Source organism: Oncorhynchus tshawytscha, linkage group LG14 (genome assembly GCF_018296145.1).
Source record: "Oncorhynchus tshawytscha isolate Ot180627B linkage group LG14, Otsh_v2.0, whole genome shotgun sequence".
Lineage (NCBI taxonomy): Eukaryota > Metazoa > Chordata > Actinopteri > Salmoniformes > Salmonidae > Oncorhynchus > Oncorhynchus tshawytscha.
Genome location: NC_056442.1, coordinates 17,785,136 through 17,857,224, shown reverse-complemented (window position 1 = coordinate 17,857,224; position 72,089 = coordinate 17,785,136). Strand labels below are relative to the sequence as shown.

General features: G+C 42.5%; 1 protein-coding gene across 1 annotated transcript; it reads left to right on the top strand.

Annotated features, from left to right (window-relative positions):
- The first annotated feature begins 14,676 nt into the window (after positions 1–14,676).
- LOC112266713 (D(2)-like dopamine receptor) lies at positions 14,677–66,010 on the top strand. Its single transcript, XM_024444430.2, has 8 exons — positions 14,677–15,084; positions 34,133–34,443; positions 48,851–48,960; positions 51,771–51,907; positions 61,141–61,343; positions 63,863–63,949; positions 64,146–64,527; positions 64,944–66,010. Exons 2-8 carry the CDS (start codon positions 34,165–34,167, stop codon positions 65,138–65,140), a joined length of 1,395 nt encoding a protein of 464 aa, XP_024300198.1. The 5' UTR covers positions 14,677–15,084; positions 34,133–34,164; the 3' UTR covers positions 65,141–66,010.
- Positions 66,011–72,089: the final 6,079 nt, after the last annotated feature.

Below are 72,089 nucleotides of genomic sequence, written 5' to 3'. Positions count from 1 at the left end.
GGGAGGGACCTCTGGCTTTCTCAACTAATGGGTTTTCAGAAGGAGACAAAGAGAGAGGACACGAGGGGTATACAATTGAGATCTTCCCAGTGGCTGCGTTCCACTCTGCCGTTTTCACCAGTGTTTTTTTGTTCCCCTTGCACATTTAAATTTCTGATGGGATCCAGATCCCATTGCAAGGAATGGAGACAACAACAACAAACAATCTAATTTCTCAGAAAATACCTATCACAATAACCTGGTTATTTGCAGTCATGGAATATGGAGTGCAGTCTATTATCGGTGATATTTACGCCCTGTTAGACAGCATCCATTGCCCCTGAAAGGCACTTCTGAATTCTCAGAGCCTTATGGCCTACAGTAGTTCTGATTCATGCAATGATGAATGTGTCACAGGGTCCATTCTTCACATGAGCTTGGTTCCGTGGCTCGTTTAGGACATCAAATGTTGTCCGGCTACTCCTTCTGTGGAAAAGTCTGTTTTTGTCACAGTCCCAGAGTCCAGGACTTGCAGTAGTAAAGCATTATGCATCACCATCCTGAGAGAAACTATGACTTTCACATCCCAATTAAATATTTAGAGGTAGGCAGAGTTCATATGTAACTAGTTAGCGCAAAGCATGCATACTTATCCTGATATGGGGTGCAGGTCTGTCAGGGTCTGTGGCCCCGCTCATCTGTTATGATAGTCATGATAGCTTGCTCATTAAAGTAGCACTCCACTTTCTCCCGGAACCAAGAGATAGAAGTCAAATAAGAGCATTTTAAGGCTACAATTACAGTAAGTTATTTCTTGAATATGTCTTAAAGTGTTTCATGCAATGCCCTGTTTTCTAAGGAAAACCGAAGAGATATGATACAGAACAGATAAAAACACTGTCAGTAATAAAGCTACTAAAATGTAACCAGGAAAAGAATAGCACATGTTGGCAAGACAGTAGTAGCCAATCATCATCTCCACACCGTGCCAGATTATAAGCTTTTCAACCAATCCCTTCACCTGGCCATTACTAGATTCTCTGAATGCCACGCTTTGTCTGGATCTCAGGGAACCAATCCCTTGGGTACTAATATCCGTCGTTAAGCTTAACCCTCACAAACCTACAGAGAACGGATGCCCTCTGTACCCTCTTTGGATCTCTGACACCAATGAATTATTACAGGACTGTACCCCATCGCTCTCCGCTGACTGGAGTGTCAGCAGGAGTCGTGAATAAATCACACTTTTCCCTCTGTGAAGTAAATTCCAACTCCTAGCCAGCTTAATGAACACATCCTCCGCTCACTGTACTGGTCCTCACTAGCTCCCAATTAGGCCAAGAGTTGGCTTGTTGAGAATAAAGAATCCTGGCCCTGCTAATTCTCAGGGCACATTCCAACCTCATCCCCTTCATTAATTTAAAGGTGCTCAGTCAGGTCCTCTCCTTATTCCATGCATTCTCCGCACTCCAAGTGTGGACATCTTCCGGTGCTGACATGAGGCTAAACCTTTAGAAAACATGGTGCTACCTAAAACCTGAAAGGGCTATTCGGCTGTTCCCTTAGGAGAACCCTTTTTGATTCCAGGTAGAACCCTTTTGGGTTCCATGTAGAACCCTTTCCACAGAAGGTTCTACATGGAACTCAAAAGAGTTATCCAATGGGGATAACCGAAGAGAGTACAGCATGAACTTGAGTGAGAAAATCGCGATGAAAATGTTGTCGAAGAGATCGATTAAAATAGACTGAAATCTTTTCAAAGAGACCGATTCATGTTTTTGTGTCAGAACAGTGCCAGTTCATATCAGCAACTTGCATATGCACAAGCTGGCAAATCCCCACTGCTGTCTGAAACTATCCAAGTGCCAAGACTCAGGCAGACAGGGTTGTCACTATTTTCAATCTCAGCACCAGGTTTTTTCATCATAGAAAGAACAATCATCTCAAAAGTTACCTTAAGTTGTCACTGCTGTGACTGCTTTATTAGAGTTGTTTGTTTAATGGGGACCTCAACCCTGAAATATATGTTTTTTTGTGTTTGTCAGTGGGGGACCAACTATGTGTCCCAACTGGAACGCCAGGGGCCACAGTAGTTAGAATTCTGGCAGCAGAACTGTCACTAAAACTGTAAATATGGCTTTCTCCTAGAAATTCCATCTCTTACTGTGTACTGTACAGTGGAGTCTTTTGAGAAACAGTGGTGAGTTGATTACTGTAGCGTGGGCTTACAAAGTGGATTGAAACCATGAAATGGGAGCTTATGTGTTGGTTTGGGCTTTTTGGCCCACACATACAATGCTGTAACACAACTCAATAGGCATAAATGCCTCAAGTGTGGGAAGAGACTATAACCCATAAGAGTCTAAGCCCTGTCTAAACTGGGGGGGGGGGTCTGTCCTATATTGAGAGATATTCAGGATTATTCTTAATTTGTACTTTTTTTAACCCCTTATTGGCACCATATATACTTCCATTCATTTTTTCAACTGGCACTGGGGTACCTTCAGGCGAGTCTTGTGAGGCCTGTGGACATCCTATAGCAACAAAAAAAACTGACATGTACATCATCGTGAGAGTCTCACCTTTCCAGATGGGTCATTTTAGTATGTAGCTCAAACTGTTTGGACGCTACAGACAGAAGTTGGCAGATTGGCTGTACCGAATTCAGATGAGTCCCAAGACGCTCGTGGGGGTCTTAGAGCAAAACGGAGAACTCCACCGTGTTCGTGAGAGTCTCACCGATCCGTAGAGGGCTCATAATAGTTTGTAGGCCATTCAGATGCTACGGACGATTTTGTGGGAAGACCGATTTTTGGGATGTCCCATTGTCTAACAAACATCGCTCTAGCTCTGTCACATGTCACCACAGATGCAGAAGTGGGGCATACTGTATGCAGATGCAGTGGATTGAGATCTCGACCAAGATTATTTCTTTAATGAGTGGAACGCAAAGGATATAAACTTGCTCCCATACAAGGACCGAATCCCGTCATTCGCATGAAGGAAATAAGGAAATACAGGGGAGATCAGGGTACCTTGTGAGAATTCGTCGGCGATTGGGTAACCCGCCTATACCATCCGTTCTATTAGCCAACGTGCAATCACTGGAGAATAAAATGGATGAGCTCCATTCAAGACTATCCTACCAACGAGACATTAAAAACTATAATATCTTATATTTCACGAATCGCGGCTGAATGACGACACGGATAATATACAGTTGGCTGGGTTTTCTGTGCATTGGCAGGACAGAACAGCTATGTTCGGTAAGATGAGCTGTGGGGGTGTGTGTCTATTTGTCAATAACAGCTGGTGTGCGATCTAATATTAAGGTAGTCTCGCCTGAGGTAGAGTACCTCATGATAAGCTGTAGACCACACTATCTACCAAGAGAGTTTTCTATATATTTTATAGTTATATATCTTTCGTAGCTGTCTATTTAACACCACAAACCGACGCTGGCACTAAGACCGCAATCAATGAGCTGTATAAGGCCATAAGCAAACAAGAAAATGCTCATCCAGAAGCGGCGATCTAATGGCCAGGGACTTTAATGCCAGCAAACTTAAATCAGTTTTACCAGCTTGTCACATGTGCAAACAGAGGGGGAAAAAACTCTATACCACCTTTACTCCACACACAGAAATGTATACAGATCTGACCATAATTCTATCCTCCTGATTCCTACTTACATCCAAAATTAATACGGAAGTTGTCAGATGACATGGAAGCTACGCTACAGGACTGTTTTGATAGCACAGACTGGAATATCTTCTGGGATTAATCCAATGGCATTGAGGAGTATACCACCTCAGTCACCGGCTTCATCAATAAGTGCATCGACAACGTCATCCCCACGTTGACTGTACGTACATATCCCAACCAGAAGCCATAGATTACCGGCAACATCCGCACCGAGGCTAGAGCTACTGCTTTCAAGGAGAGGGACTCTAAATCCAGACGCTTATAAGAAATCCTGCTATGACCTCAGATAAACCATCAAACAGGCAAAGCATCAATACATGACAAAGATTGAATCCTCCGACACCGGCTCTGACGCTCATCAGATGTGGCAAGGCTTGCAAATTGAAAGGCTGGGCATGGCTCACATCATCACCATCATCCCGGATACCCTAGACCCACTCCAATTTGCATACCGCCCTAACATATCCACAGATGACCCGATCTCAATCACACTCCACACTGCCCTTTCCCACCTGGACAAAAGGAACACCTATGTGATAATGTTCATTGACTACAGCTCAGTGCTCAACACCATAGTGCCCACAAATCAAATCGTATTTGTAACATGCGCCGAATACAACCTTACAATGAAATGCTTACTTACAAGCTCTTAACCAGCAATCCAGTTTTAAGAAAATACCTAAAAAAAGTCAGAGAAATAATTACAGAGCAGCAGTAAGATAACAATAGCGAGGCTATATACAGGGGGTACCGGTACAGAGTCAATGTGCGGGGGCACCGGTTAGTCAAGGTAATATGTACATGTAGGTAGAGTTTTAAAGGGACAATGTATAGATAATAACAGAGAGAAGCAGCAGTGTAAAAGGTGGGGGTGGGCAATGCAAATAGTGTGGGTAGCCAATTGATTAGATGTTCAGAAGTATTACAGCTTTAGGGTAGAAGCTGTTAAAGTTTGGAGAATCTCTTTTAAAAGGGGTTAAAGTTATGGTTTTAAACTGTCAAGATGAGTTAAACAAGGTTGTCCACTATCGACATATCTATTTATTATTGCCATTGACATGTTAGCTGTTAAAATCAGATCCAACAATAATATTAAGAGATTAGAAATCCCAGGCTTAAAAACAAGGTGTCATTGTACGCTGATGATTCATGCTCTTTTAAATCCACAATCAGAATCCCTCCACAGCCTCATAGAGGATCTAGATACTTTTTCTAACCTCTCTGGGTTAAAACCAAATTATGATAAGTGTATATTATGTACTGGATCACAAAAAATACAACTTTTAAGTTACTGTGTAGTTCACCAATAAAATGGTCTGACGGGGATGTGGACATACTTGGTATACATATCCCGAAAGAAAGAAATGATCATGACACAAGGCGAGACCCAGATGCAGACAAAGGAGGCAGATGGTTGGAATTTAAGATGTTTAATAATCCAAAAAAGAGTAGGGAAGAGAATGGTCATGGACAGGCAAAAGGTCAAAACCAGTTCAGAGTCCAGGAGGTACAGAGTGGCAGACAGGCTCAAGGTCAAGGGAGGCAGAATGGTCAGGCAGGCATGTACATAGTCCAGAACAGGCAAGGATCAAAACCGGGAGGACTAGAAAAAGGAGTATAGCAAAGGCAGCAGTACGGGAAAAAACGCTGGTAGACTTGGAACATACAAGATGAACTGGCACAGAGAGACAGGAAACACAGGGATAAATACACTGGGGAAAGCAAGCGACACTTGGAGGGGGTGGAGACAATAACAAGGACAGGTGAAACAGATATGATCTCAATCCAATACATTTTAATAGAAAGTTAGAAAAAATAGATAAGATCTTGCTACCATGGAAAGGAAAATAGCTGATTAACTCTTTAGTCATATCACAGTTTACCTATTTGCTTATGGTTTTGCCTACACCTAGCGACCAGTTTTTGAAAATTATATGAGCAAAAAATATAATATTTTATTTGGAATGGCAAGCCAGACAAAAGTTAAAGGGCCTATTTATATAATGAATATGAATTTGCAGGGCAGAAATGATTAAATACTAAAGCATTAGACCTCTCACTAAAGGCATATCAGTCATACAAAAGTTACACTTAAATCTGAACTGGTTCTCCAGCAAATTAGTAAGAATGTCTCACCCCATGTTCAAGAATGGCCCTTTCCCCTTTATTCAGATTACAACCTCTCTCACTTTTGGTGATTAGAAAACAAAATAATCTCCAAAATATAATTATTTTTTAAACAAGCCCCAGAAAGTTGGTTGCGATTTCAGTTTAATACAGCAGAAAATACAGAACAAATAATACAACAAATATTGTGGTTAAACTCAAATATTCTCATTGAATAAATTAAATCAAATAAAATGTTTAAAAAAGGTATAATCTTTGTAAATGATAACATAAATAGGACTGATGGAGTTGTCACACATGCAGTTAATACAAATATATGGAAATGTCTGCTCTACCCAAAATTACAACAAAGTAATTGCAGCATTACCACAAAAATGGAAGAGGCATGTGGAAGGCGGGAAAAGTACGGAACTTGTCTGTCAGTCCAGCATGAAAGATCAAAATTGGTTAAATAAAATTGTGATTAAAAAAAATACATACCAGTTTCATTTAAGGGCCAAAAATAACCAGCTGTGCCATATTGTTTGCTAAATAGTTGGGAAGAGATTTTCGATGTACCGATTCCATGGCACATGAATTGACACGCAACACAATGCCAGATTCAAAACATAAAATGTTTCCATTCAAATTATATGCAACCAACAGAATGTTATATACAGTTGAAGTCTGAAGTTTACATACACCTTAGCCAAATACATTTAAACTCAGTTTTTCACAATTCCTGACATTTAATCCTAGTAAAATCCCTGTCTTAGGTCAGTTTGAATCACCACTTTATTTTAAGAATGTGAAATGTCAGAATAATTGTAGAGAATTATTTATTTCAGCTTTTATTTCTTTCATCACATTCCCAGTGGGTCAGAAGTTTACATAGACTCAATTAGTATCTGGTAGCATTGCCTTTAAATTGTTTAACTTGGGTCAAACGTTTTGGGTACCCTTCCACAAGCTTCCCACAATAAGTTGGGTGAATTTTGGCCCATTCCTCTTGACAGAGCTGGTGTAAGTGAATCAAGTTTGTAGGCCTCCTTGCTCGCACACGCATTTTCAGTTCTTCCCACAGATTTTCTACAGGTTTGAGGTCAGGGCTTTGTGAAGTTAGAGCCTGGTCGAAAATGGGTCTTCCAAATGGACAATGACCCCAAGCATACTTCCAAAGTTGGAAGTATGCTTGGGGAAGTATGCTTTGGAAGTATGCTTGGGGTCATTGTCCATTTGGAAGACCCATTTGCGCTCTAACTTCCTGATGTCTGATGTCTTGAGATGTTGCTTCAATATATCCACATAATTTTCCTGCCTCATGATGCCATCTATTTTGTAAAGTGCACCAGTCCCTCCTGCAGCAAAGCACCCCCACAACATGATGCTGCCACCCGTGCTTCACGATTGGGATGGTGTTCTTCGGCTTGCAATCCTCCCCCTTTTTCCTCCAAACATAACAATGGTCATTATGGCTAAACAGTTCTATTTTTGTTTCATCAGACCAGAGGACATTTCTCCAAAAAGTACGATCTTTGTCCCCGTGTGCAGTTGCAAACCGTAGTCTGACTTTTTAATGGCAGTTTTGAAGCAGTGGCTTCTTCCTTGCTGATCAGCCTTTCAGGTTATGTCAATATAGGACTCGTTTTAGTGTGGATATAGGTACTTTTGTACCTGTTTCCTCCAGCATCTTCACGAGGTCCTTTGCTGTTGCTCTGGGATTGTTTTGCACTTTTCGCATCAAAGTACGTTCAGCTCTAGGAGACAGAACGCCTCTCCTTCCTGAGCGGTATGACAGCTGCGTGGTCCCATAGTGTTTATACTTGTGTACTATTGTTCGTACAGATGAGTCTTAATTAAATTAATTAATTAAAGCTGATCTACCCAAATAATATTTTAACAAACAAAAAAAAATTTGTAAAGAACTCTGAAAAAAGCACTCGTCTATTTTGTTCAGAATAAATCGTAAAAAGGTGGTCCTATTTTACCAAAATGGCCTACATTGTGTGAGACATCATTTTTGAGGTAAAATGGTGAGACTATTCATAACCCAAGGAAATGTAAAACAATGATGAGCATAATGGTCTGAAAATGCTGAGCACACAAAGTTATATAGCCCAAGTCCATTCTGCCTTCTTTTACTCTTTCTGGGCATTATATAAGAAGATGCTGTAGACACATGGAATGTTTAATTTGCCAAAGAGAATATGAGAGGAAAAATTAGATCTGCCTGAGACTTTAAAAAATGACTCCAACTTTGACATCAGCATGGAAATGGAGTGTCACTGTGGTCGAGAGGGGCTGTTCAAATTGCTGTTTGGATTAAGAACTTATTTTATGAAGTTATTTCAGTGCAGTGTGACTCAGTTGGTAGAGCATAGTGTTTTCAACAACAGGGTTGAGGGTTCAATTCCCATGGGGGACCAGTACAAATATGTATGCAATCACTACTGTAAGTCACTCTGGATACGTGTGTCTGCTAAATGTAAATATTAAAGAGAAATAGATTTTAGATTAGCACAATTCATGCATTTGCAAAATGTTGAAACTTATTAAAACCGAAAAGTAGGTTAGTGATGATGTTACACAAGCCACAATTTACATAAACACTAACCTTCGACCTTTGTAGTCATGAGTAAGATGCCCTTGTGAGTTAGAGGCCTAGTCGGAGCAAGCACGTTAAAGCTTTAAAAAATGGTGTGTTGTAGCCTTTTGTATGTCTCTCTGGAATACTAAACTAGCCTTCACTTGACATTTTTAACTGAGTGCAGTTGCCATACTCTGGAACACAGTGCAATGGTCTTGAACAAAGAAAAGCTTGAATGTTGCCAGCTTACAGAGATTCTAGGTTAAAGAGCAATGCGTGTCTGCATGACACTCAGTACCTGGGGAAACTAGTGCTGGTAGATGTACACATGAAGAATAGCAAAGTTAACCCTAGACATTCCATCCTGTTGATGTGTTTCATGTGAATGTAGCAGTTAACCTCTCTAGGGGGGTTGGGACGCTACCGTCCCACCTGGCCAACATCCAGTGAAATTGCAGAGCTCCAAATTCAAAAACAGAAATACTCATTATAAAAATTCATGAAACATACAAGTGTTATACATCGGTTTAAATATTAACTTCTTGTTAATCCAACCACCGTGTCAGATTTCAAAAATACTTTACGGCGAAAGCAAACCATGCGATTATCTGAGAACAGAGCCCAGCAGACAAATCATTACAAACAGTAACCAGCCAAGTAGACGAGTAACAAAAATAGCGATAAAAGTAATCACTTACCTTTGATGATCTTCATATGATTACAGTCACAAAACTCCCAGTTACCCAATAAATGTTAGTTTTGTTCGATCAAGTCCCTCTTTATATCCAAAAACATCCATTTTCTTAGCGCATTTTGTTCAGTAAAACACTGTCTCAAACAGCATCCGGTGAAATTGCAGAGTGTGAAACTCAACAAAACAGAAATTCTCATAATAAACATACATAAAAGATACAAATGTTATACACCAGCTTAAAGACAAACTTCTTGTTAATCCAACCACTGTGTCAGACTTCAAAAAGCCTTTACGGCGAAAGCAAACCATGCGATTATCTGAGAACAGCGCCCAGCAGACAAATCATTACAAACAGTTAGCAGACAAGAAGAGGAGTTACAAAAGTCAGAAATAGCGTTGAAATGTATCACTTACCTTTGATGATCTTCAGAAAAGAAATGGAAAAACAGGCATTTCAAAATAAATGGATTTTCCTCAGGTTTTCGCCTGCCATTTAAGTTCTGTTATACTCACAGACATTATTTTAACAGGTTTGGAAACTTTGGAGTGTTTTCTATCCACAGCTACCAATTATATGCATATCCTAGCTTCTGGACCTGAGTAGCAGGCAGTTTACTTTGGGCACGCTTTTCATCCAAAATTCCAAATGCTGCCCCCTACCCTAGTGAGGTTAAAGGATTTTCAAAGATCTCTAAAGGCCTTGTGAGAAAAGGGTAAGACAACAGAAAACAGGAGAACTTTCACTATGATTGAATCAAAGCTGCGTGTAGCTCAACTCGGCTGTACCAAAGGAGGCATAACTAGACGTCTTCAAAGATAACATGGCCTGTGTCTCCCTAAATAGGTTTAAATTCAAATGAAGCTGTTACACTTGTGCACCTACAGTTGAATAAAAATGTCTCCATCAGTTTCAGGCTTCACCTCTATTACAGAACAATAATTTACAGAAGAGTATTATAACCTCCTTTCGATCACCCACACACAAACCGCTTAAATTATGCAATGACTTATAGGACCTTGAAGGGTTAACCTGCTGTTCACCATTAGCCAATTCAATAGCAAAGACTTTGAGCATTATGTTTAGTAACCATTACTTCCTCGATCTGTCCTGTATGTTGACATCAATATATCACAACTCCTTCCCTATTAATGGACTGTGTTTCTGCATTCCTTCACCACATATTGAGAGATACAGCTGAAAATATACGATTTTAAGATATGCTCTGTCAATAATTTAGTGTTTTTCCCCTCCTTCTACAGTTTGCAGCATTATATTTCATTTAGCCCTCCCCTTCAAAACCACCCATACTTCCGTATGACTTTTAACATAGAGAAATGGCGCAGACAATGGTGTCATAAACAAAATCTGCAGAGGTGACAGACGGACTAAATAGAACAACCATCGTTAAATGACGGCGCTTGGCATTTGCTTTCACCTGCTGCCTGTTTCTCTTTTGATATATGGCAGACAAATAAATTGTTTTGTCAGAGTGAGCAAGTACTTTGAAATTGCAAAGGGCTCAAGGGCTAACATGTTTGTAGTACGCCTCTTTCCTTTGCGTGGTTAATTTCCCCTCTAACTAATTGGAGTATTTTCTAATCTGAATTCCCTTAGCCAGCACCAGTTTTAAATGCCTTCCTCTGCCTTATTAAGAAAGTCCTTATCTCTGCCTCTTTATTAATGTGGACTAAACTTCTCTATATGAAGACAGATAGAGGCAGAGTATCAGCCTTCAACGACGCATCTAATGACTATGCAGAAGGGGACTTCATGTGGCTGTAAACCACAGTGGTTGGTTACCCCACACTTACAGTACATAGCAGCTCGTGTTATTATTGATCATGTTCTTGTCCCAAGAGGAAGCAGCCACTCAAACATTTCCCTTGTTGTCTTCGGGGCCCAGATCTCTCTCGCTCTTTCTCTTTCTCTCTCTCTCTCTTTCTCTTTCTCTGTAGTCTGTTTCTCTCCATCTCTCGCTCTCTCTCCCTCTCTTTCTCTCCGCTCTCTTTCTTTCTCTCTCTCTCTTTCTCTGTAGTCTGTTCCCTCCCTCTCTCTCTCTCTCACTGTATCTCTCTGTATTTTTCTATATCTCTCTCTGTCTCTCTTTTTCTCTACCTATGTGTAGCACAATACAAATGGCTGCTTGCAAACAACATATGCCAAACAATACATGAATACATGCCAAACAATATATGATTAAATATGGTGGTATCTACCAGTTGTGACACGTTTATTTAGCACTGATTAATCTATTATACTTGCTTTATGAGAGAGTTCAAGCAAAGTGTACATCCATGAAATATGGCCAGGCCAATAACATTTCCTGACAGTGTAGCTATTTGCAGCAGATAGATAGAGTACTGGACTAAAGATGTAGAGATGAGTCCTTTCATGGGACTGTATTTGTCACGACTTCTGCCGAAGTTGATGCCTCTCCTTGTTCGGGCAGTGCTCGGCGGTCGACGTCGACGGTCTTCTAGCCATCGCCGATCCATTTTTAATTTTCCATTTGTCTTGTCTTGTTTTTCCACACACCTGGTTCTCATTTCCCTCATTATGTGTTGTGTATTTAAACCTCTGTTTCCCCCATATCTTTGTGTGGTATTGCTTATTCTGTTTCATGTTATGCGCACGTTAATCTGTTGTGCTGGGTTATGTTAACCCAAATTGTTATTTAGTGTTTATTTTGACATTTGCTTCTGGTTCGCCTAAATAAAAGGCTCTGTTGGATACCCAATGTCTGCTCTCCTGCACCTGACTCCCTTACAGCCATTTACGCATACCTGGCAGCATTATTATTTTGTCACATCGTAGCACCTGCCTTCTGTACATAAGACACACTACAGTCCCTTACGGTCCCTTGTGACTAGACAGGCAGGCTTTGAGCCAAGAGATATAATGAGAATCAGTGCATTACAATTGCCTGGAGTTAGACTTTGTAGCTGTGTCCGTTATTAAATAAGGAGATGCATGTCAGTCGGACTGGCAGATTGAACTGTTCAATAGAAAAAGAATGATAAATAATGATGATCCCTACATTCTATATCAGGCAGGATTTTGCTGGTTCGTACTAAAGAATATACCCAAGTAGAGGCTTGGAGTGGTGTAGTGGTCTAAGCCTCTGCCTCTGGAGCACATGTACAAAGTACAGCTGCCAGCATGACCTAAAATCCAACCCACTACTCTCTCAGCACTGTTTCTCCTACCTTTCAGCTCTTGTATCGCTCTATCCAATAAGCATACAACATCCCTAAATATATATATAAACAAAAATTATATAAATAAATAAGGAGCTGATGCTTGAAATTAGAAGTTACCGTGATGTATTTTTTGCAATCTACAGTTGTCATCTCATCAGCCCAAGTTAATAGAGGTTGTTGGTGGCAGTGCCTAGCTTTAATGGTAGCCCCGTTGCACTATGGCGGGTGTGAGCTGTTAGTGCCCATGGCCAAGGATGTGACTGGAGAAGACAGGCGGATTGATAGGAACACTGTTCTTGTCATGACAAGGACATTCAAACCCATGAGGTGTTTCTGATCATGTGTGCATCCCAAATGGCACCCTATTCTCTATATAGTACACTACTTAAGTTCTGACCAGAGCCCTATGGGTCCTGGTCAAAAGTAGAACATTTACATAACGAACAGGGTGCAATTAGGGGCGCAGCCCACCTCTGTTCTCTCTGTCCTTTACACCCCATGGGAGATGGGTGGATGTCGTATAGAGGCAATGGTTTCTTCCTCTCTTTTCTACTTTATATTCTATTGGGTGATTGTGATTGATTTGACACAATCCGTTTGATCATGTGCTTGTTCTGTCATGAACATTTTAAGATGTCATTGTTCTATAGTGGGTTTGCAGTGCTGCATATATAATGGTCCCGAGAGCATTATGTCATCTACATTAAAAAAATGGCACAAATGATCTCAACTGCCTCCTTGGTAATATGTTTGCCAGTTCGATTTCAGTCCAGTGGCTGTAAGTATTTGGGCCTTTTGATTTACTGTCATCAGTATAGTATCTGATGTGATGTCTGCAAAGCACAGTTGTTGCAACTGTGGGGGAGCACATTTCTGCCACTGGGAGTAAAACATTGCAAATTTGTCAAACTTACTATACTGTTTAATGAAGTGAAGACTCACACCTCACACCTCACTCAAGTCACACCTCACGTGTTCTAATATTATATGCCAGTCATTGTATTTGTAAGCAAAGGCTACGCTGTATGTGTTAACTTCACATAAAATCCCAAGTTCAAGAAACATCGGGAAACTGCGGCACTCCAAAACGTTTCTTTAAAAAAATGGACAAAAAGACATCACTTCAATTCACCTTTCCATTTTTTGTCCGGGCAGGCTAACGCGTTTCGGCAGTTATGCCTTCATCAGAGATGTGCGGAAGCCATTGTTTTTTTATAAGCTGGTGAATAGGTGATAACTACAATTGCCCACACCTGTGGAAGGGCGGTACATAGTGGTAATAAAAACATTAGTGAACCAACAATTATTACAATATACATATAAATACATATACAAACACAGATCAGCAGGATAAACTTGATAAATACCATTTAGGTATCATGATGACGTATTGGAAATTTGAGACATTTTTGGTGGATTTAGTTACTTCCTACTGCACAGTAAAGGCTACAAAAAATAGATGCTTGGGGGTATCTGGATAGAGAGACTGTAGTTGAATGTATGTAGGAAAATATACATAGGTATTCAAAATACAGCACATCCATATCATCTACATGTTAGCATCTCTGTAATCCTATGGGTTGGTAAAACGTATTTTACTGTAAGAGTGGCATATTAGAAATCAATTGAAATCTTTAGGAAAAGTTTTGATCCTATTCTTTAGAGAATACTTCCAGTTGCCTTACTAGTGTGTGTGTGTGTGTGTGTGTGTGTGTGTGTGTGTGTGTGTGTGTGTGTGTGTGTGTGTGTGTGTGTGTGTGTGTGTGTGTGTGTGTGTGTGTGTGTGTGTGTGTGTGTGTGTGTGCGTGTGCATGCGTAAGTACAGTATGTGACTGGAGCATGGTTCTCTAAAGGGGTTTTAGGAATACACTGAACTTTTCAACTTTGTGGAAACACTCACCTGCTCCCTTTTAGGAATGGAAATGGCATAGTTTGGTAAACGAGCACTTTTATTTTCACATGAAATATGAATGTTGACCTTGTGATCCAAGACACCCACTACCTATAAATGTTTGTTATTGTCTCTCAATCCAGGTGTGAACAGATCATTGGTCATGTAAAACTTGATTCACACCTTTACATGAACATCTTCAATTGCTTAATTTATGAATAACGATGAACAACTTGCAGGCATCTCTATCATTGTCTAACATAATGCCTTTTGGGACTCCTTAACATATATTTAAAGAGGCATCTCCTTAAAATATTCTATATCGAATTTAGGCGGGCCAACAATTCCACTGTCATTCGTATTAAAATAATACAGATATGTCCGGCAGACTACATAAACTCAAGATAACTGTGTCTTTTAAAGAGAAAAATGCGCTTATGCTTTTCCCCCCAAAGGTTTAAGAACTAGCCCCGCCTTAATTGTACAGTCTGTTCTGCTCGTTATAGTTGGAGCGACTGTTCCACCGCCAGCGTTGAAGGTTACCTCGTGCATAGTGCGTAAACGGTGCAGGGGGGCGACGGATATTCCGCTGCTCTCACACACAATCAACCGCGCGGTAATGATGCTAGCCTGAATCTTACCTAAGGTTTTCAACAAACCAAAATAATATGAACTTGAGTAGGATAATGTAAAAAAAACAATGTTTTTGTGAAGAGCGTTCGTCAGACCATATGGCAGTGCCTTTGGTGGAGCAACTTATCATTTGCTTCTGAACAACCAGACTCGATGAACAATTTGAGAACTTTGAGCAAAATGTTCAAGCCAAACGGAGGACTTCAAACGCGGTGAATTTGGATATCGTTGGATTTAAAAGACGGATCCCTGTAAGAGCAGTGATTCAATCAAACTTATGGCGTGAAGGTAAGAGCATATCTTGCTCTGACATAATTAACACAGGTCTAACGCTCTAGAGGTTAAATTGTCCACATTTAAGATAGACTAACCGATATTTGCACTATAAAGGAAAGTGTAGACTAGATCCAGTTGCTTAAAGTGATATTTCAAGATCATAATAGTTTTTTTTTCATATAATTAATGCTTCTTCCTTTTTAAGTTTTCAATTGGTAACAATTTGCGCACGGCTGAATTCGAGAAATCGATGAGGTATTGAGAAATTTTATTGAATTGGAGCATATGCTGTAGGGCAGTGATAATTTCATGATCAACTAAACGATGTGCTCTAGGCTATGACATTTGCGTGCGTGAGTGCCTGCGTGCGTTATTATGTGTGTTTTTGCGTGGGTGTCTGTGTGCATGCATAAATATGTATTTATCTGCTTGCGTGTTTGTTTGCAAGCATGCTCTCGGCATCAAAGTGCATGTTTGTGGATTTAAGGATGATTTCTGTGTAATATGCCAGTGATGGAACATGAAAAGGTTGCATATTGGTTTTCTTCAAAGGCCTTGATGATGGAGCAAAGCAAACATGTGATTATGTACACACTCACCACTAGTAAGTAATTTAAAGACTTATTGAATGTGTATGGTCTGCTGTGCCCCAGTGACGGTGTGTTTTTGTGATCCTGTGAGGGAACTGCCTGTTTATCTCATGCAGCTTCTTGTTCCTATCAACAGCCTCCTGAGAGCAGCAACACCATCTTTAATATGTCTTAAATGTGTTGCCTTAGAATATAAACTACTGTTACATACAGTAGGCTACAACTAAATCAATGAGGGTTGTACATGTAAGGGGTTTTGTTTTGACTCTACTCCACTTTGTTGTATTTATTACTCTTTATGGGGTCCAGCAAAAATTAAGGCAATTATACAACAACATAGATTCCACAACAGATTTCACAACGCATTGAGTATATGCCCTCAGGCCACTACTCTACTACCACCACATATCTACAACACAAAATCCATCTGTATGTGTGTATTTTATCGTGTGTGTGCATGTCTGTGCCTGTGTGTGTGTGTGTGTGTGTGTGTGTCTCCTCACAATCTCTTTTTAATATATATCTAATTTAGCTAAAACAGTGTTTAATCCCTCAATTAAATTATTATATGAGCAATGATAAAAATAACAAGGTGGAATCCACAGCCGACAGTCGTACTCATGACAAAAGATGATGATAATTGCTATTTTCATCATTGCTCATATAATAATTTACTTGTGAGGGACCAAACACTCTTTTAGCATAAAATGCCAGCAGGCTTTTGGAACATATTTAAAACAATTACACAATTACTGAGAAATACCTAATTAGCCTGAATGGTGACAAATTAAAATGACTCAATACTCTCCAACTGCAGAGAAACATCTTTAAATGCAAACTGCGGAGAGACAGGAATAAATGGACACACTGTGTGCAATAATTATTTTAAGACACAGAGAATAGCAACTGTTATTACAACTGAATTGCAGTGATTTTAGGTCTGATCAAGCTATGTTATGCTACTTTTATGATTATTTCTGTTTGTGCTGTCCATTGTCTTGCTTACTGGCAGGTCGGAAGCCTATAGCTCCATACCATCTCAATTACGATCCTCTCAGCTCTCTGGTTACTCTGTACTGTATCTCACTCTTGTGCTGCTGATGGCAATCCAAGCTGCTGCAATTACCCTACAGATCAGGGTTTCCCAAACCCCCCCGGGTGCATATTTTGGTTTTTGCCCTAAACAGCTGATTCAAGTCATCAAAGCTTGACTATGAGTTGGTTATTTGAATCCACTGTGAAGTACTAGGGCAAAACCCAGGAGGGTGCACGTTGCCTACCCTATTTTCTAAACTAGAAGGATTCGAACAATCTAGCTTTGTTTACACGCTTGAGTCATGTTTGGTTTGTTTGGAGGTAGACTGTAGGCTTCAGCAGATTTCGCCCTTGCAGAAAGCTAGCTGTCTCCCATGATTTATGAAGACCTCCATTTGAATACTTGAGACACCACCACACTAGTACTGTAGTCTGCCAATACATCATGGCTCATGTTTCCATACCTTCAGTTTCAATAACCACAACCTTAAAATAATAACACATTAAGACATCATTTTCTGGTGTGGGTAGACGTTATGTGACATTGGGGTTTTTCACATGTCAATCATTTAATTGTATTGGTAAACAACTGAACTGATGTTCCCACTTCGAGTACCTTTTCCCGAGTGTGTCAACTGCCGGACATCTCTTGCAAGCAATGCTCACAGAAAGGACTGGAGATGGAGGAGGCAATTAAGTCCAAAAACCAATAAAATGTATGGTCTGCTTATGATGGTGCAGGTTACAGTCATACACTGACACAGTGCATCTGTCTGGTCATTAAGGGGCTGTAGGGGCCAACACGATGAAGGGGGTGTAACGTGTCTGACCAGGAATGAGAATGTTATGCATTTTAAATGGTGTTTATGGCATGTGTCATATGTTCAGACAAACTTGGGTTCAAATAGCATTTGTTTTCTTCCAAATTAAAATACGGAGTGTTTGATTGTCTGCCAGTTGGGTGGGTATTCACTTTTAAGACTTATTCCATTGGTTGCAATGTGCCATGCAAGCTCAATCAAGCACAGCTCAATTATTTTATAGAAAATTAATACTACTTGAACCCAGGTCTGATGTACAGTATCCCTAGTATTTGTTGCATCCAAAATACCATCTACTGTATACTGTCTGGATAACAGCTCTTCTTATTGAAACACAGAGGAGTACATTTTTACATAACATAGGGAACATTTCAATTGCATACTCCTCACGTCCTCTCTCATTTCTCCTCAAAACCCATTGGAGGAGAAGGTCAGAAGGGAGGGACCGTATAAACCTTTAGTTAGCCCTTAGTCCCTTTGAACTCTTATCCTAAGCTGATCAAAACGTCATACATCTGGCATCACACTTGATTTTAAATGTTTCCTGACAAACCTTATCTAAACAAATGGTCCACGGTGAAATCCTTGCCTTATCATAAGTAAGCAGTCTTGGTTATTTTGGGTTCTTAGAAGCAGAGATCCTTTCTCCCCCTCTATCTCTCTCTCATCCACTGCAGGATTATAAAGAGACAATGCTCCCCTGGGAGACGTTTAACTCCTTTTAGTCACAGTCAGGCTAAATTGTCAAAGCTCTCTCCACAGACATACGAACACGTGCACACAACAATACACACAGGCATACACACACACATTCATATGGGTGTCCTCTATGGTTACTTCTGCATGGCATGATAAAGTATCACAGGTACAGGAGCAGTGCGTGGGTAAAATCACCAGTGAAGCCAAGCCAGGAAAAAAATCTGTATTACAACTTATGTGTTGTGATAATTGCGTCGTTCGCCTGTTAGTTCATATGCCTTGGCACTGTTATATATCTATATCTAGGCCTAAGGCCGAGACAATAAGAAGACACAGTGGCAGAATAAATTCAAGTCCAGAAAATATATTGCATGCAACAAACAGTTACATTACCTACAGTATGGTCAAGCAAGTTCATGTTTCTGACATTTTTGGACTAATAAACAACTATTGATTTAAAACCACAGAGTTGACGCAAATCACAAAGAATACACTATTGCAGCATCATTTCAACTTAACCATTTCAACATCATCAATCAAATTTATTTAGAAAGCGCTTTTTAAATCAGCTGATGTTAACAAAGTGTGCAGGTTAGAAGCACGGTGGCTAGGAAAAACTAGGAAAGGCCGGAACCTAGGAAGAAACCTAGAGATGAACCAGGCTATGAGGGGTGGCCAGTCCTCTTCTGGCTGTGCCGGGTGGAGATTATAACTGAACATGGCCAAGATGTTCAAATGTTCATAGATGACTAGCAGGGTCAAATAATAAATCAAAGTGGTTGTAGAGGGTGCAACTGGTCAGCACCTCAGGAGTAAATGTCAGTTGGTTTTTCATAGCCAATCATTCAGAGTATCTCTACTGCTCCTGATGTCTCTAGAGAGTTGAGAACAGCGGGTCTTGGACAAGGTAGCACGTCCGGTGAACAGGTCAGGGTTCCATAGCCGCAGGCAGAACAGTTGAAAAAGGAGCAGCAACATGACCAGGTGGACTGGGGACAGCAAGGAGTCATCAGGCCAGGTAGTTCTGAGGCATGGTACTAGGGCTGCGCGAGAGAGAGAAAATATAAAACCAGACAGGAAGATAACGTCAGTGACTCAACCCACTCAAGTGGCGCACCCCTCCTAGGGATGGCATGGAAGAGCACCAGTACGCCAGTGACTCAACCCCTGTAATAGGGTTTGAGGCAGAGAATCCCAGTGGATTGAGGGGAACCGGCCAGGCAGACAGCAAGGGCGGTTCGTTGCTCCAGTGCCTTTCCGTTCACCTTCACACTCCTGGGCCAGACTACACTCAATAATAGGACCTACTGAAGACATGAGTCTTCAATAAAGGCTTAAAGGTCAAGCCCGAGTCTCTCCCCTATGGATAGGCAGACCATTCCATAAAAATTTAGCTCTAAAGGAGAAAGCCCTGCCTCCAGCTGTTTGCTTAGAAATTACTCGGGACAGTAAGGAGACCTGCGTCTTGTGACCGTAGCATACATGTACGGCAGGACCAAATCGGAAAGATAGGTAGGAGCAAGACCATGTAATGCTTTATAGATTAGCAGTACAACGTTGAAATCAGACCTAGCATTAACAAGAAGCCAGTGTAGAGAGGCTAGCACTGGAGTAATATGATCATATTTTTTGGTTATAGTCAAGATTCTAGCAGCCGTGTTTTTAGCGCTAACTGAAGTTTATTTAGTACTTTTTCCGGGTAGCCGGAAAGTAGAGCATTGCAGTAGTCTAACTTAGAAGTGACGAGCATGGATTCATTTTGCTGTATCACTTTTGGAGAAAGTATCTGATTTTTGCAATGTGCTTGATATGTTCGTCAAAAGAGAGATCAGGGTCCAGAGTAACGCCGAGGTCCTTCAGTTTTTTTGAAACGACAATAAAACCATCAAGATTAATTGGCAAATTCAACAGAAGATCTTTGTTTCTTGGGACCTAGAACTAGCATCTCTGTTTTGTCCGAGTTCATAAGTAGAACATTTACAGCCATCCACTTCCTTATGTCTGAAACACAGGCTTCCAGGGAAGGCAATTTTGGGGCTTCGCCGTGTCTCATTGAAATGTACAGCTGTGTGTCGTCCGAATAGCAGTGAAAGTTAACATATTTTCGAATAACATCACCAAGAGGTAAAATATATAGTGAAAACAATAGTGGCCCTAAAACGGAGCCTTGAAGAACACCGACATTTACAGTTGATTTGTAAGAGGAAAAACCCTCTTCAGAGACAAACTGATATCTAGCCGACAGATAAGATCAACACCAGGCCAGAACTTGTCTGTGAAGACCAATTTGTGTTTACAATCTCTCCAAAAGTATGTGGTGATCAATGGTATCAAAAGCAGCACAAAGGTCTAGGAGCACAGATGCAGAGCCTCGGTCTGACACCATTAAAAGGTAATTTACCACCTTCACAAGTGCAGTCTCAGTGCTATGATGGGGTCTAAAACATTGTTTGTCTTCAGGAAGGCAGTGAGTTGAAGCGCAACAGCTTTTTCCATTTTTCTTTTGAGGAATGGGAGATTCCCATTTTTTTTTTCTGGGTCAAAGTTTGGCTTTTTCAAGAGGTTTTATTACTGCCACTTTTAGTGAGTTTGGTACACATCCGGTGGATAGAGAGCCGTTTATTATGTTCAACATAGGAGGGCCAAGCACAGGAAGCAGCTCTTTCAGTAGTTTAGTTGGAATAGGGTCCCGTATGCAGCCACCAGAGGACTACGACACAACCTGATGCAAGTGTTTTCTGTCAATAACATTTAGCTTCTGGTGTGACGTGATTGGTATGAAGCCAAATCCAAACTGGCTTCCATTGACACTTTTTTTGGTGACAGATGGTTGGTGACATTGAAAGACCCCGAGGTGTGTAGGGAACAACATTTACCCAGGTTTGAAGTGCAGTACCTCTCTTTTGTGATGTTAGTCTGGAAATGTTTCAATAAGATCTAAATGTTAGACTACACAGTGTGGGTTAGAGTGTGTATAGTTTAAATAGCTTTTTAACTGCAGTTTAGAAATGTTTCCCCAACTGGTACAAAACCTTACTGTGTGACCGTTACTCTGGGCTTTGATACATACAAGTAATGGTCCAATCAAATATGTTCTTATTGAAGATGAAAGATTTACATCTGGAAATAGCACGTGTCCATTTAGACCTTGGCCCATAACCTCAACATCACATGCATTCATTAAAGGGTCCAGTGTTGTTATGGCTTAGGATCTGCCATGATGGGCGGGCTGTCAGTCATTCTGGGATGTTAGCTAGTAGCTACACCATGGGAGCTCTGTTCATGTGGAGAGTGAAGGTGGTTTGTGAAATAAGAATGGGTTAATCAGGCTCTTGGGAATGAAGTATAAGCATAGGCTATATGTAAAAATATCTCTCTCTCACTCATAACAAAGAAGTATGTGGACACCTGCTAGTCAAACATCTCATTCCAAAATAATGCGCATTAATATGGAGTTGGTCCCCCCTTTGCTGCTATAATAGCCTTCCACATTGCTGTGGGGACTTCCATTCAGCCACGATCATTAGTGAGGTCGGGCACTGATGTTGGGTGATTATCCCTGGTTCGCAGTCAGTGTTCCAATTAATCTTAAAGGTGTTCGATGGGGTTGAGGTCAGGGCTCTTTGCAGGCCAGTCAAGTTCTTCCACACCGATCTCGACAAACCATTTCTGTATGGATCTCGCTTTGTGTACAGGGGCATTGTCATGCTGAAACAGGAAAGGGCCTTCCCAAAACTGTTACCACAAAGTTGGAAGCACAGAATCATCTACAATGTCATTGTATGCTGTAGTATTTAGATTTCCCTTCACTGTAACTAAGGGGCCTAGCCCAAACCATGAAAAATAGCCCCATACCATTATTCCTCCTCCTCCAAACTTTACAATTGGCACTATGCATTCGGCCAGGTAGTGTTCTCCTTGCATCCGTCAAACCAGTTTTTGCGTGTCCAACTGCCAATAGGTGAAGCGTGATTTCTCCCCCCTGAGAACGCGTTTCCAATGCTCCAGAGTCTATTGGCGGCAAGCTTTACACCCATCCAGCTGGCGCTTGGCATTGCGCATGGTGATCTTAGGCTTGTGTACGGCTGTTCAGTCAAAGGACCATTAACTGTGAATGTGGCACTAGATGTGGGCTGGTCCCCTTAGACATTTAGTCAGAATGACTAGCTTTAGATTAAGCCTTGGTACAAACAGATGGTTGGTGACATTGACAGACCCCGAGGTGTGTAGGGAACAACATTTACCCAGGTTTGAAGTGCAGTACCTCTCTTTTGTGATGTTAGTCTGGAAATGTTTCAATAAGATCTAAATGTTAGACTACACAGTGTGGGTTAGAGTGTGTATAGTTCAAATAGTTTTTAACAGCAGTTTCGAAATGTTCCCCCAACTGGTACAAAACCTTACTGTGTGACCATTACTGTGGGCTTTGATACATACAAGTAATGGTCCAATCAACTATGTTCTTATTAAAGATTTACATCTTGAAATAGCATGTACCCATTTAGACCTTGGCCCATAACCTCAACATCACAGGCATTCATTAAAGGGTTTAGTGTTGTTAAATGAATAATATCTCTGTAATTGCTCCTGTGTGGGATTCATACTCTCCATAGGCTCCCCTTTTCATAATTTAGTCCTTGATCTCTCTGATTGAACTGTCTTACGCACAGATTTTCAAGTTTACATTTTCAAGTTTTTATGTCACATGTACAGTGAAATGTCTTTCTTGCACACTCAAAACCCAACAACGCAATAATCAATAACAATGTAATACTAGAAAAAAAAACACATGAGCGATAATAAGAAATATGAAAACACTAAGTAAGTAAGCATATTATATACAGGGTAGGGCTGACTCCATTTAGTAGACCGGTAAATTGTTTGGTCGATAGGCTGTTGGTCGACTGAGATTATTATTATTTTTTTTCGTCAAGCAGTCACACATTTTTTCATGGTGCACAAGACACGCATCTGACTCGCTCCTGTCTCAGTGGACTAATCCATTGTGGAGGCCACAGGGATGGAACAGTCCATCACTCTAAGACGTGATACTGAAACTGTATGCAAATATTATGTAAAAAATAACGGTGCAATAAATCTAATGTTATTTAAGGACAGACAAATGCGGTTTCTCCCACGTTGGATATGGTCGCTGTTTCAGAACCGCGGACAATCTTCAGTGTGCAGTAGAATTTGCTTATTTCCCTATGTTGCTATGTGCATAACAGCAAAGTTAACCAACGTATTGGGATGAAAACAATGTGGGGGAAGCAGCAGCAGCAGAGACAAGGAAACGGCCCTTGCTTTAGCCTGTCTCCCAAATTGAGGAGGTCTATAATCAATAGCCTAACTTTTAAATGTGCCTGGCTTTATAAATCAACCATATACAGTGGGGCAAAAAAGTATTTAGTCAGCCACCAATTGTGCAAGTTCTCCCACTTAAAAAGATGAGAGAGACCTGTAATGTTCATCATAGGTACACTTCAACTATGACTGACAAAATGAGAAAAGAAATCCAGAAAATCACATTGTAGGATTTTTAATGAATTTATTTGCAAATTGTGGTGGAAAACTTTTGTTATTGACCAAATACTTATTTATCTCAATACTTTGTCATTGCCAACAAAGGTTATATAACAGAGGTCAAACCTTTTCTGTAAGTCTTCACAAGGTTTTCACACACTGTTGCTGGTATTTTGGCCCATTCCTCCATGCAGATCTCCTCTAGAGCAGTGATGTTTTGGGGCTGTTGCTGGGCAACACGGACTTTCAACTCCCTCCAAAGATTTTCTATGGGGTTGAGATCTGGAGACTGGCTAGGCCACTCCAGGACCTTGAAATGTTTCTTACGAAGCCACTCCTTCGTTGCCCAGGCGGTGTGTTTGGGATCATTGTCATGCTGAAAGACCCAGCCACGTTTCATCTTCAATTACCTTGCTGATGGAAGGAGGTTTTCACTCAAAATCTCATGATACATGGCCCCATTCATTCTTTCCTTTACATGGATCAGTCGTCCTGGTCCCTTTGCAGAAAAACAGCCCCAAAGCATGATGTTTCCACCCCCATGCTTCACAGTAGGTATGGTGTTCTTTGGATGCAACTCAGCATTCTTTGTCCTCCAAACACGACGAGTTGAGTTTTTACCAAAAAGTTCTATTTTGGTTTCATCTGACCATATGACATTCTCCCAACTCATCCAAATGCTCTCTAGCAAACTTCAGACGGGCCTGGACATGTACTGGCTTAAGCAGGGGGACACGTCTGGCACTGCAGGATTTGAGTCCCTGGCGTCATAGTGTGTTACTGATGGTAGGCTTTTTTACTTTGGTCCCAGCTCTCTGCAGGTCATTCACTAGGTCGCCCGTGTGGTTCTGGGATTTTTGCTCACCGTTCTTGTGATCATTTTGACCCCACGGGGTGAGATCTTGCATGGAGCCCCAGATCGAGGGAGATTATCAGTTGTCTTGTATGTCTTCCATTTCCTAATAATTGCTCCCACAGTTGATTTCTTCAAACCAACCTGCTTACCTATTGTAGATTCAGTCTTCCCAGCCTGGTGCAGGTCTACAATTTTGTTTCTGGTGTCCTTTGACAGCTCTTTGGTCTTGGCCATAGTGGAGTTTGGAGTGTGACTGTTTGAGGTTGTGGACAGGTGTCTTTTATACTGATTTAAAAGTTCAAACAGGTGCCATTAATACAGGTAACGAGTGGAGGACAGAGGAGCCTCTTATTAAAGAATAAGTTACAGGTCTGTGAGAGCCAGAAATCTTGTTTGTTTGTAGGTGAACAAATGCTTATTTTCCACCATAATTTGCAAATAAATTCATTAAAAATGCTACAATGTGATTTTCTGGATTTTTTTTTCTCATTTTGTCTGTCATAGTTGAAGTGTACCTATGATGAAAATTACAGTCCCCTCTCATTTTTTAAGTGGGAGAACTTGCACAATTGGTGGCTGACTAAATACTTTTTTGCCCCACTGTATATATCTACATAAATAAGACAGATCTGGCTTATGTTGCCTCTTTGAGTGTTTGTTTGTTTAATAGCCTACTAATTCCGTGAGCACCAAGCCTTATGCAACTGCAAGATGTTGGATCAAGAAATTTCACCGATTCGTCAGTTAAAAAAAATCTTTGCTATACTGCAATAAAGGCTTAACTTTTTTAAATTTTTAATAAACTGTTAGTACTTACTGATTTTAGTGTTTACACTGTTCCAAACACGCAGAAAAACTATATTGTAATCTAACAAGCACCTGTTTGTCACACATATGCATGCAGCTCTCGCCCCTACACCCTCCTTTTTCTTGATCACCTTATTGTTGTTATTATTATGATCATCATTATTATAATAATGTCCTAATCATTAGTAAGCTTTGTGTAGTAGCTTTGTATAACCACCATCGAGCTGTAGGCCTAAGTGCGTGTCCTATTTAGTCTTAATGCCGTAACTTAGGCCTATATTTCAATATATAGGCTACTGTATCATTCATTAATTTGTTCATGCCATCACACAACATACAAGACATTCATGCTTTGAAATGCAATCAAGCATTTTAGTTTAACAATTCAATAATAAGGGGAGCTTTGTATAATTAGACTGAACATGAAATAAACAGCAATTCATGAATGTGTGATGTAATACAGGCTTTTATTTATTTATTTATTTAATTTATTTTAATTAATTTATTTATTTATTTTTTTGACCAGAACCCATCCAAGATGGCGTAGCAGTAAGTCGTCCTGTCGCGTCGTGTCCCTTGTATATATCGTTTCTTTTTCGTTTTTTTACATATTTTTCTTCGCATATCTCTTTAAAAACATTTTGCTAAACCTAAGCTTCCAAATACTCTCCTGCTACCCGCCTCACCCAATGTAGCTATTTTTCCTAAAGTATTTATATTTACTTCGGAACCGGAACCCCTCAACTGAAGCTAGCCAGCTAACCACCAGCTATGCTAGCGGTCTTCAGCTAACCGGTCATCAGCTAAGCTAACCTTTAGCTCGGAAAGCTCTCGCCAGTTCGAACAACGCGACTCTAACCAGAGCATAACGGACCTATTTATTTTTCATCCCCGGATTCATCCCCGGACTCCCACCGCAAACGGAACATTTTTCAGCTGGAACTTCACAACTAGCTATCTAGCTAAACCGCAACCCCGGATGATTACTCCTGGCTAGCGCTTCCACCCACTTAGCGTGAAGCTAGCCCGGCCAGCGCACCTGTACTACCACCGTAGCATACTCCTGGGCTACAATACCCGGGCCCACGACCGGTCTATCGATGTCACCGCATGAAGAGGAATAAACAGACTCACCCCATCGCGACGTCCCCCAAAGGCCAACTCTCTAGCCCTCGCTATCTCCCTGCTTGCTAAACTCGACCTGCTAGCTTGTCTAGCCCCGGTCCGCTAACTGCTACCTTGTTTAGCCCGGGCCTACGAACTGTTAGCTTGTTAGCACAGGCCTGCGAACCGTCTGAATCGCCGCGTCCCAAACACTCACCGGACCCATATTTACTTTCTATCTCTTCTTGATTTTTAATCTGTTTATACCTTTCCGGAAACCTGCCTCACCCAATGTAATACGGAATCGCTATTATTTTTAATTTTTAGAACACACTCAAGAACCTCCAGAAGCTAACCAGCTAACTAGCTACAAGCTATTTAGTCATTGTTAACTTTTTTTCAACCTGGGTAACACTCGCCAGTCCAGCTTCCCTGCCCCATCCACCGCTGCCCCCTGGACACTGATCTCTTGGCTACATAGCTGATACACTCTGGACTGTCCATTAATCACGGTACTCCATTCTGCTTGTTTATGTTTTATCTGTCGGCCCCGTTGTCTAGTCAACGCCATTTTACCTGTTGTTGTTATGCTAGCTGATTAGCTGTTGTCTCACCTACTGTTTTAGCTAGCTTTCCCAATTCAACACCTGTGATTACTGTATGCCTTGCTGTATGTCTCTCTCAAATGTCAATATGCCTTGTATACTGTTGCTCAGGTTAGTTATCATTGTTCTAGTTCACAATGGAGCCCCTAGTTCTACTCTTCATACCCCTGATAACTCCTTTGTCCCACCTCCCACACATGCGGTGACCTCCCCCATTACAACCAGCATGTCCAGAGATACAACCTCTCTCATCATCACCCAGTGCCTGGGCTTACCTCCGCTGTACCCGCACCCCACCATACCCCTGTCTGCGCATTATGCCCTGAATATATTCTACCATGCCCAGAAACCTGCTCCTCTTATTCTCTGTCCCCAACGCTCTAGGCGACCAGTTTTGATAGCCTTTATTAGCCTTTAGCCACCCTCATACTACTCCTTCTCTGTTCCGCGGGTGATGTGGAGGTAAACCCAGGCCCTGCATGTCCCCAGGCACCCTCATTTGTTGACTTCTGTGATCGAAAAAGCCTTGGTTTCATGCATGTCAACATCAGAAGCCTCCTCCCTAAGTTTGTTTTACTCAATGCTCTAGCACACTCTGCTAACCCTGATGTCCTTGCTGTGTCCGAATCCTGGCTCAGGAAGGCCACCAAATCCTGGCTCAGGAAGGCCGCCTGCTACCGACCCCCCTCAGCTCCCAGCTGTGCCCTGGACACCATTTGTGAATTGATCACCCCCCATCTAGCCTCAGAGTTTGTTCTGTTAGGTGACCTAAACTGGGATATGCTTAACACCCCGCCAGTCCTACAGTCTAAGCTAGATGCCCTCAATCTCACACAAATCATCAAGGAACCCACCAGGTACAACCCTAACTCTGTAAACAAGGGCACCCTCATAGACGTCATCCTGACCAACTGGCCCTCCAAATACACCTCCGCTGTCTTCAACAAGGATCTCAGCGAACACTGCCTCATTGCCTGTATCCGCTACGGAGCCGCAGTCAAACGACCACCCCTCATCACTGTCAAACGCTCCCTAAAACACTTCTGTGAGCAGGCCTTTCTAATCGACCTGGCCCGGGTATCCTGGAAGGACATTGACCTCATCCCGTCAGTTGAGGATGCCTGGTCATTCATTAAAAGTAACTTCCTCACCATTTTAGATAAGCATGCTCCGTTCAAAAAATGCAGAACTAAGAACAGATACAGTCCTTGGTTCACACCAGACCTGACTGCCCTCGACCAGCACAAAAACATCCTGTGGCGGACTACAATAGCATCGAATAGTCCCTGTGATATGCAACTGTTCAGGGAAGTCTGGAACCAATACACGCAGTCAGTCAGGAAAGCTAAGGCCAGCTTCTTCAGGCAGAAGTTTGCATCCTGTAGCTCCAACTCCAAAAAGTTCTGGGACACTGTGAAGTCCATGGAGAACAAGAGCACCTCCTCCCAGCTGCCCACTGCACTGACTGGGCTAGGTAACACGGTCACCACCGATAAATCCATGATTATCGAAAACTTCAATAAGCATTTCTCAACGGCTGGCCATGCCTTCCGCCTGGCTACTCCAACCTCGGCCAACAGCTCCGCCCCCGGCAGCTCCTCGCCCAAGCCTCTCCAGGTTCTCCTTTACCCAAATCCAGATAGCAGATGTTCTGAAAGAGCTGCAAAACCTGGACCCGTACAAATCAGCTGGGCTTGACAATCTGGACCCCCTATTTCTGAAACTATCCGCCGCCATTGTCGCAACCCCTATTACCAGCCTGTTCAACATCTCTTTCATATCGTCTGAGATCCCCAAGGATTGGAAAGCTGCCGCAGTCATCCCCCTCTTCAAAGGGGGAGACACCCTGGACCCAAACTGTTACAGACCTATATCCATCCTGCCCTGCCTATCTAAGGTCTTCGAAAGCCAAGTCAACAAACAGGTCACTGACGATCTCGAATCCCACCGTACCTTCTCCGCTGTGCAATCTGGTTTCTGAGCCTGGTTGCCTTGCCTGGTTCACCAATTACTTTGCAGACAGAGTTCAGTGTGTCAAATCGGAGGGCATGCTGTCCGGTCCTCTGGCAGTCTCTATGGGGGTGCCACAGGGTTCAATTCTCGGGCCGACTCTTTTCTCTGTATATATCAATGATGTTGCTCTTGCTGCGGGCGATTCCCTGATCCACCTCTACGCAGACGACACCATTCTATATACTTTCGGCCCGTCATTGGATACTGTGCTATCTAACCTCCAAACAAGCTTCAATGCCATACAACACTCCTTCCGTGGCCTCCAACTGCTCTTAAACGCTAGTAAAACCAAATGCATGCTTTTCAACCGATCGCTGCCTGCACCCGCATGCCCGACTAGCATCACCACCCTGGATGGTTCCGACCTTGAATATGTGGACATCTATAAGTACCTAGGTGTCTGGCTAGACTGCAAACTCTCCTTCCAGACTCATATCAAACATCTCCAATCGAAAATCAAATCAAGAGTCGGCTTTCTATTCCGCAACAAAGCCTCCTTCACTCACGCCGCCAAGCTTACCCTAGTAAAACTGACTATCCTACCGATCCTCGACTTCGGCGATGTCATCTACAAAATGGCTTCCAACACTCTACTCAGCAAACTGGATGCAGTCTATCACAGTGCCATCCGTTTTTTCACTAAAGCACCTTATACCACCCACCACTGCGACTTGTATGCTCTAGTCGGCTGGCCCTCGTTACATATTCGTCGCCACACCCACTGGCTCCAGGTCATCTACAAGTCCATGCTAGGTAAAGCTCCGCCTTATCTCAGTTCACTGGTCACGATGGCAACACCCATCCGTAGCACGCGCTCCAGCAGGTGTATCTCACTGATCATCCCTAAAGCCAACACCTCATTTGGCCGCCTTTCGTTCCAGTACTCTGCTGCCTGTGACTGGAACGAATTGCAAAAATCGCTGAAGTTGGAGACTTTTATCTCCCTCACCAACTTCAAACATCAGCTATCTGAGCAGCTAACCGATCGCTGCAGCTGTACATAGTCTATTGGTAAATAGCCCACCCATTTTCACCTACCTCATCCCCATACTGTTTTTATTTATTTACTTTTCTGCTCTTTTGCACACCAATATCTCTACCTGTACATGACCATCTGATCATTTATCACTCCAGTGTTAATCTGCAAAATTGTAATTATTCGCCTACCTCCTCATGCCTTTTGCACACATTGTATATAGACTCCCCCCTTTTGTTTTCTACTGTGTTATTGACTTGTTAATTGTTATTCCATGTGTAACTCTGTGTTGTTTGCTCACACTGCTATGCTTTATCTTGGCCAGGTCACAGTTGCAAATGAGAACTTGTTCTCAACTAGCCTACCTGGTTAAATAAAGGTGAAATAAATAAATAAATAAAAATATATCATTTTTCCCCCTGTTAGAACACTCTATGGTACACTTATTTGGTGATTACACTGTTCCAAATGGTCAGAAAAAGTAATAATATTGTAACCTAAAAGCAACTGTTTGGCACATGATACTCACTCAACTCTTGCTCCTATACCCTCCTTTCTCTTGATCTCCAATAGTTTCCACAACTAAGTCAAATGTCTTCCACAGATCGGATTTCCCCTTTCCCTCCTGAGCAACTAGTCAACATTTTCCCGTTTTAGAGTTTATTTTTCATGTCCTCTGCATCCATTTTTTCTGTCACGTGTTTTATTGATGTGATTATGATAGGCTATAGGTCAGGCCCTATTGGTTACATGCATGGATGTTTACATGTTTCACATAAAGAGAGCAACGGTTGAGAGAATAGGGAATGTTTTTCCTACACAAATTCGGGATTTCAATAACAGAACTTTTCAATCAGAAACAAGTAAGAAACTAAATGGCTGAAATGATGTTGCTGCTTCAGTACAGACTGCGCAATAAACACTTGCTGTGTTCTGTTTTTTTTGTCTTTGGTGTGACTTCTGGAGAACACTGCGGCATCAAGCACAATTGTTAGTGTGCTTTTCATCAAATATTGCAAGACCGTTGAGTGAGTTTTGATGTCAAAGTCACAAGATGCAATGAATTTACCGTAGAATGTTGGATATTTATTGAACTTGCATCGGGACAATAGAAAAAAACACATGGCAAAGCGACACAACTGATCAAAGGGAAAACCATCTCAGAAAAGCAAAAAGGGACATTTTATTGTAGCAGCGTGACTACATACACAAATTGAATTCTTTAGTAACAAAAAACGATCTATGTTATTCGCAAACCCATGGAAAACATCTCAAACAGGTTCAAGGCAGAATTCAATGGATTGTTTTCTGTCATTCTCTGTTGCTAGCTGCTTCAGGTAGGGCTTTACCTACAAGCATGAGCTTCACCTGGGCCTCCTATGCAGACAGCTGAGTAGGAAAGTAGGCAGAGAATCTCAGCAGAGGCGTGGCTAGGTGTTAGGAAAGAGCTTCCCCACAACCTAATGAGGTCATTAGAGGCTCGCTTAACGTCCCCCTACTCTGATGCCTCCAGAAGGCAGATGCTCCACAGCTTCCCAGACTACTTTATTTGAGTAGCTACTAGCTAAAATCAGCAGAATTAGTAGCTGGCTTCTGTTATATTCTGATAGCATGTCTAAAGTTAAGTGTTTATTGAAAGGCTATTGGTTTCCAATGCTTACATTGCAGTTTATGGAATCTATGAGTCAGTTCAGCTGGTGTGAACTTTGTTTGTCTTCTTGAATCCATCAGGAGATTCATAAATATTTCATTAGTCGGATACTATCAAAAGTGAACGCGTTTTATTCCTATGTTGTCCTATCACGATATGGCCACAATTTAAATCTTAGCTCTCAGTGTATTGGAATTAATAAGCCTTCACCGAACACATTTAGTATCAATCGTAAGAAGTGTAAATCGTAAACATCTGGGCATTTTTCTTCGCCAATGTTTGCAGCATTCATCAAAGTGTAAACTAACAATTTCCCGAGTTGTAAAATATGTGACCTGCAAATCTCCTCCGTAAACATTTATAGAGTGATGGAATGCTTTTCGTGTTCAAACATCCCCTCGGAGGCTTAAAGAGTTACTCAGCCATTTCTGACCAGCTGTTATTTGATTCACTAAACCCAACACCTCTTGGATTCGAAAAACAATTTGTGAGCCATATTCTTTTGGACCTTGAAAGAGCCTCGCTGCAGGTCGTACTTTGAGTTGGAGCCTGAGAAATGTTAGATCATTATTACTCTGGAAACACTCCCCAGTCTTTGTTCAAATATTTTCTAAGATGATACAGTGAATTCATTTTGTATCTGGAACAGCTGGTACTATTTTATTAATGCAATCAATTCTCACTTTTTCCAATTTTCTCTTGTTTAAATTTTTTTTTTTATCTGGGAAAGGTTCCAAACCGGAATAGATGCACATTTTAGAGGGCAAGGGTGATAATTATTCTTAGTGATGTAACCATTTTGAAGGAAATAATTGCACTAAGAAGATAAATAAGATAAAGGGAAGAGTCTGTAATTGCTACTGTATGCAGGCCAGGGAGGGCTTTTTCTTCTCTGCACAGTAGAGGTACAATGACCCTGCTTAGTAAATGGCTAAATGATGACTACCTACCGAAAGCATGTCAGTAGGTAGCCAGACAGAGGTAAAATGGGTATGCAGTATAATGACTATCTAGGACAAGGGCAGACTGGGACCAGAAATCAGCCCAAGCATTTCTAACACACTGGACCATTTTATTACTTGAGGCCCCCACACTGTCCAATTTTTTTCCTCAAGGCCCCATTATTGGCCAAATAATGATAATTTGGCAATAAAATAAACATTTTGCAGGCCCACTGGGCTAAAAATCAGCCCATCTGGCATTTGCCCCGAACAGCTGGTATCTACTGGAGGTTTTTCCCACTCTCAGACACTTGTATTCCATATATATATATACACACACACACATTCCAATCATCATCTTCTATCTAGGCTCCAGTCATCTGTGCTGCTATGGGAGTAAGACATAGCAGGCTATACAGGGCGTATGGATGCTTGTGGTTAGACAGGGGTCGTTGAGTGTTCATCCAGGTCAGCACTTCATGGCAGGTCACCTGCTCATGGATGATGTAGGTCAAGGTTATGCGGTCACCTTATGATTGGACATGGAGTCATTTGATGTCAAATGATGCCGGAGAGGAGACACTACTAGAAACACACTGTGTTTCTTATAAAGGTTATCAGCAATAGAATGTATGATATTGCATCTCTATGGTTTTCAAAACAAAACAAATTCTGTAAATCCATGGATTGTCAATCAATGGTCATATCTGGCTTGGCTTATTCATTTTAGCTCCTAGTGAACCATAGGGCCTGAATGTCTGGTTATACCTTGACACAATCCACTAGTTTTATCTGTACGACCTTCAGGATTAGCCCCCTGACTTCAACTTCCTAGCACACCTTGAGCTCGGTGTATGCGATTGGGAGATAGTAGCAACGGCTAGCTATCTCTCATCTTGGAATAAGCGTACATGATGCGCTGCAGGGATACGGCTGGATGCTGTTACTGCCCCAGTGAGCACTGCAAGGACAACCAGTTCAAACACAAGCTTTCAGGACAGCAGTGAGAACAATCTCTCATAAATAAAGAATTGGAGCGGGCAAATAAATGAGATCAGACAGCACAGGGCATCTGCAGGGTAAAGGCACAGGCCTGGGTCCCCGGTGCAATGCTTTCAGGTAGGCAGGAGCACGTGAGGAAGGGGGAGAGAGAGAGCGAGAGAGAGGGGGATAGAATCCCAGAGCCAACCTCTCGGCTGCTGAGTCGAAAGAAAGTTCCTCATGTACGGCGCACACTGTCGTACACACAGATGCGTGCATTCCCACAGACACGAATGCACGCACACGTACGCACAAAAAATGCACACACGTAGAGAGAGATGAAGACAATCAAGTAAATGCGCAATCCCCAATTTATGTATGTTACACACACACACACAGCTCTTATAATTTGCATATTTAGCTTTAATTACCTCTCTTTTTCTTTGTGTCCATTTCAGGGCCCGTTCTCGGCCTTCGTCACTCACAGCTAATGGATGTCCTCACACAGTATGCCTACAATGAGAGTTTCTGGGACAATGGGAATGGGAGCTTCAATGACACGGAGAGTGGGCAGAAGCACCCGTACAATTACTATGCCATGCTCCTGACGCTGCTCATCCTCGTCATCGTCTTTGGCAATGTGTTGGTGTGCATGGCCGTGTCCAGGGAGAAGGCCCTCCAGTCCACCACCAATTACCTGATCGTCAGCCTGGCCGTGGCTGATCTGCTGGTGGCCACCTTGGTTATGCCCTGGGTGGTCTATCTGGAGGTAGGTTACCTACACACCCACGCATGCTTTTTCATTGGCAGAAAGGCTTGAAGCTAAAGATACAGTTTTGTTTTTTACCCTGTGGTTGCTGGAGGTAGGCTTCCTGTACACTCATGCACATTTGTCATTGGCTAAAGGCTTAAAGGTGCAGTGTAGTATTCTTTCAGATGAGGTTGCACAGCAAATTGCATACATAGCTGAAGCAAAACAAATGCACATAAACAAGAGGTTGTTTGATTACGCTTATGCCAATCAGGGTTCCTTTTACCCTTCCTCTTGGATTTTGCCCTTGCATTGACCCTCCTCAGTCCTCCAAAATGAAAACAAACCTTTAGGGCCACATTATTGATCTGAAAAGAATATATTCGCAGTGCTCCTTTTATTAAAGGTCTGGTAAATGCAACAGCTTTTCCAAGATGTCGGTCATTGAAGCAATGAGCATTACACAAACAGAAAGGATAAAGGCAACAACTACCATTGCTGGAACAATGTGAATGCAATGTGTGTCTGTTTTCATTGTGTATCTTCTCCACATAACTGGTTAAAGATATTCATTTTAACTAAATGAGTAATAAATACAATTTAAATATTACAATTAAAATGTTCTGCGTGGCTTAAAAGTACATGAGAAATAATAGCTCTGCCATTTTAAAAAAGTACATAAATGTTATTGCATTTTATGATGCCAATTTACCACGCAATAAAATATTAAAGTTTAAATCCATCAAAAATGTTTCCCTGTCAACAAGAAAATATGTAAGTAATTATGGTTCCATACAACGTAATTATGGAATTTAATAGATAATAATTAAGATAGCATCAGCATTAAATTGTGGGAAATAGCATTGCATATTATAACTGACATTTTAATCAGTCACTCAGTAAAAAAGTTATCACTGTAGCAAATAGGCTGCAATGTTGATCAAATGTCTACTATATACAGGAGGTCAGACAATTAAGTATTCTGGTTAGAGCCCGTTTGCGCTATTCTGTGAAGGGAGTATTACACAGCGTTGTACTAGATCTTCAGTTTCTTGGCAATTTCTTGCATGGAATAGCCTTCATTTCTCATAAAAAATAATAGACTGACGAGTTTCAGAAGAAAGGTCTTTGTTTCTGTCCATTTTGAGCCTGTAATCGAACCCACAAATGCTGATGCTCCAGATACTCACCTAGTCTAAGGAAGCACAGTTTTATTGCTTCTTTAATCAGGACAACAGTTTTCAGCTGTGCTAACATAATTGCAAAAGGGTTTTCTAATGATCAATTAGCTAATCCAAGTTTATCATTTTCAAAGGCTAACACAACGTGCCATTGGAACACAGGAGTGATGGCTGCTGATAATGGGCCTATGTAGATATTCCATTTTTAAAAATCTACCGTTTCCAGCTACAATATTCATTTACAACATTAACAATGTTTACACTGTATTTCTGATCAATTTGATGTTATTTTAATGGGCAGAAAATGTGCTTTTCTTTCAAAAAACGAGGACATTTCTAAGTGACCCCAAACTTTTGAATGGTAGTGTATGTACTCTTTCCCAGCTATAGCTAGGTTAGACAACATTGGTGAATTATTATGTATTATCTTGTGATGTGACTTTTAAAACTGTCTTGTGTGATCTAGGTGTGTGCTGTGTAAACCACGTAAGGTTGAATCAATGCCCAGTGACATTTGCAACGTAAAACAGCAGAACGGTAGCCTTGGGCAGCAATACAATAACCTCATTCCAGCAAATCAATTGAGAGCAGGAAGTAGTACAGGTTTCGGAGGAAAAACTCCTTGTTTTACCTCGCTGTGTTAGGATGTTATGTTTTTACCGTGGTCTTTGGCCAGTGACGTGAGAGGCTATCCAAGACTGCAGCGAAATAATCCTCCTATGTGTGTATCAATGAGCCGGCCTCCTGATTTACCAGGGCTATTAAGTTACTCTAAAATTATAGTCTGTCGTGTGCTCGGGAGAAAAACTGTGACTTGATCTCTTGCTCTAGCATCCAAGAAAACGCCAATAATTCTCCTCTGGTCTACTTACATTTAAAAATCTTGTCATTTTGCAGATACTCTTATCCAGAGCAATTTACAGGAGCAATCGGGGTTAAGTGCCTTGCTCAAGGGCACATTAACATATTTTTCACGTAGTTTGCTCGGGGATTCAAACCACCGACCTTTTGGTTACTGGCCCAACGCTCTAAACCGCTAGGCTACATCTGACTAAAAGTTGAGAAATGCCACATACAGTAGGCTAACTCGTTACACAACCTTTCCACAGTGACCCTCAGCTCCCTTCAAACGGGCCTCTCAATTGTATTACAAAGGATACCAAGTTTAAGGTTGTGTGGATTAGTACAGGTTTAACAAGAAGTTAAGGAGATTTGATGGTTTGTTGTGCACAAATCCCTTTATTTGTCTTACTGACTAATAGTAGCATAACCAGCTTTTACAATGCTATGGAAATGGCACAAATTAAAATCTGTGCCTCTTATGCAGTAGGCTGCAGCTTGGCAACATAAAAGGGCTTAGTGTTAGCATGAGAATAAGCACTGCCCTTAAGTGAAACTGGTGGATTTTTTGGGATGATTCACACTCATGAAACGTTAGATTTCTAGCAGAGAAAAGAGATGTTATGTAGGATTATGCTACGACACAACGAAAATAAACACGTTGATCTTTTATTACAATGCCGTGTTTTGGATTATCGTCCCTCTCCCGGGAGAACATTGTAATTTGCTGCGTGACCATTGTCTATTTGTTTTCATCTGGCTGAGATCTTGTTCAGGTTCATTTATCTTCCTAGTATAACAACAAGCTGTGGTAATGTGTTGGTCACAGTCTGCTGCAGGAGCACTGTTGCCCTTTCTCGCTAAATGCTACATTTGCATGAATTATGAATATGTTACGCCTTAGTTCGACCACGCCAAATGTGGTATATTAAGAGCCTCTTCTTGACATATGCTAGATGACCTTAGGTCTTCAGATGTTTATTGGCTTTGATGAGCAGCTGGGAAATATGCTTAGCCTCTCTCCTCCCAGCCAGCCTCACAGTATGTTAAACAAAGTGTCTGTGCAGATGGCAAACGAAATGTTGACATTTCTGAGAAAGTGCGAGATCTAATGTACAATCCCCGCGCAAAATGAGAAAAACAAAACGTCAGGACTGAATCTGAAAATATGTATCGGGCCGCAGTTGACGTTAACATAGCAATGGATTTCTCGCTATGTTTTATTTTTACGATGTCAGGGCAGTCACCGACCAAATCGATCCAACATTTTCCAGCATCACTTATATCATGGTGAAGGTAGATATATGTTTCCAATAAGCCCTTACCATGATGTCTATGGGTGTTCATAATGATCTCCATTCCCTCCAGTTTGGGAGGTGTGTTAGGAGGCTGATTTGTGGAGCCTGGTATAAAGAGTCTCTCATTAGGTTTGTCAGATCATTATTTAATCACTGGCAGGGCTGCAGACTGACAACCAGGAGCAAAGACATAACCCTCTTCAAGCCTGAGTTTATCATAATTAATAACACACTGCCTCAGGACAGAGATTAATCAGACAGGTCTCCGTGAGAGCGGCTTCGCAGCTCTGGCTGTTTAAAAAAAGAAAAAGGTGAGATGCAAATATCTCTGAGCTTGACGACTCCAATATGATTGAGTGAGAAGCAAAGCACCACTCTCAGTAGTGGTGCAGGGGAAAGGCTTAGGATCTGCCACGATGGGCAGGCTTCGAAGCGCACTGTCAGTCATGCGGGGATATTAGCTAGTAGCTAGACCATGGCAGCCCTGTTCATGTAGAGAGTGGAGGTGGTTTGTGAATACGAATGGGTTCATCAGGCTCTTGGGAATGAAGTAGAAGCATCGGCTACTCGTTATTAAAATCTCTCTCTCGAAAATGACCAAAAGTATGTGGACACCTGCTCGTCTGACATCTCATTCCAAAATCATGGGCATTAATATGGAGTTGGTCCCTGCCTTTGCTGCTATAACAGCCTCCACTTTTAGGGGAAGGCTTTCCATTCAGCCACAAGCATTAGTGAGGTTTTGTGATTAGGCCTGGAACTTGGCGTTCCAATTCATTCCAAAGGTTTTCGATGTGGTTGATGTCAGGGCTCTGTGCAGGCCAGTCAAGTTCTTCCACACCAACCATTTCTGTATGGACCTCCGTTTGTGCAGTGGGGCATTGTCATGCTGAAACAGGAATGGGCCTTCCCCAAACGGTTGCCACAAAGTTCAAAGCACCGAATCGTCTAGAACAGTGGTTCCCATATTTGTTATAGTCCCGTACCTCTTCAAACATTCAACCTCCAGCTGCCTACCCCCTCTAGTGCAAGGGTCAGCGCACTCTCAAATGTTGTTTTTTGCCATCATTGTAAGCCTGCCACACACGCACTATACGATACATTTATTATACATAATAATGAGTGTGAGGTTTTTTCACAATCCGGCTGGTGGAAAGGGCACAAATAATAATGTACAAATAATCAACATTTTTGCTCTTTTATTAACCATCTTACATATAAAGCCTTATTTGTTCATCGGAAATTGTCAATAACTCACCACAGGTTAATGAGAAGGGTGTGCTTGAAAGGATGCACATTGCCAACAAAGGGTATATAACAAAGTATTGAGAAACTTTTGTTATTGACCAAATACTTATTTTCCACCATTTGCAAATAAATTCATTAAAAATCCTACAATGTGATTTTCTGGATTTCTTTTTCTCATTTAGTCTGTCATAGTTGAAGTGTACCTATGATGAAAATTACAGGCCTCTCTCATCTTTTTAAGTGGGAGAACTTGCACAATTGGTGGCTGACTAAATACTTTTTTTGCCCCACTGTAGGTATGTGGTTGCAAAGGGCATCAGTGTCTTAACAGCGAGATTTGCCCAGGCAGGTCTCAGTTGTTGAACCTTGTTATGTTCCTACAATAATTTACATGTTAAGTTTGCTGAAAATAAATGCTGTTGACAGTCAGCGGATGTTTCTTTTTTTGCCTTTTGTTTGTTTATATATATATATACATACATACATACATACAGTGGGGAGAACAAGTATTTGATACATGGTCAATTCTGCAGGTTTTCCTACTTTTACAAAGCATGTAGAGGTCTGTAAATTTTATCATAGGTACACTTCAACTGTGAGAGACGGAATATAAAACAGCAATCCAGAAAATCACATTGTATGATTTTTTAAAAAGTAATTAATTAGCATTTTATTGCATGACAAGTATTTGATCACCTACCAACCAGTAAGAATTCCGGCTCTCATAGACCTGTTAGTGTTTCTTTAAGAAGCCCGCCTGTTCTCCACTCATTACTTGTATTAACTGCACCTGTTTGAACTCGTTACCTGTATAAAAGACATCTGTCCACACACTCAATCAAACAGACTCCAACCTCTCCACAATGGTGAAGACCAGAGAGCTGTGTAAGGACATCAGGGATAAAATTGTAGACCTGCACAAGGCTGGGATGGGCTACAGGACAATAGGCAAGCAGCTTGGTGAGAAGGCAACAACTGTTGGCGCAATTATTAGAAAATGGAAGAAGTTCAAGATGACGGTCAATCAACCTCGGTCTGGGGCTCCATGCAAGATCTCACCTCGTGGGGCATCAATGATCATGAGGAAGGTGAGGGATCAGCTCAGAACTATGCGGCAGGACCTGGTCAATGACCTGAAGAGAGCTGGGACCACAATCTCAAAGAAAACCATTAGTAACACACTACGCCGTCATGGATTAAAATCCTGCAGCGTACACAAGGTCCCTCTGCTCAAGCCAGCGCATGTCCAGGCCCGTCTGAAGTTTGCCAATGACCATCTGGAAGATCCAGAGGAGGAATTGGAGGAGGTCATGATACAAAAATAGAGCTTTTTGGTCTAAACTCCACTCGCCGTGTTTGGAGGAAGAAGAAGGATGAGTACAACCCCAAGAACACCATCCCAACCGTGAAGCATGGAGGTGGAAACATCATTCTTTGGGGATGCTTTTCTGCAAAGGGGACAGGACGACTGCACCGTATTGAGGGGAGGATGGATGGGGCCATGTATCGCGAGATCTTCACCAACAACCTCCTTCCCTCAGTAAGAGCATTGAAGATGGGTCGTGGCTGGGTCTTCCAGCATGACAACGACCCAAAACACACAGCCAGGGCAACTAAGGAGTGGCTCCGTAAAAAGCATCTCAAGGTCCTGGAGTGGCCTAGCCAGTCTCCAGACCTGAACCCAATAGAAAATCTTTGGAGGGAGCTGAAAGTCCGTATTGCCCAGCGACAGCCCCGAAACCTGAAGGATCTGGAGAAGGTCTGTATGGAGGAGTGGGCCAAAATCCCTGCTGCAGTGTGTGCAAACCTGGTCAAGAACTACAGGAAACGTATGATCTCTGTAATTGCAAACACAGGTTTCTGTACCAAATATTATGTTTTTCTGCTTTTCTGATGTATCAAATACTTATGTCATGCAATAAAATGCAAATTAATTACTTAAAAATCATACAATGTGATTTTCTGGATTTTTGTTTTAGATTCCGTCACTCACATTTGAAGTGTACCTATGACAGACCTCTACATGCTTTGTAAGTAGGAAAGCCTGCAAAATCGGCAGTGTATTAAATACTTAACACCCCGGCAGTCCTACAATCTAAGCTAGATGCCCTCAATCTCTCACAAATCATCAAGGAACCCACCAGGTACAACCCTAAATCTGTAAACAAGGGCACCCTCATAGACGTCATCCTGACCAACTGGCCCTCCAAATACACCTCCGCTGTCTTCAACCAGGATCTCAGCGATCACTGCCTCATTGCCTGTATCCGCTACAGATCCACAGTCAAACGACCACCCATCATCACTGTCAAACGACCACCCATCATCACTGTCAAACGCTCCCTAAAACACTTCTGCGAGCAGGCCTTTTAATCGACCTGGCAATATCCTGGAAGGATATTGACCTCATCTCGTCAGTTGAGGATACCTGGTCATTCTTTAAAAGTAACTTCCTCACCATTTTAGATAAGCATGCTCCGTTCAAAAAATGCAGAACTAAGAACAGATATAGCCCTTGGTTCACTCCAGACCTGACTGCCCTCGACCAGCACAAAAACATCCTGTGGCGGACTGCAATAGCAACGAATAGTCCCTGCGATATTCAACTGTTCAGGGAAGTCAGGAACTAATACACGCAGTCAGTCAGGAAAGCCAAGGCCAGCTTCTTCAGGCAGAAATTTGCATTCTGTAGCTCTAACTCCAAAATGTTCTGGGACACTGTAAAGTCCATGGAGAACAAGAGCACCTCCTCCCAGCTGCCCACTGCGCTGAGGTAACACGGTCACCACCGATAAATCCATGATTATCGAAAACTTCAACAAGCATTTCTCAACGGCTGGCCATGCCTTCCTCCTGGCTACTCCAACCTCGGCCAACAGCTCCCCCGCAGCTACTCGCCCAAGCCTCTCCAGGTTCTCCTTTACCCAAATCCAGATAGCAGATGTTCTGAAAGAGCTGCAAAACCTGGACCCGTACAAATCAGCTGGGCTTGACAATCTGGACCCTCTATTTCTGAAACTATCCGCCGCCATTGTCGCAACCCCTATTACCAACCTGTTCAACCTCTCTTTCATATCGTCTGAGATCCCCAAGGATTGGAAAGCTGCCGCAGTCATCCCCCTCTTCAAAGGGGGAGACACCCTGGACCCAAACTGTTACAGACCTATATCCATCCTGCCCTGCCTATCTAAGGTCTTCGAAAGCCAAGTCAACAAACAGGTCACTGACCATCTCGAATCCCACCGTACCTTCTCCACTGTGCAATCGGGTTTCCGAGCCGGTCACGGATGCACCTCAGCCACGCTCAAGGTACTAAATGATATCATATCCGCCATCGATAAAAGACAGTACTGTGTAGCCGTCTTCATCGACCTGGCCAAGGCTTTCGACTCTGTCAATCACCATATTCTTATTGGCAGACTCAGTAGCCTCGGTTTTTCTAATGACTGCCTTGCCTGGTTCACCAACTACTTTGCAGACAGTTCAGTGCGTCAAATCGGAGGGCATGTTGTCCGGTCCTCTGGCAGTCTCTATGGGGGTGCCACAGGGTTCAATTCTCAGGCCGACTCTTTTCTCTGTATATATCAATGATGTTGCTCTTGCTGCGGGCGATTCCCTGATCCACCTCTACACAGACGACACCATTTTGTATACTTCCGGCCCTTCCTTGGACATGGTGCTATCTAACCTCCAAACGAGCTTCAACGCCATACAACACTCCTTCCGTGGCCTCCAACTGCTTTTAAATGCTAGTAAAACCAAATGCATGCTTTTCAACCGATCGCTGCCTGCACCCGCACGCCCGACTAGCATCACCACCCTGGATGGTTCCGACCTAGAATATGTGGACATCTATAAGTACCTAGGTGTCTGGCTAGACTGTAAACTCTCCTTCCAGACTCATATCAAACATCGCCAATCTAAAATCAAATCTAGAGTCGGCTTTCTATTCCACAACAAAGCCTCCTTCACTCACGATGCCAAACTTACCCTAGTAAAACTGACTATTCTACCGATCCTCGACTTTGGCGATGTCATCTACAAAATAGCTTCCAATACTCTACTCAGCAAACTGGATGCAGTTTATCACAGTGCCATCCGTTTTGTTACTAAAGCACCTTATACCACCCACCACTGCGACCTGTATGCTCTAGTCGGCTGGCCCTCGCTACATAGTCGTCGCCAGACTAACTGGCTCCAGGTCATCTACAAGTCCATGCTAGGTAAAGCTCCGCCTTATCTCAGTTCACTGGTCACGATGGCAACACCCACCCGTAGCACGCGCTCCAGCAGGTGTATCTCACTGATCATCCCTAAAGCCAACACGTAATTTGGCCGCCTTTCGTTCCAGTTCTCTGCTGCCTGTGACTGGAACGAATTGCAAAAATCGCTGAAGTTGTAGACTTTTATCTCCCTCACCAACTTCAAACATCAGCTATCTGAGCAGCTAACCGATCGCTGCAGCTGTACATAGTCTATCGGTAAATAGCCCACCCAATTTACCTACCTCATCCCCATACTGTTTATATTTATTTACTTTTCTGCTCTTTTGCACACCAGTATCTCTACCTGTACATGACCATCTGATCATTTGTCACTCCAGTGTTAATCTATAAAATTGTAATTATTCGCCTACCTCCTCATGCCTTTTGCACACAATGTATATAGACTCTTTTTCTTTTTTTTCTACTGTGTTATTGAATTGTTAATTGTTTACTCCATGTGTAACTCTGTTGTCTGTGTTGTCACACTGCTATGCTTTATCTTGGCCAGGTCGCTGTTGTAAATCAGAACTTGTTCTCAACTAGCCTACCTGGTTAAACAGGTGAAATAAAAATAAATAAATAAAACTTGTTCTCCCCATATATTTATATTTATATTTATATATATATATATATATATATATATATACCCCGAGCCTTATATGGACTTCCTGCCGCAACGAGGCGATTCCCAATTTTTCTATAAAGAAAAAGTTGCCATGTCAGGTCGTGAAGAAGATTGATGAATGTATGGAGTTGTTGTTGGTGCCCCGTCCCTTTGTACCAGCTGTCCTACAGTTGGCGCACTCCCACCTTCTTGCGGCTCACCTATGGGTGTCGAAGACCTTAGACAGGCTCAAGGCACGCTTTGGTGGAGCACGTGGAAGACTTGATAGACCGCATGGCAACCCTGTGGCCCCTGGTACGGGAACACATACAAGAGGCCCAAGCGCGGGTGTACAACAGAGGGGCACAATGAAGGGACTTCCAGCCAGAAGACAAAGTGTTGTTCCCCACCTCAGAATGTAAGTTTTTGGCCCGATGGAACGGGCCATACGAAGTCATTGAGAAGGTGGGTGAAGTTAACTATAGGGTCAGATAGCCGGGACTTAGGCATTTAACCCAGATTTACCATGTGAATTTGCTAAAGAAATGGAATGCACGTGATGCACTCTACTCTATTTCCCCGAAGAAGGTTACCACAGAGACCAAGCCGGCAGAGGTGCCACTGGGGGAGCAGCTGAGCCAAACACAGAAGCAGGAGCTGAGGTAGTTGGTTTGCCAAAACCCGGATGTGTTCTCCAGTGAACCAGGACACACCGATCTGACACAACATCATCACCGAACCCGGAAAAAAGGTGAAGTTGAGACCTTACCGGATACCGGAAGCAACGAGAGAGGCTGGCAGGACCGAGGAAAAAACTATGTTGAAAGCTGATATAATTGAAGAGTCGCATAGCGAGTGGTGCAGCCCCATAGTGTTGGTGCCGAAACCAGACGGCACCATTCGCTTCTGTAATTATTTTTAGAAAGGTAAATGAAATCTCAAAGTTCGACACCTACCCCATGCCTTGAGTTGATGAATTAATGGAATGGCTAGGGACCGCCCGATTTATCAGCACGCTCAACCTGACGAAGGGTTATTGGCAGGTGCCCTTAACTCCCGAGACACGGGAGAAAACTGCTTTTGCCACCCCTGGCGGGCTGTTCCATTACAAGAAGCTGTCCTTTGGGCTGCACGGGGCCCTGGCCACCTTCCAGAGGATGATGGACTGGGTTCTCCGACCCCATCGGGAGTATGTGGTGGCATACATCGACAATAGTGTGATCCATGGGAGCGAATGGGAGACACATCTAAAACGGGTGAGCGTGGTACTGCAGGCCTTACGGGAGGCGGGGCTAACAGCAAACCCAAAGAATTGTATGCTCGGTCTACGGGAGGCTTGAGTATCCTGGGTACACGATCGCGAGGAGACGTGTCAAACCCCAGGTGAGGAAAGCGGAGGCGATTCGGGACTGGCCTTGCCCCCTCACCAAGAAGCAGCTACGCACGTTTGTGGGGTTGACAAGCTATTACCGGAGATTTATTCCCCACTTTGCCTCCCTAGCCAGCCCCCTTACAGATCTGTCCAGGAGCCATCTGCCCGCTCAAGTGACGTGGACCGAGGAGATGGAGAAAGTCTTCCAGGACCTAAAGGGGAGACTCTGTTCTGGACCCATGCTGGTGACCCTCGACTTCTCCAAACCACTGGTGGTACAACCCGATGTGTCCGAAACAGGAGTGGGTGCCGTCCTGTCACAGCTACAAGAAGGTGAGGAACACCAGTCATGTACATTAGCTGGAAGCTGTTGCTGCGGGAACAAAGATATTCCACTGTGGCGAAAGAATATCTAGTGATCAAGTGGGCGCTGGAAACGCTGAAGTATTACTTATTGTGACGGCACTTCACCCTCATAACGGACCATGCACCACTGGTTTGTATGTCACCGAATGAGGACAGTAACGCCCAGGTCATCCGCTGGTTCCTATCCTTACAGCCCTTTGCTTTCCCTGTCATCCACAGATCAGAAGCAGCCCATGGAAATGCCGTTGTCCTCTCCAGAAGAGATGCTCTAGGGAGCTGGACCGCCCCCTCCCTCCCGGTCGGAGCTGGGGTGTGTGTGGGGCAGACAGCAGGGAGAGGTGAGGGGAGTGGTTATTGAAGGGAGATATCTTGCAGCCCGCTGGCTCCACTCCCAAGTCTTATATGGACTTCCTGCCCCAACGAGGCGAGACTGTGGATCATTAAGCCAGGGAGTGCTTGGGGATAAAATAGGAAGCAGACGGCACAAAGGGGCAGAGAATGGATAGCAAAGCGTGCGTGATGAAGAGTGGGAGAAGAGAGCGTAATATCTGTGTGTTAACCCGTTGTGACCTGGACTGTCTGATTACCCCCCTTGTATACCAAACAGGATTGGCTGAGTTTTAGGATTACCCCTGGAGAACTACATGATTCCATATGTTTTGATGTCTTTACTACAATGTAGACAATAGTAAAAATAAAGAAAAATCCTTGAATGAGTTCAGTTCTAAAACGTGTTTATAAAACTTTTTACCAGTTGTGTGTGTACATACATTCACTCAGTGGCCAGTTTTTTAGGTACAACACCCCGTTCTCAAAAAAAGCAATGATTTGCTTGCTATATAAAGCAGGCAGACACGCATCATGGCATTCTGTTACTGTTCGATTGAACTTTAGAATGGGCAAATTTGAGTGACCTAAGAGACATTGAGCGTGGTACTGTATTGATCGTCTGTGCCTGCTGCGCCGGTTCCAGTATCTCAGAAACAACCAGACTCCTTGGCTTTTCACACACAACAATGTCTAGGGTTTATCCACAATGGTGCAACAAACAGAAAACATCCAGTCAGCGGCAGTCCTATGGGCCGAAAACAGCTCGTTGAAGGAGAATGGCAAGAATCGTGCAGGCTAACAGGCCAATAACGGCTCAATACAACTGTGGTGTGCAGAACGGCATCTCGGAATGCACAACTCGTCGGTCCTTGTGGGCTATTACAGCAGACAACCACACCTGGTTCCACTCCTATCAGCGGCTCCAGTGGGCACGAGATCACCAACACTGGACAATTGAGGAGTGGAAAAACATTGCCTGGTCTGACAAATCCCAGTTCCTGTGCGTCATGCTGATTGCAGAGTCAGGATTTGGCGCGGGCAACATGAGTCCATGGCTGTGTAATGGTGTGGGGAATGTTTTCCTGGCAAACGTTAGGTCCCTTTGATACCAATTGAGAAATGTTTGAAAATAGAATCAACCCATGCTCCGAAGAATTAAGACTGTTCAAATCAAATTGTATTTGTCATGTGCTACGTAAACAACAGTGAAATGCTTACTTATGGGCCCTTCCCAACAATAATAATTAAAAAAGAGAAATAGTACAAAAAATACAAATATATAAATAAAAATAACATAAGGAATAAATAGAAAAGTGATAATTTCTGGAGGCAAAAGAGGATCTGACCCAGTACTAGTTGGCTGTACCTAATAAACTTGGCAATGAGTTAATATACACTGACTATACCAAACGTTAGGAACACCTTCCTCATATTGAGTTGCAATTCCTCCCTTTTCCCTCCAGAACAGACTCCATTTGTCGGGGCATGGGCTCTACAAGGTGTCGAAAGCGTTCCACAGGGATGCTGGACCACGTTGACTCTAATGCTTCCCACAGTTGTGTCAAGTTGGCTAGTAGTGAATAGCTTGTTCCATCTCATTCCACAGATGCAATTGAATTGAGATCTGGTGACTGGGCAGGCCACTGCAATAAGCTCAATTCACGGTCATGTTTGTCGAAACATTTCTGGACAATCCTAGCTGCCATGCTGGGATGCACCTGATGGCAATGTTGTTCAGATATCCTGTGGCATTCAAACATTGCTCCACCTTTTATGAAGGGGCCCAATGTGTGCCATTAAAAACACACCTCACACCACCACCGTAAGCTTGCAACGTTGACACCCTTCGTGATGGATACATGTACTCATGTGGTTTTCTCCATTCCCCTGTCCTCCCATCTGCGTGAAACGGCAGGAACCGAGATTCATCAGACCAGGCAATGTTTTTCCAATTCTCCAGTGTTTTCGTTCCTGAGCCCACTGCAACCGCAGAGTCTTGTTTTTTGCTGAAAGAAGTGAAACTCCGCTGCCATAACCCATTTGTGTCAATGTACAATGAGTTGTGCTTTCTTTTATGGGTCAATGTTGTTCTTGACTGTTAGTTGACTAACAGCCCCTCTGTTGCTCTGCACAATTTGTGTCTGCCTACTTTGTCCTTGTTAATCAATGACACATTTTCGACAACTGGCCTGCCGTTGGCTGAATGTCCATTGGGTGGTGGGCCATTCTTGATACACACGGGAAACTGTTAAGCGTCAAAAACCCAGTAGCGTTGCAGTTATTGACATACTCAAACCAGTGTGCCTGGCACCTACTACCATACCCCGTTCAAAGGCACTTACATCTTGTATCTTAACCATTCACCTTCTGAATGGCACATGTACACAATCCATGTCTCAATTGTCTCGAGGCTTAAAAATCCTTCTTTAACCTGTCTCCTCCCCTCATCTACACTGATTTGAAGTGGATTTAACAAGGGACATCAATAGCAGATCATCATTTTCACCTGGATGCACCAGGTCCGTCTGTCATGGAAAGATCAGCATACACTATGTGTATATACTGTATATACATTGATTTCGGAAGGTATTCAGACCCTTTGACTTTTTCCACGTTTTGTTACGTTACAGCCTTATTCTAAAATGGAAATTGTTTTTCCCCTCATCAATCTACACACAATACCCAGTAATGACACAGCAAAAACAGGTTTTTAGAATTGTTTGATTGTGAATGGAGCAGGCATTGGAAGATTCATGAGAACAGCTGAAAAGATAAGAACATTTATTCAGGAACATGTAAGGTGTGCTTTTTAGTATCTGACTGAACTGCAACTGAAAAACAGTCAGTGTTTGAGTCTGTGCTTAAGGGGGATAAAACAAATATTTCTGTTGTCTCTAAATGTTGGAACATCTTTCTTTCAGGTGGTGGGAGAGTGGAGGTTTAGTAAAATCCACTGTGACATCTTTGTCACCCTAGATGTCATGATGTGCACTGCAAGCATCCTCAATCTCTGTGCCATCAGCATTGATCGGTAAGTGTTCTTGAAATTGTTGAATCGTGGCTGGAGGCAGGTGCCGTTGTGGATTTGCAGTGAAAATCTTTAAGCAAATTCATTGGAGTCTGGGCCTAAAAGGCCTACTTGCATAACCCAGCTGGTACTTTCTATTGAATACCAATGCCATTATTTATGGACTATGCAGTATGCCACTTTTCATTTTGAATGATTTTCCACTTCACTGATTTTCGTGTCACTCAAATGCATGTTCAGAACAACCACCTTGGTTATGTGAATACATAACTCAGAGGTGATTTAAATATTTATTGAAGTAATTTGTATTTGAATACAAAATGTCTGCACATTCAGTATGTGTGCAGAAAATCTTGGAGTTGTTTATACTGCAGATACTTATTTTAGAGTAAGAGAATAGTCCTATATAGAATAGTCCTATATAGTCCTGTGATTAACAATTAGTCCTGTGTCATGTGATCTGTAATATTGAATAAAGAGTACCCATAAAGCTAGAGTCCTTAATTGAAACAACAACCACTCTCAAATTCATAGACAGAGCTATGGATGAAAGGATTTGTGATTTGAAGCTATATGGTGTTTATAGTTACATTGTTTACAAACATTGCAGTAAAACAAGCTAATTTTGTGTTCTGATGGGGTACAACAATGGAACTAAGCTCACAATATTATTATTATTATTATTATTATTATATTTTTCAAGAATCAATGGTTATTATGTACTGTACCAGTCAAAAGTTTGGACAGACCTACTTATTCCAAGGTTTTTCTTTACTATTTATATTTTCTACATTGTAGTATAATATCGAAGACATCATAACTGTGGAATAACACACATGGAATCATGTAGTAACCAAAAAAGTGTTAAACAAATGAAAATATATTTTATATGTGAGATTCTTCAAAGTAGCCACCCTTTGCCTTGATGACAGCTTTGCATACTCTTGGCATTCTCTCAACCAGCTTTATGAGGTAGTCATCTGGAATGCATTTCAACTAACAGGTGTGCCTTGTTAAGTTAATTTGTGGAATGTCTTACCTTCTTAATGCGTTTGAGCCAATCAGTTGTTGTGACAAGGTAGGGGTGATATACAGAAGATAGCCCTATTTGGTAAAATACCAAGTCCATATTATGTCAAGAACAGCTCAAATAAGTAAAGAGAAATTACAGTCCATCATTACTTTAAGACATGAAGGTCAGTCAATCCAGAATATTTCAAGAACTTCTAAAGTTTCTTCAAGTGCAGTCGCAAAAACCATCATGGTGAAACTGGCTCTTATGAGGACAGCAACAGGAAAGGAAGACCGAGTTACCTCTGCTGCAGAGGATACGTTCATTAGAGTTAACTGCACCTCAGGTTGCAGCCCAAATAAATGCTTCACAGAGTTCAAGTAACAGACGCATCTCAACATCAACTGTTCAGAGGAGACTGCATGAATCAGGCCTTGCTGCAATGAAACCACTACTAAAGGACACCAATAAGAAGAAGATACTTGCTTGGGCCAAGAAACACGAGCAATGGACATTAGACCGGTGGAAATCTGTCCTTTGGTCTGATAAGTCCAAATTTGAGATTTTTGGTTCCAACAGCTATGTCTTTGTAAGACGCAGAGTAGGTGAACGGATGATCTGCACATATGTGGTTCCCACCGTGAAGCATGGAGGTGTGATGGTGTGGGAGTGCTTTGCTGGTGACACTATCTGTGATTTATTTTGAATTTAAGGCAGACTTAACCAGCATGGCTACCACAGCATTATGCAGCGATACGGCATCCCTTCTGGTTTGCGCTTAGTGGGACTATCATTTGTTTTTCAACAGGACAATGACCCAAAACACACCTCCAAGCTGTGTAAGGGCTATTTCACCAATAAGGAGAGTGATGGAGTGCTGCATTAGATGACCTGGCCTCCAAAATCACCCGACCTCAACCCAATTGAGATGGTTTGGGATGAGTTGGACCGCAGAGTGAAGGAAAAGGCGCCAACAAGTGCTCAGCATATGTGGGAACTCCTTCAAGACTGTTGGGTTCCTTATGAAACTTGTTGAGAGAATCCCAAGAGTGTGCAAAGCTGTCAAGGCAAAGGGTGGCTACTTTGAATAATATAAAATATTTGTTCATTTGTTTAACACTTTGGGTTACTACATGATTCCATATGTTATTTCATAGTTTTGATTTCTTCACCATTATTCTACAATGTAAAAAATAGTCAAAATAAAGAAAAATCCTTAAATGAGTAGGTGTGTCCAAACTTTTGCCTGGTGCTTGATATCATTCATTTCTAAGTCCAATGTATTTAGCAACTAAGGATTATAGCTTTAAGTGCTTAAGTCGCCTTCGGCTTCGTACCTTAAGGTTCCAAACCAAATTACAATGAAATCAACAAAGTAAGTCTGTTAGTTGACATCCTTAGGAAGTAGACATTCTCTAACTCACTAATAAGGTCACACAGCAGGCTAGAGGTTAATTGATAAGGTTCCCTACCAGGGATGTAGTGGAGGGTTAATTCATATAAACACATTTAATGCACAAGGGTTAATGCACATTGAGCACTGTTTTATTTCCTGAATAGCATTTACCTGTTATGCTAAATTAGAGTTTTTTTGCGTTTACTGTATGTTAGTCGTCTCCCATCATGTCAGAGTTTACCCACCTTTTTTCTACCCATACATCCCTGATGTCCCTACTAAGAGAAGATGGAGAAAGATCTTGTCTGTTACTCCATGTGTAGTCTGCACAGTAGAAAAGCCAGTTTGTCTATTCCTACTGTGTTTTCCCTTGTCTTTTCTCCCATCTGCTTCCTTCCACAACAGATACACAGCAGTCGCCATGCCCATGCTGTACAACACGCGCTACAGCTCCAGAAGACGAGTCACTGTTATGATCTCAGTGGTGTGGGTTCTGTCCTTTGCAATATCATGCCCCCTGTTGTTCGGCCTAAATAACACAGGTAATAGCAGGAACTGTGAGCTACACTTGCTCTGCTGCACTGTAATCTGTGCTATTGCACAGTGCTTCCACTGTGTTTTGGCTTTCATGGCACTAAGGAGTAGACTCAATTTGACAATGATAGGTGATACTAAACTGTATGACTGCTGTGAATGGGGGTTAACAGTGTGGTGGTTAGTTTGAATGCTCCTCTTTCAAACACAGAGTACAGTCGTGGCCAAAAGTTTTGAGAATGACACAAATATAAATTTGTAAAGTCTGCTGCCTCAGTTTGTATGATGGCAATTTGCATATACTCCAGAATGTTATGAAGAGTGATCAGATGAATTGCAATTAGATGCAAAGTCCCTATTTGCCATGCAAATGAACTGAATCCCCCCCAAAAATTCCACTGCATTTCAGCCCTGCCACAAAAGGACCAGCTGACATGTCAGTGGTTCTCTCGTTAACACGAGTGTAGATGAGGACAAGGCTGGAAATCACTCTGTCATGCTAATTGAGTTCGAATAACAGACTGGAAGCTTCGAAAAGAGGGTGGTGCTTGGAATCATTGTACTTCCTCTGTCAACCATGGTTACCTGCAAGGAAACACATCCCGTCATCATTGCTTTGGACAAAAAGGGCTTCAAAGGCAAGGATATTGCTGCCAGTAAGATTGCACCTAAATCAAAAATGTATTGGATCATCAAGAACTTCAAGGAGAGCGATTCAATTGTTGTGAAGAAGGCTTCAGGGCGCCCATAAAAGTCCAGCGAGCGCCAGGACCGTCTCCTAAAGTGGAATCAGCTGCGGGATCGGGGCACCACCAGTACAGAGCTTGCTCAGGAATGTCAGCAGGCAGGTGTGAGTGCATCTGCATGCACAGTGAGGCAAAGACTTTTGGAGGATGGCCTGGTGTCAAGAAGGGCAGCAAAGAAGCCACTTCTCTCCAGGAAAAACATCACGGACAGACTGATATTCTGCAAAAGGTAAGGGATTGGACTGCTGAGGACTGGGGTAAAGTCATTTTCTCTGATGAATCCCCTTTCCGATTGTTTGGGGTATCCGGAAAAAAGCTTGTCCGGAGAAGACAAGGGGAGCGCTACCATCAGTCCTGTATCATGCCAACAGTAAAGCATCTTGAGACCATTCATGTGTGGGGTTGCTTCTCAGCCAAGGGAGTGGGCTCACTCACAATTTTGCCTAAGAACACAGCCATGAATAAAGAATGGTATCAACACATCCTCCGAGAGCAACTTCTCCCAACCATCCAGGAACAGTTTGGTGACGAACAATGCCTTTTCCAGCAGGATGGAGCACCTTGCTCAGGGAACAAAACATCGATATTTTGGGACCATGGCCAGGAAACTCCCCAGACCTTTATCCCATTGAGAACTTGTGGTCAATCCTCAAGAGGCGGGTGGACAAACAAAAACTGACAAAAAGCCACTGAAGCAGCAAACATTGTGGAAATTAATATTTGTGTTATTCTCAAAGATTTTGCCCACGACTGTAGGTTCATTCAAAATGTCAATTTGATGTATTTTGCACTGTTTTGACCAACTCCGTTGCCTTGTGGTTAGAGTACCCACCCTGAGATTGAAAGGTTGGGAGCCCGCTCGTCGGCTGAGTCATACCACACCCTGTTTATATGGTACCCGATGCGTCTCAGCTTGGCACTCAGAATTAAGGAGATACATTGGGGATAAGACTGCAATAGAATAGTGTCCTGTCCAGGGGTTGTACTTATACATCAAGCTGCTTCATGCTACAGAGAATGACTATTGCTCAAATGAGCTGTTCCTGTTCGCTCGTGCAAGGCTCCTTACATACAGTGGCAAGAAAAAGTATGTAAACCCTTTGGAAATACATGACTTTCTGCATAAATTGGTCCAAAAAATGTATCTGATCTTCATCTAGGTCACAACAATAGACAAACATTCTGCTTAAACTAATAACACACAAACAATTATACGTTTTCATGTCTTTATTGAACACACTGTGTAAACATTCACAGTGTAGGGTGGAAAACTTATGTGAACCCTTGGATTTAATAACTGGTTGACCCAAACAAATGTTTTCTGCAGTTGCTGATCAGACATGCACAATAGTCATGAGGAATTTTGGACCATTCCTCTTACAAAACTGTTTCAGTTCAGCAATATTCTTGGGATGTCTGGTGTGAACTGATCTCTTGAAATCATGCCACAGCATCTCAATCATGTTGAGGTCAGGACTCTGACTGGGCTTCTGTTGAAGCCATTCTGTTGTTGATTTACATCTGTGTTTTGGGTCGTTGTCCTGATGCATCACCCAACTTTGGTTGAGATTCATTTGGCGGACAGATCGCCTAACATTCTCCTGCAAAATGTCTTGATAAAATTCATTTTCCCTTCGATGATAGCAAGCTGTCCAGGCCCTGAGGCAGCAAAGCAGCCCCAAACCATGATGCTCCCTCCACCATACTTTATAGTTGGGATGAGGTTTTTATGTTGGTGTGCTTTGCCTTTTTTTTCTCCACACACAGTGTTGTGTGTTCTTTCCAAACAACTCAACTTTAGTTTCATCTGCCCACAGAATATTTTGCCAGTAGCGCTGTGGAACATCCAGGTGCAAACTTAAAAAATTGTTTTTTTGGACAGCAGTGGCTTCTTCTGTGATGTCCTTCCATGAACACCATTCTTCTGTAGTGTTTTCCATAACGCAGACTCGTCAACGGAGATGATAGCATGTTCCAGAGATTTCTTTAAGTCTTTAGCTGACACTTTAGGATTCTTCTTAACCTCATTGAGCATTCTACGCTGTGCTCTTGCAGTTATCTTTGCAGGACGGTCACTCCTAGGGAGAGTAGCAACAGTACTGAACTTTCTCCATTTATATACAATTTGTCTTACCGTGGACTGATGAACATCAAGGCTCTTAGAGATACCTTTGTAACCCTTTCCAGTTTTATGCAAGTCAACAATTCTTAATTTTAGGTCTTCTGAGCTCTCTTTTGTTCGAGGCATGGTTCACATCAGGCAATGCTTCTTGTGAATAGTGTCGTGACGTTGTATTAGATAATGTGACGACTGTTGTTCATCGAACGATTAAAGTTTCTAATTGCGTGATTAACTGAATCAAGAAATTATTAACTCATTAACCTGGGGCACCATAGGAAAACTAGTTTTTATTGAGTTTCTATTTCCCAAATTAACTCAATATTAGAATATTGATTTTACAACGGCCGCTAATTAACCAGTTGCCTCTACCAATCTCGTTCTGAACGTCGTATAGCCAGTGAATCTGCACGATGAGTTCGTACCACACCAATCTTAGTTGAATATTGATTTACTAAAAAGCTAAAATGATGATAAAAGATATACATAGACAAAACACATTACAGGCTATTGATTAGAACTTAGTATAATGGCGCGTGTTACCCAAAATGGGAATTTCAAAGAGAGAGAGAAAAAAGAAAGTACACGAGAGAAATATACATTTGGGTGAATTTGTCAGCTATGCTATTTTAACCCTAGCCTTGCCCCAAACTGCCGCTCTTATGGGTCAGAATATAATGATGTAATTACATGGGGATGATCTCCGAAGATTCTCTGCGTGGACCGTCCAGACTGCTCGATGACGCACTACTCTGGCGCACCTCACTGATCGTCCTCCCGATGTCAGTGTCCTTTTGGCTTAGGAGTCTGTTCCCTCACCCTTTGCTCTGGAAAGGGTCTTCTGAGGACACAGCTCTGTAGCTCAGAGCTAACAGCATAGGAATGAAACCCTTTAGATACCACGATTCGATGGGAGTTGGAGGCTATGTGGTTTGACTTGAATTCACCCGCTTAGACACAGCTACTCATCCGTAGCTTGGGTAGAAAATAATTTCTTTGTCTTCAAACTTGCGTTGCATTCTGGGTTCGTTGACTTTTTAGACCTTGCTGCAGCTTGGGTCACGTAGTCTTCGTGTAAATTCTATACTCACAGGTTTTATACCCTTGGGTCAGAAGTGGGCGTAACCGCCTTTAGGGCAATTCTCTGGGCGTACCAAGTTAATGAGGCAAGGTCTAGATTTTATTCAAATCCAATTTTAGACAACTAACTTAACATTTCATCTTCCCCAAAACATTCTCTTTGATTTGGATATTTTCCACACAACGTACAATGTATAAACATCAAACATCTACTAGGAAAACTCTTCACGTTACAATGTTTTCATAATAACATCATCTATTAACCTTTAATAACAAAACAAAAATGTCATACATTTTCAAATTCCATCTATCGTCATGACCACCATTGTGGCTGATGGAAACCATTGTTCAAAAGTCCCTTTATTTCATGTTTAATGTTCTGAGGCTGGTTCTCCATAGTAACAGGACAAAGGAATTTGTCTGTGGCCTGAGATTTACCAGGGGCGTGAGGGGTCATAAAACCCCCCACATCTTCAGACCCCTAGATCTCTCCTCCTCTGTTGGGGTTGAGAGATAATCTGTAGGGTTGTGGTCTCCTGTAACCTGACCTGGTCAGGACAGTCATGACAATAGCAAACTCAAAATTTGTGAGTTTCTTTTTCTTTTCTTTTTATTTCACCTTTATTTAACCAGGTAGCCAAATTGAGAACAAGTTCTCATTTACAATTGCGACCTGGCCAAGATAAAGCAAAGCAGTTTGACACATACAACAACACAGAGTTACACATGGAGTAAAACAAACATACAGTAGAAAAAATAAGTCTATATACAATTAGAGCAGATGAGGTGAGATAAGGGAGGTAAAGGCAAAAAAAGGCCATGGTGGCGAAGTTAATACAATATATCAAAGAAACACTGGAATGGTAGATTTGCAGTGGAAGAATGTGCAAAGTAGAGATAGAAATAATGGGGTGCAATGGAGCAAAATAAATAAATACAGTAGGGGGAGAGGTAGTTGTTTGGGCTAAATTATAGATGGGCTATGTACAGGTGCAGTAATCTGTGAGCTGCTCAGACATCTGGTGCTTAAAGCTAGTGAGGGCGATAAGTGTTTCCAGTTTCAGAGATTTTTGTAGTTTGTTCCAGTCATAGCAGAGAACTGGAAGGATTGGCGGCCAAAGGAAGAATTGGTTTTGGGGGTGACCAGAGAGATATACCTGCTGGACCGCGTGCTACACTTGGGTGCTGCTATGATGACCAGTGAGCTGAGATAAGGGGGGAATTTACCTAGCAGCGTCTTGTAGATGACATGGAGCCAGTGGGTTTAGCGACGAGTATGAAGCGAGGGCCAGCCAACGAGAGTGTACAGGTCGCAGTGGTGGGTAGTATATGGGGCTTTGGTGACAAAACGGATGGCACTGTGATAGACTACTACATCCAATTTATTGAGTCGGATATTGGAGGCTATTTTGTAAATGACATCGCCGAAGTCGAGGATCGGTAGGATGGTCAGTTTTACAAGGGTATGTTTGGCAGCATGAGTGAAGGAGGCTTTGTTGCGAAACAGGAAGCCAATTCTAGATTTAACTTTGGATTAGAGATGTTTGATGTGAGTCTGGAAGGAGAGTTTACAGTCTAACCAGACACCTAGGTATTTGTAGTTGTCCACATATTCTAAGTCCGAACCGTCCAGAGTAGTGATGTTGGACAGGCGGGCAGGTGCAGGCAGCGATCAGTTGAAGAGCATGCATTTAGTTTTACTTGTATTTAAGAGCAATTGGAGGACACGGAAGGAGAGTTGTATGGCATTGAAGCTCGTCTGGAGGGTTGTTAACACAGTGTCCAAAGAAGGGCCAGAAGTATACAGCATGGTGTCGTCTGCGTAGAGGTGGATCAGAGACTCACCAGCAGCAAGAGCGACATCAATGATGTATACAGAGAAGAGAGTCGGTCCAAGAATTAACCCTGTGGCACCCCCATAGAGACTGTCAGAGGCCCTGACAACAGGCCCTCCGATTTGACACACTGAACTCTATCAGAGTAGTTGGTGAACCAGGCGAGCTAATCATTTGAGAAACCAAAGTTATCGAGTCTGCCAATGAGGATGTGGTGATTGACAGAGTTGAAAGCCTTGGCCAGGTCAATGAATACGGCTGCACAGTATTGTTTCTTATCGATGGCGGTTAAGGATGGTCGTTAAGGACCTTGAGCGTGGCTGAGGTGCACCCATGACCAGCTCTGAAACCAGGTTGCATAGCGGAGAAGGTATGTTGGGATTCGAAATGGTCGGTAATCTGTTTGTTGACTTGGCTTTCGAAGACCTTAGAAAGGCAGGGTAGGATAGAAATAGGTTTGTAACAGTTTGGGTCAAGAGTGTCCCCCCCCCTTTGAAGAGGGGGATGACCGCAGCTGCTTTCCAATCTTTGGGAATCTCAGACGACATGAGAGGTTGAACAGGCTAGTAATAGGGGTTGCAACAATTTCGGCAGATAATTTTTAGAAGAAAGGGTCCAGATTGTCTAGCCTGGCTGATTTGTAGGGGTTCAGATTTTGCAGCTCTTTCAGAACATCAGCTGACTGGATTTGGGAGAAGGAGAAATGGGGAGGGCTTGGGCGAGTTGCTGTGCAGTGCTGTTGACCGGGGTAGGGGTAGCCAGGTGAAAAGTATGGCCAGCCGTAGAAAAATGCTTATTGAAATTCTCAATTATAGTGGATTTATCGGTGGTGACAGTGTTTCCTATCCTCAGTGCAGTGGGCAGCTGGAAGCAAATTGCAGGAAGCAAATTTCTGCTTGAAAAAGCTAGCCTTGGCTTTTCTAACTGCCTGTGTATATTGGTTTCTAGCTTCCCTGAAAAGTTGCATATCACGGGGTCTGTTCGATGCTAATGCAGCCATAGGCGGTTTTTGTGTTGGTTAAGGGCAGTCAGGTCTGGAGAGAACCAAGGACTATATCTGTTCCTGGTTCAAAGTTTCTTGAATGGGGCATGCTTATTTAAGATGGTGAGGAAGGCATTTTTTTTAAATAACCAGGCATCCTCTACTGACGGGATGAGATCAATATCTTCCAGGATACCCCGGCCAGGTCGATTAGAAAGGCCTGCTGGCTGAAGTGTTTCAGGGAGCGTTTGACAGTGATGAGTGGAGGTCATTTGACCGCTAACCCATTATGGATGCAGGCAATGAGGCAGTGATCGCTTGGTTGAAAACAGCAGAGGTGTATTTAGAGGGCAAGTTGGTTAGGATGATATCTATGAGGGTGCCCATGTTTACAGCTTTGGGGTTGTACCGGGTAGGTTCATTGATCATTTGTGTGAGATTGAGGGCATCAAGTTTAGATTGTAGGATGGCTGGGGTGTTAAGCATGTTCCATTTTAGGTTGCCTAGCAGCACGAGCTCTGAAGATAGATGGGGGGCAATCAGTTCACATATGGTGTCCAGAGCACAGCTGGGGGCAGAAGGGGGTCTATAGCAGGCGGCAACGGTGAGAGACTTGTTTTTAGAGAGGTGGATTTTTAAGAGTGGAAGTTCAAATTGTTTGGGTACAGACCTGGATAGTAGGACAGAACTCTGCAGGCTATCTTTGCAGTAGATTGCAACACCGCCCCCTTTGGCTGTTCTATCTTGTCTGAAAATGTTGTAGTTAGTAATGGAGATTTCAGAGTTTTTGGTGGTCTTCCTAAGCCAGGATTCAGACACGGCTAGAACATCTGGGTTGGCAGAGTGTGCTAAAGCAGTGAATAATACAAACTTAGGGAGAAGGCTTCTAATGTTAACATGCATGAAACCAAGGCTATTACGGTTACAGAAGTCATCAAAAGAGAGTGCCTGGGGAATAGGAGTGGAGCTAGGCACTGCAGGGCCTGGATTCACCTCTACATCACCAGAGGAACAGAGGAGGAGTAGGATAAGGGTACGGCTAAAAACTACGAGAATTGGTCATCTAGAACGTCCGGAACAGAGTAAAAGGAGGTTTCTGGGGGTGATAAAATAGATTCAAGGTGTAATGTACAGACCAAGTTATGGTAGGATGTGAATACAGTGCAGGTAAACCTAGGTATTGAGTGATGATGAGAGAGATATTGTCTCTAGAAACATCCTTGAAACCAGGTGATGTCATCGCATGTGTGGGTGGTGGAACTGAAAGGTTGGATAAGGTATAATGAGCAGGGCTAGAGGCTCTACAGTGAAATGAGCCAATAAACACTAACCAGAACAGCAATGGACAAGGCATATTGGCATTAAGGAGAGGTATGCTTTGTCGAGTGATCATAAGGGTCCAGTGAGTAATAAGGTTGGTTGGGGTAACGGCGATTCAGACAGCTAGCCGGGCCATCGGTAGCAAGCTAGCATAGGATGAAGGTCTGTTTTTAGCCACCTCGTGCGTTTCCGTCAGTAGATTAGGGGGATTCTGTGTGGTAGAGGGGATCAATCCAATTGGCAAAATAGTTATAGTGACCCAAGAAAAAATTGTCCGATAGACCTATTCAGATAGCAGCCGATAAGACAGCTAACGATTAGCGGGCCGCAGATGGGTGTTCAGGTGACGGAGGGGCCCGTTGGATAACTCCCTTGGGCAGATAATGTCGGTAGTCCAATCGTTAAGGCCCGGTGGGGCTCCGCATCGGCAGTAAAATTGATCCGGATAGGTGATTGTAGCCCAGGAGTGGCTGATTGAACTCTTCAGCTGGCTAGTTCCGGAATAATTGATGTTTGGTCCGGGATCGACGTAAGCCAATAGTCACACGGATAGCAGCTAGCTAGCTGCGAGATACAGGTGTATATGTCCAGAGCTTGCGGTTGAAATCCGGGGATATGGAGAGAAAAATAGGTCCGGTATGTTCTGGTCTGAGTCGCGTTGTACAAAACTGGCGATAGCTTTTCGAGCTAAAGGATAGCTGATCACAAACCGTGGTTAGCTGAATACTAACGTTAGACAGTAAACTGGCTAGCTTCTGGCTAGCTTCTATTGTGAATTTCAGATTTTAGGTAAATAATACTTTTTTATTTTTTTTAATTGTATTTATTTTTTATATACGGCAAGGCAGCTCCAACATATCCAATCTCGTCTCATTGATTGGACTCCAGGTTAGCTGACTCCTGGCTCCAATTAGCTTTTGGAGAAGTCATACATTTTCAAAAGATGTATTCAGTGTAGTCAAGAAAAATACAATAATTTGTGTGTTATTAGTTTAAGCACACTATGTCTGTCTATTGTTGTGAATTAGATGAAGATCAGATCCATTTTGATGACCAATTTATGCATAAATCCAGGTAATTTCAAAGTTCACATACTTTTTCTTGCCACTGTACGTTTGACTAGTATTGTTGTTTTCTGTCATTTTGTTTTCCTCCCTAGCGACTCGCGACGAGTCCCTGTGCATCATCGCCAACCCGGCCTTTGTGGTGTACTCCTCCATTGTGTCCTTCTACATTCCCTTCATCATCACTCTGCTGGTCTACGTGCAAATTTATGTGGTGCTTCGCAAGCGGCGAAAACGGGTGAACACAAAGCGCCCGTGTCAAGGGACAGGCGACCGCGACACAGGCGTCACATTAAAGGTGACTAGGCTGCAAATCATGTTTTTCAAAATGAAGAGCTCGAAACACTTAGGAGAGCCAATTCAATGAAATACTTTGCCAACAACACGTCATGTGTTTTTGGAGAATGTTATCTAACAGGAGGAAGCAAAATATTGTCCATAAAGTGTTTGCTCTTCCACGACATGAGAGGCCAAACACATACAGTTGAAGTCGGAAGTTTACATACACTTAGGTTGGAGTCATTAAAACTCGTTTTTCAACCACTCCACAAATTTCTTGTTAACAAACTATAGTTTTGGCAAGTCGGTAGAGGACATCTACTTTGTGCATAACACAAGTCATTTTTCCAATAATTGTTTATGGACAGATTATTTTACTTATAATTCACTGTACAACAATTCAGGTGGGTCAGAAGTTTACATACACTAAGTTGACTGTGCCCTTAAACATTTTGGAAAATTCCAGAAAATTATATCCTGGCTTTAGAAGCTTCTGAAGCTTTAGAAGCTTTAGAAGCTTGCTAATTGACATCATTTGAGTCAATTGGAGGTGTACCTGTGGGTGTATTTCAAGGCCTACCTTCAATCTCAGTGCGTCTTTGCTTAACATCATGGGAAAATCAAAAGAAATCAGCCAAGACCTCAGAATAAAATTGTAGACTTCCACAAATCTGGTTCATCCTTGGGAACAATTTCCAAATGCCTGAAGGTACCACGCTAATCTGTACAAACAATAGTACGCAAATATAAACACCATGGGACCACACAGCCGTCATACTGCTCAGGAAGGAGACACGTTCTGTCTCCTAGAGATGAACATACTTTGGTGCGAAAAGTGCAAATCAATACCAGAACAACAGCAAAGGACCTTGTGAAGATGCTGGATGAAACAGGTACAAAAGTATCGATATCCACAGTAAAATGAGTCCTATATCGACATAACCTGAAAGGCTGCTCAACAAGGAAAAAGCCACTGCTACAAAACCGGCATAAAAAAGCTAGACTACGGTTTGCAACTGCAGATGGGGTCAAAGATCATACTTTTTGGAGAAATGTCCCCTGGTCTAATGAAACAAAAATAGAACTGTTTGGCCATAATGATCATCATTATGTTTGGAGGAAAAGGGGGAGCCAAAGAATACCATCCCATCCGTGAAGCACGGGGGTGGCAGCATCATGTTGTGGGGGTGCTTTGCTGCACGAGGGACTGGTGCACTTCACAACATAGATGGCATCATGAAGGGGGGAAATTATGTGGATATATTGAAGCAGCGTCTCAAGACATCAGTCAGGAAGTTGCAAATGGGTCTTCCAAATGGACAATGACCCTAAGCATACTTCCAAAGTTGTGGCAAAATGGCTTAAGGACAACAAAGTTAAGGTATTGGAGTGGCCATCACAAAGCCCTGACCTCTATCCCATTGAAAAATTGTGGGCAGAACTGAAAAAGCATGTGTGAGCAAGGAGGCCTACAAACTTGACTCAGTTACACCAGCTCTGTCAGGAGGAATGGGCCAAAATTCACCCAACTTATTGTGGGAAGCTTGTGGAAGGCTACCCAAAACGTTTGACCCAAGTTCAACTATTTTAAAGGCAATGCTACCAAGTACTAATTGAGCGTATGTAAACTTCTGACCCACTGGGAATGTGATAATAGAAATAAAAGCTGAAATAAATAATTCTCTCTATTTTTATTTTGACCTTTCACATTCTTAAAATAAAGTGGTGATCCTAACTGAGCTAAAACAGGGAATTTTTACTAGGATTAAATGTCAGGAATTGTGAAAAACTGAGTTTAAATGTATTTGGCTAAGGTGTATGTAAACCTCCGACTTCAACTGTAGATAATGATCTTGTTGGAGGGGGCAAGAAATACACACGAGATAGCTTTCTGGCTGGGATGAAAAGGGCACACTCAATTATCCTAAGGTGTTTTTAAGATGGTTATCTTTTGTGCAATGAGATTGTTAGCAACATATTGTGCTGTAATTGGTCATTTCACGCGACAAATCCCACTTGGCCATGTTACATTGGTCTACTAGATTAGGAGGATACCTGAAATGCAACAGTAATTATGATGTGCCTTTTAAGTGACCTTTTCTAGATATTGATTTTAGTGACATTAAAGCGGATCAATACAGGAAAAGAAGACGTGTTTCTCTCACCCCTGTACATTACTCATGTACATGCATGCTTTTGTCTTGGTGTGGGGAAGGGAGAGCGAAGGGAAAATAAATTCACAAGGTACTGGGCAATTGCAAGAAAAATAGTCCTCATCACTTTTACACTGAGAGTCAATAAACCACTTCTGAAACAATATTGTCAGTTTAACTCCGTGGACTTTTTATTTCTGCCCTATTGAGTGTTATGGATGTAATGATTCGAATGGGAATCAAATAACGGTGTACGCTCAATAGAATTACAGTTTGTTTGGTTAATTGTTCTTTAGAATTGTGCCCTCTCAAAGAGCGACTCGGAGACCATTTGGTGCCTGTGCAGTGACTGTGTGCCGGCTTCTTTCCCCTGTTGTTGTTTCAGGAGAAGTGCAGTCACCCAGGAGATGTGAGTCTGTGCACTGTGATTGTGAAACCTAATGGGAGCTTTCCTGTCAACAAGAAAAAAGTGGTGCGTAAAGTATTTGTTGTGCTATTTTTTACAGAGTAACTCTCAGAAGGAAATGTATTTACTTTCAAAGGCAGTTAATGCAGTGTCTCCTCTATCATTCCCATTTCTCCCCATAAGCAAGATATAGAAGTTACTGCTCTATTAATAGTATTACTACTACTACTACTACTACATTGTTGTTGATCTCTGTCAGCAGATCTTCATCAAAGAGGTGGCCCACGAAGGGGACGACATGGAGTTGGACGAGAGGACCAATTGCAACCCTCAGAAACAGAAGAATGTGGACACTGCTACCGCCACGCCTGTCAGCCACCAGCTCCTCCCGCCAACCAAGGGTAACACCAGCCCCACCTCCGTGTCCTCCTCCCCGCCTGAGGGCTCCCTCAAAGTGGAGAAGAACAGTGACTCGAAGGACATACTGGCGGAAGTGCCCAAAGTGGCTAAAGTGTTTCAGACCGAGGCCTTACCCAACGGCAAAACCCAGACGTCTATCAAGCAGCAACCCACTCTCATGAGTAAGAGGAAGATCTCCCAACAGAAGGAAAAGAAAGCCACTCAAATGTTAGCCATAGTCCTTGGTAAGTTGTTAACATGAATACCACTTTGAAGGTAATGTTGAACTTTTCAGGAGAGAGGAGGGATATAAACATTGGGGTAAAGTCTATTTCACTTTCACACGTCATAAGCAGTAAGAGAACTCAATAAAATGTAGCTGATATATTTATTTTAATAGCTGTAGCTTTCTGATGGCCTGTATAGGTATATTATAGTCCCTTAGTAATCCTTAACTTGAAAAGAGCTTACAGGCAGCGAGGCAGACAATGTTGCAACAAAAGGAGACAGTTTTAAATTTTCATACATCAGAAGGACTTTTTTTAATCAAGTTTAACTTCAGGACATGATTCAATGTCAACATCAATCTAGTACCATGGTAATAGCTGGTTTCTCCGATCTCTTCAAATTTTGTCTTCTCTCTCTCTCTCTCTCTCTTTAGGTGTATTTATCATATGCTGGCTACCTTTTTTCATCACTCATATATTGAACACCCACTGCACCACATGCAAGGTTCCTGCGGAGATGTATAATGCTTTCACGTGGCTGGGGTATGTGAACAGTGCCGTGAACCCCATCATATACACCACTTTCAATATAGAGTTCAGAAAAGCTTTCATCAAGATCCTGCATTGCTAAGGTTGGCATTTTCAGCAGGGAGCTGAAATGAAGAAAAGCATAACTTACAGCCTACTAAAATATACCTCATCCACATGAGGACTCTGCACGTGACCATAAGTCTCAGTGATGATCTTTTGAGAAATGGAGAGACTGAGTAAATGCCACACATGAAGACCTGGGGACATTTGTTTGATTATTTTGTGGACTTATGATCTCCCACATGAATGTATATCGAGGAATAATGTATTTTATCAATGAACTGTCTCTTGGAAATGTCATGTTGGTCTTAACCATCGTGCTTGTCACTTAAGAACTGTCCACTCCAGGAAATGTAAAGAAAACACAAGAAGATGTGCTTAAAAACACTAAAGCAAACCACCTATTTAATCTGTGTATATGATGTATTTTGATCATGGCTGAATCCTGCAAAGAACAACTAGATATCAACAAATCAGTGTTCATCTCAGTATTAAACCTGATCATATTAAACTGGTCATCTATGAGCTCTGCAGCTTTAAACCACCCACAGAATAAAATGTGTGTTGCATAGAGATTAAACATTTTGACTAATGGTTTTCTCACTGGTCAACTTGGCAAGAGAGGCACATGTTTGTGATACATTTCATTATTATTATTATTAATAATATGATTATTATTATTAATATTATACCAAAACAACTTACAGCCACCACGTGACAATTGTTCCTATCTGGCTCGGAAGGACCATGAATAAGGTTTTTAAGCAATTATTATTTACATTTGCTGTAAATGCTTTTTATAAACCTGTTCTATGTGATTAAATGCCTGCAATGAAAATTTGATGCATGTTGCAATGCTCCTTTATATGGATTCTCATGAAATGTAAGTTTGACAAAAAAAAAAAACTATGTCCAATAAATGAAGTAATGAGACGTGCTGTGCTATGTAAATGTGTTATTCTTTGGTACTCTATATACTGTTTATATAATGTAATACTGTATAAATAACTAATATAATAGTACAATGCAAAATCGTTATACCACTACTAGGCTGAATACTCTATTATAATTGGTCGAGAGGGCGTTCATTATTTTCCTGTAAATACACAGCAAAAAAAAAATATGGCAATTATGTAGTTCCAACTAAAAATAGGGACTCGCGCTATTCCATATCAATGTTTTCTGCAGATGATTCTAATGTTCTTTGTGCAGGAAACCATAGTGGGACACAAAACATGTTTGAATATTACTTTATTTCCATTATAGTGAAAAATCGAATATAATATCTATCCATTTCAAAAAGACAAATCAAGAGCAAGTCTTTAGTGTCAAAGCCCCCTAGGCCTAGTCTATGGTTTATGTGCCATGACACAGCTTGATCTACAGGCCCCATCTCGTAGGATGTTATAATGTCATTAGTCCCATGGTAACCATTATCAGAGACTGGTTAGTCTCTCTACATAAGATCAAAGCCACCGTTTCTGATGACAGCGCATAAATAGTTATGTCTTCAGTGTAAAAGGGATGCCTCATCCCATAATTGTGTAATCTTGAACCCTCAAGATTTTCTGCCCCACGAGCTACCTGTCTTGACATATCAAGTCCCTCATCACTACCCCATAAGATGGCTCCTCACTGCACTGAAAGTATATCCTGGCTGTCTGGCCTGATACCACCAACAATAGTAAAGAATAGAGCTGTACCAGCGGTCACACACAGAACCCCATTGTTGTACTGGTAGGATAGTAATGACACTTACCAGACGTTTCCTTAAAATCAAAATTGACTTGCAGTACAATGAGTGCATACACTTTTAGAATGTCTGTGTCATCCCTGTGGGACTTAAACCCACAACCTTGTCGTTGTTTTTTTCTGACCAAGTAATGTGCCTTTGTATACCTTGTCTGAATTTGTTTGGCATTCAGACACATTCTGTCGTCACACTATACGTCTCATCACAGGCTACTGTGTTATTCTGGGTACTTTGATTTACACTTCAGCCATGGTTCATCTGTGCCAGAGCCGATTGAATAGTTACCTTTCTCTTTCATCATCCTTACGCTGTAACAGGCTGTCCCTTAGAATTTCTTTGTAAATACTAGACATTTCCTACAACCAGCATCCAGCCCCTGGCCCTGTGTCACATTTTAAGGAGGTCCCCAGGACCCCAATTCAAACAGCACCCTGAGTCTTCAAAATCCTGTTATTCAGATGCTATATCACCTTCAATGACCCCAATACCAACCATACATGTACTATCCCCCGTCACTGTCAATCTGAATGTCCTCCCCTCCATCCGTGATGATGACACAGTCAGGCCTCCACTGTGTTGTCTAAGATTTACGCAACATTGAATGGTCTGTGACATTGATTCTCCTCAAGTTTAATTCACATCAACGGCAACTTTTGACAAGCACTTACCTCGAGGGACAACTAGAAACACTGTATAATCTCTGCACAGCCCTAATACAAACCATCAGGGGAGGACAGGGATAGGCCTCCCTTGGCCTCGCAAGTGCCTGCCTCCTTCCAGTGTATATCCCTCTTCCTCTGATCTCTGAAGCGACTTTTCCCCTTTTCCTCGTCTGCTATCACCCTAAGGCATGCCTGAGCCCCAGTGATTGGCATGTTCAAATAAAGTAGTAGTGGTGGTGTGTGTTCCAACACTGGGGCCCTTTAATGAACTGAGTGAAGAAGGCTTGCCAGACACTGCATTATTGAAAAGTTTCCACACCCGAGCTGTGATCAGGCGGCCTGAAAGGCTCTTAATGGACTTTGTGTCAGAGCTTTCCATGTGATTGCTAGATCAGCCATTGCCATTTACGTCCAGCGTGAGCTGTGAAGTCTTGCTGCTCTGACTAGTGATTGCTGTGCTGCAGGGAATATGCTGGATGGATGATTGCCTCTCAGAGATGGAGCATCCTGGGTACTGCGTTGTGAAAATCTAACAGGATGTTTTGAACTGCAACTGATTTCACCTCTGTCTCGTCTCATTAACTGAAGAGCACATATCTACATCTATGCAGTTAGATCCAGTTTAGACGTATTGATCGCTAATGATGGACTAGACATGACTTTGCAACGACAGGGTTAGACAGGGTTAACGGAAATATTACAGTAAATATAGAGATGCAGTGCATTCGGAAAGTATTCAGATCCCTTCCCTTTGTTACGTTACAGCCTTATTCTAAAATGGATTAAATACAAATGTTCCTCATCAATCTACACACAATACCGCATAATGACAAAGCGAAAACAGGTTTTTAGAAAAGTTTGCAAATGTACTAAAAATTAAAAACAGAAAAACCTTATTTACCCAAGTATTCAGACCCTTTGAAATTGAGCTCAAGTGCATCCTGTTTCCATTGATCATCCTTGAGATGTTTTTTAATTGGAGTCCTCCTGTTGTAAATTCAATTGATTGGACATGATTTGGAAAGGCACACACCTGCCTATATAAGGTCCCACATTTGACAGTGCATGTCAGAGCAAAAACCAAGGCATGAGGTCAAAGGAATTGTCCGTAGAGCTCTGAGACAGGATTTTGTCGAGGCACAGATCTAGGGAAGTGTACCAAAAAATGTTGGCAGCATTGAAGGTCCCCATGAACACAGTGACCTCCATCATTCTTAAATGGAAGAAGTTTGTAACCACCAAGACTCTTCCAAGAGCTGGCCGCCCGGCCAAACTGAGCAATCAGGGGAGAAGAGCCTTGGTCAGAGAGGTAACCAAGAACCCGATGGTCACTCTGACAGTTACTCTGACAGAGCTCCAGAGATCCTCTGTGGAGATGGGAGAACCTTCCAGAAGGACAACCATCTCTGCAGCACTCCACCAATCAGGCCTTTATGGTAGAGTGGCCAGACTGAAGCCACTCCTCAGTAAAAGGCACATGACACCCTGCTTGGAGTTCAGGATTCTCTGGTCTGATGAAACCAAGATTGAACTCTTTGGCTTGAATGCCAAGCGTCATGTCTGGAGGAAACTTGGAACCATCCCTATGGTGAATCATGGTGGTGGCAGCATCATGCTGTGGGGATGTTTTTCGGCGGCAGGGAATGGGAGACTAGGCAGGATCGAGGGAAAGATGAACGGTGCAAAGTACAGAGAGATCCTTGATGAAAACCTGCTCCAGAGCGCTCAGGACCTCAGACTGGGCCAAAGGTTAACTTTCCAACAGGACAACAACCCTAAGCACACAGCCAAGACAACGCAGGAGTGGCTTCGAGACAAGTCTGCGAATGTCCTTGAGTGGCGGAGCCAGAGCCCGGACTTAAATCCGATCGAACATCTTTGGAGAGACCTCAAAATAGCTGAGCAGCCTGACAGAGCTTGAGAGGATCTGCTGAGAAGAATGGGAGAAACTCCCCATATAAAATAAAAATGTTATTTGTCACATGCGCCGAATACAACAGGTGTAGACCTTCCAGTGAAATGCTTACTTACAAGCGTTTAACCAACAATGCCATTTTTTGAGAAATGAGTGTTAAGTTAAAAAAATACAAATAATTCAACAGCAGCAGTAAACAGTATCAAGGCTATATATGTTGGCTATCGGTACAGAGTCAATGTGGGGCACAGGTTAGTCGAGGTAATTGAGGTAATATGTACATGTAGGTAGAGGTAAAGTGACTACGCATAGATAATAACCAGAGAGTAACAGCAGCGTAAAAGGGGGGGCCAATGCAAATACTCTGAGTAGTCATTTGATTAGCTGTTCAGGAGTCTTATGACTTGGGGGTAGAAGCTGTTAAGAAGCCTTTTGAACCTAGACTTGGCGTTCCAGTACCGCTTGCCGTGTGACAGCAGAGAGAACGGTCTATGCCTAGGATGGCTGGAGTCATTCATCATTTTTAGGGCCTTCCTCTGACAGGGGCTGGTATAGAGGTCCTGGAAGGCAGGAAGCTTATCCCCAGTGATGTACTGGGACGTACGCACTACCCTCTGTAGTGCCTTGCGGTTGGATGCCGAGCAGTTGCTATACCAGGCAGTGATGCAACCACGCTCTCGATGGTGCAGCTGTAGAACTTTTTGAATATCTGAGGATCCATGCCAAATCTTTTCAGTCTCCTGAGGCGGAATAGGCTTTGTCGTGCCCTGTTCACAACTGTCCTGACATTTACTCCTGAGGTGCTGACCTGTTGCACCCTCGACAACAACTGTGATTATCATTATTTGACCTTGTTGGTCATCTATGAACATTTGAACATCTTGGCCATGTTCTGTTATAATCTCCACCTGGCACAGCCAGAAGAGGACTGGCCACCCCTCATAGCCTGGTTCCTCTCTAGGTTTCTTCCCAGGTTCTGCCCTTTTCTATGGAGTTTTTCCTAGCCACCATGCTTCTACAACTGTATTGCTTGCTGTTTGGTGTTTTAGGCTGGGTTTCTGTACAGCACTTTGTGACTCAGCTGATGTAAGAAGGGCTTTTTAAATAAATTTGATTGATTGATTGTTTTCCTGGCACCACACGGCCCGGTCTCTGACCTCCTCCCTATAGGCTGTCTCATCGTTATCAGTGATCAGGCTACCACTGTTGTGTCGTCTGCAAACTTAATGATGGCATTGGAGTCGTGCCTGGCCATGCAGTCATGGGTGAACAGGGGGTACAGGAGGGGACTGAGCAAGCACCCCTGAGGCCCCCTGAAGGCCACGCTGAACTCTCGTCAATGAATAGCATTCTCACATAGGTGTTCTTTTTGTCCAGGTGGGAAAAGGCAGTGTTGAGTGCAATAAAGATTGCATCATCTGTGGATCTGTTGGGGCGGTATACAAATTGGAGTGGGTCTAGGGTATCTTGCATAGTTGTGTTGATGTGAGCTATGACCAGCCTTTCAAAGCACTTCATGACTACAGACGTGAGTGCTACGGGTCGGTAGTCATTTAGGCAGGTTACCTTAGTGTTCTTGGTCACAGGCACTATGGTGTTCTGCTTAAAATGTGTTCGTATTACAGACGCGGACAGTTTAAAGGTCTTATTCACATCTGCTACGGAAAGAGAGATCACACAGTCATCCGGGACAGCTGATGCTCTCATGCATGCTTTAGTGTTGCTTGTCTCGAAGTGAGCATAGAAGTAATTTTGCTCATCTGGTAGGCTCATGTCACTAGCTCGCGGCTTTGCTTCCCTTTGTAGTCTAATGGTTTGCAAGCCCTGCCAAATCCGATGAGCGTCGAAGCCAGTGAAGAATGATTCAATCTTAGTCCTGTATTGACTCTTTGCCTGTTTGATGGTTCGTCTGAGGGCATAGTGGGATTTCTTATACGCGTCCAGGTTAGAGTCCCGCTCCTTGAAAGCGGCAGCTCTACCCTTTAGCTCAGTTGCCTATAGTACATGGCTTCTGGTTGGGTATGTACTTGCAGTCACTGTGGGGACGACATCATCGGTGCACTTGTTGATGAAGCCAGTGACTGATGTGATATACTCCTCAATGCCATCTGAAGAATTCCGGAACATGTACCAGTCTGTGCTCCCAAAACAGTCCTGCAGCTTAGCATCTGCTTTATCTGACCACTTCTTTTTCGACCGAGTCACTGGTGCTTCCTGCTTTAGATTTCCCTTGTAAGCAGGAATCAGGAGGATAGAATTATGGCCAAAATTGCCAGATGGAAGGCGAGGGAGAGCTTTGACCGCGTCTCTGTGTGTGGAGTAAAAGTGGTCTAGAGTTTTATTTCACTCTGGTTGCACATGCTGGTAGAAATGAGGTAAAACAGAGTTAAGTTACCCTCCATTAAAGTCATATACAGATGTGCCACGCTTGTAGCGACATACCCAAGAATACTCGAGGCTGTAATCCTTGCCGAAGGTGCTTCAACAAAGTATTGAGGAAAGGGTCTGAATACTTATGTAAATGTAATATTTTTTTATATACATTTAAAAAAATTGTATTAATGACAGAAAATAAAGGCACTATATAAATACAGAAGTTCAGAGACTTTCTTTTTCTTTTTCCAAAACCCTTCCATCTGCTGCTGTATGCGTTCACATG

What these genes read in the sequence shown, in the direction of transcription:
- LOC112266713 (XM_024444430.2), top strand. Translation starts at nt 34,165, where the DNA reads ATGGATGTCCTCACACAGTATGCCTACAATGAGAGTTTCTGGGACAAT. An exon ending in GTTCGGCCTAAATAACACAG is followed by an intron (nt 51,908 to 61,140) that starts GTAATAGCAGGA and finishes TTTCCTCCCTAG; the next exon opens with CGACTCGCGACGAGTCCCTG. An exon ending in ACACAGGCGTCACATTAAAG is followed by an intron (nt 61,344 to 63,862) that starts GTGACTAGGCTG and finishes TTGTTGTTTCAG; the next exon opens with GAGAAGTGCAGTCACCCAGG.